The sequence below is a fragment of the Cibotium barometz genome, chromosome 27 (genome assembly GCF_041138505.1).
Source record: "Cibotium barometz isolate CiBa-2024 chromosome 27, ASM4113850v1, whole genome shotgun sequence".
Taxonomy (NCBI): Eukaryota; Viridiplantae; Streptophyta; class Polypodiopsida; order Cyatheales; family Cibotiaceae; genus Cibotium; species Cibotium barometz.
Genome location: NC_141072.1, coordinates 51,641,449 through 51,713,537, shown reverse-complemented (window position 1 = coordinate 51,713,537; position 72,089 = coordinate 51,641,449). Strand labels below are relative to the sequence as shown.

Genomic DNA, 72,089 nt, shown 5'->3' with positions numbered 1-72,089 from the left:
TGGGTTTGCCAAGCTCCACTTGTAGTCAATCTTCTGCAGTATCCTAACAAGCCAAGCTCTCCTTCACCAACAAATTGCATAAAAGATAATAAATTGCAGAAAGGAGGATTTGCTCTTAATGGAGGGTCAACTGGATAGAGATGCCCATCAACCCAAAGATCTACTCCTTAGCTATCCTATGAGCTTGGACAGATTGTGCATCAGTAGGATGGATTTTTTTAGAGCTGCCATACTTTTCAGGAATACGAATGTGTAAATCAACCTTCCGTTTTCTAGCTTCACAAGGGGCTATACACACAGCTTGCAAAGGCTCAATAGCTAAGCAGAGGAAGAAGCTAAAGTAGAGAGAGAGAGAGAGAGAGAGAGAGAGAGAGAGAAAATGATATTTTTGATATACAAATATACTAACATGGAGTTTTTCATCAATAAATTATATTTATGAGAAAAATTAAAAAATAATAATTTTTGGGGTTCCCACAATTTCGGGATCTGACAGTTAGTTATGTTTATGGTGTTATGGGGACCTGACATTTAGTTATGGATATACTGGCTCCTGACAGGCTTCTGACATGACCCTTAAATTACAAGCTTTTTGGAGGAAAAAAATTATTTTCATCATACATATTGGTTGGGTGGTGTTTTTTCCACCTCAAAATGTTTAAAAAAAACTAAAAAATAAAAAATTTTCACTTTTTGGAGCCCACCTAAATACGAGAATGTTTTGCTGATGTGTGGAAGGGAGATATGGTGGGAGTTAATGAGAAAGGAGATTTCAAACTGACAAGAAAGAAGGAGATTTCAAACTGACAAGAAAGATTCAATTTATAGAGAGTGAAGATAAAAAATTCAAAAAGTAAGAGAGAAAGTATGAGAAAAGTCAAAAAGTAAGAGAGAGTATGAGAATATTACCTTTAAAAAGTGAAACTAGGGGATAATGGCATTACCTTCTTGCTAATAAATTTTTTTTCTATGTTGATCGTCAAGCCTTATTGTATTTGGTAAACAAACCATGCTCCACAACAAGGATCACAAGGTGGTTGTTGGTTGATTCTTCTTGAGTTTGATTTTATAGTGGTTGTGAGGCCTATCAAGAAACATGTCATGGCGGATCATCTATCCCGCATATCTAATGGTGAAGCATCAATCAGATTTGATGGCGAGTTATTGGATGCTACACTATTCAAGGTTGAGGCTATTCCAGACTAGAGTAAGAAAATCGTTAACTTTTTAGCTAATGGTTTTCCAGAAGGAAAAGAACTAAGGAAATATTTAGTAAGGAAAGATTTAGCAAGAAAGTTGCTAAAAGAGAGTACGCCTTACCAACTATTTGCTGGAACTCTATAAAGACGTGGTGAGGATGAAATATTAAGGCATTGTCCTAGAGAGGATGAATACTTATACATCATCGAACAAGCACACCAAGGGTAGCTAATGGACACTTTGCAGGCGATGTTATGACAAGAAAAATACTCCAATCAAGCTATTGGTGGCCCACACTCTTCAAATATTGTGCACTATTCATCACAGAATGTGCCGAGTGCCAACAATGTACAAAGCCACATAAGGACATGATGTCACTACATCCTGTCAGAGTCAACCAACCTTTTGAAAAATAGAGCTTAGATTTCATTCGTCCTATTAGTCCTACTAGACGTGGCACACAAGAACGCTTCATCATTGTTGCCATAAATTATGTAACCAAATGAGCTGAAGCAAGGGCTTCATAAAAAGCGGATGCCATGGCGACTGCTAAGTTTATCTATGAGAACATCATTACCCACTTTGGATGTCCATTTGAGCCAGTGAGTGATCAAGGTAAGCATTTCATCATGATGTAACACATTCATGATCGCACACCATAAGTCAATGCCATATTATCCACAGGAAAAGGGCCAAGTAAAGAGAATCATCAAGGTTTTTATTTTTATATTGACAAAGACTGTTGAGGCTCGGCGCATTGACCGGGAGTCTAAGCTCACAGCAGCTTTATGGGCCTATTATACTTCATACAAAGTTACAATTAGTTACACACCATTTAAGATAGTGTATGGACTTAAGGCAATAATGCCTTGGGAGTTCATAATCCTTAGGTGAAAAGCTTGATGGTAATGAATTAGCTAACCGATTGTTTATTTTAGAACTTATGGAGGAAATACAAATTGTAGTGTAAAACAAGCTGACAGAAAAGGACAGAAGAAAGAAGTGGTTTGACCAAAATATGAGGAACAAGGAGAGCAAGGTAGGAAATCTTATACTCATGTATGGGATCTGTAGTGAAAATAAAAAAGCTCAAATATATTGGGAAAGAACCAAATAGGGTTTACAAAGTTACTCCACAATGTACTATACGTGTTGACTCTTGATGAGTTGAACCATGTTAACCCATTCCTAGGGTTAACAAGATCTAGCGCCATTATCTTACATTATGGAGTCACGATAGATACACCAAAGGGTCATACATTCAAGATATGCAGCAATAGTGTCCAAAGCTACAACATGGACGGGCGCCCGTAATGGTGTGGTGGAGTATTTATGGCGATTCCCACTTCAAGAGCGTGTGGTAGCAAGTTAGGATGAAGTCCAAAGGTGAAAAAAGTGGTTAAGGGTGACACAAGAGTCATAATCCAAGATGGATCCGAGGAAGATACAATCAACATAGGATTCACCCAATTGAGAGAAGAGGGAGATCAAAGGATCAATCACAAAGGGCCAGACATAGAAGTGCAAAGGGAGTAACCAACAACTCCTAAAGGAGTCCAAGAATACCCCAATGCTGATGATGAAATAAGAAAGCTCGAAGACGCTAGGGCCTTAGTTGAAGAGTGCCAACGGCTTCATGAAGCCAAGCTAAGGGCTAATCGGGTTAGGGATATAGTTTATCCACAAAACGAACCAACCAGGGAGAGGGAATTGGACGTGCCTATCCCAATTCCAGAAGAAACAAAAGAGGGGTCCCAAGCAAACACACTGTCCAGAATGTTTGAGGCAAATGTGTTGGGGGAGTCCATCCATTCCTTCCCTATGGAGGAATACGAGGCACATACATGGGGAGAACCCTCTTATCTCCAAAGAACCTAGAGACATAGGAAGTCTCGCGGCTGTGCTGTCCATGCATGTACAAATGCCATTAGGGCAACTGTTATGCAATTCACCAACCCTATGGAGAGACAAAAAAGAATGGGTAGAAGGCAGACTAAAGCTAGCCAATACTATGGATGAGGCTCTGCCACCTCTGGCAGAAATAACCTTGAGACACACAAGGAAAACTTGAGTCGTTAAGATACCAGTTTATCAACTGGGACGTTATTACGAAAGTGACGACACAAATGCTACAATCTCGATTCATCATAACGAGTACCATGCACTGGCTATCCTGGATTGTGGGACGGGAGTTAGCATCATTTCGAAAAGTTGCTGGGAAAATTGGGGGAAGCCTAATCTAAAAAAAGCAAATCTAATCGTTAAAATGGCTGATGGAACATCTTCAAGGCCCATTGGACTTTTGGAGAACTTTTGGAGAATGTGAAATTCAAACTCTTTTTGTTTCGCTACCATCACACATTTGTGGTCATGGACTTCCTACGCTAACCTGATTCATATGACATAATATTGGGGAGACCCTTCATGAGGGAATCCAAATTGGTGCATGATTTAGCCTGAGACCACGTGTATATACGTAGGGATTCACAAATCTTAAAGATTGATATGAGAACATGGAAAGAACACCCCATGGAAGGGAAAGTTTTTGGTAATGATTCGGTCATAACGAAACGGACCACCTTTGTACAAATATGCCAGCCCTCGGTGGGAGATTCCAAGGAAGAAGAGGAAACGGAAATGTATGCGTCACTTCCTCCTTTGGAATTTAGTGAAAATTGGATGTATGTGTTGGCCACTATAGATGTGATGCAACCCAGGGAGACCCAGTATGTGGAATCTGGAACCGTCCCCACGACCTCTATCTATATGGTTAATTGTTGGAAGACCATTGATGAAGCATCAGAAGAGGAGACATTGAGTACAGAAGGGACCATAGCACAAGGCCGTACCAATGCTCAACGTCTCAGAAGGTGGCGAAAACAGAAACGATATATAGCCCGACGAAATGCCTTGTAACGAAGAAAACCCACGGATGGCTGAGATACCTTGAGAGACCACTAAGGTACACGATGAGTTCTCCAAGAATTGGGGTGAGGAGTTGAGTAAGATACAACATTGTTCAGTTGGGTGGAAGGAACAATTAAAAACTTCCACATAGAGCTTAAACGACTCCATCAACAAATTCCCAAAAGTGCCCAGGTGACCTCTTGGTTCTCGTGACAGTAAAACAGAAGGGTGTCCAATGGTTGCACAATGGGTACGAGGTAAGCAAGGTATCATTCACTCATTATGCTTGAGCATGAAGGAAAAAATAAGAAAGTATCGATCTTATGTATTCACAAAGGTTCACGTCGTGAACAAACTTTGCTATAAACACCTTGCAGTTTCACGGAACCTGCAGTTTCACGAAAACTCACTTTTCGACAGAACCTTACTTTTTCACAGAACCTAAAAGGTTCACAGAACCTAAAAGGTTCATGGAACCTGCAATTTCACGAAAACTAACTTTTTCACGGAACCTGCAGTTTCACGAAAACTCACTTTTTCACGGAACCTCAACGGAACCTAACTTTTTCATGGAACCTCAATGGTTCACGCCTAACAGGTTCACGGAAACCTCTCTAACCCTACACCTTCACGCCACATCCTTCACCTGTCTGTTAACACACTCTATGATTATTTCTTCACTAACAAACTCCTCAATTCAACTAACCAATTTCCCATTAGAAAAAAGAAAAAGAAAAAGAAAAGATGGTATCAACCCCACCAGTCGGTAGACTGATGCGATATTCATGTACAGATGTCGGCCTCAGAGTCAGAAGCTCTCGAGACCCCAACTGCGACTCAAGCTAACACCACTGGATCCCCAACAAGTTAGAGAAAGAGGCCAGTGTGGGTCCCCAAGTTGAACTTTTTGGGCCCTTATGCCCAGGCCTTCCATGGGGCCATCATCAGCAAAGAAGCTCTCATGGCCCATCGAAAGATAAGCCCTACACAACCCAGTATCCCGTCTCGGTTTCATATTCCCATTTACTTTCATCCTCTTTTTGGCTCTCAGCTTTTTTAGGAGTACCCAATGTGTACATTGGCATAGTTGGTCCTTTGACAATTCTAAATGAGGTCTGTTTGGAACCTTGCGAATCCTCACAGTCTCGTTCTATGGAGTTATTTATGTCTCATATAACTCATGTTGAGCCCTTAAGGGTCCAAGTGCTAATGTTATGCTGGCTTCACCATGAGAGAAGAGCATTCCTTCAAATGAGGTTTTGAGAGACTGCTTTAATTTTGTAAGGGAATTATTGAATTCCTTATGTGCTTTCTCAATTGCATGATTTGTGCAATTTGTTTCGAATGACTTTTGTGTAGAGAGTATGTCTTCCTCTTGAAAGGGAAAGCAGTACTTCTCTGGGTTTTGTATTTTGGTTTCTTTTTTTTAGGTTTAGCATTATGAGACTCAATCACAACCGGTGATCATGTAGGACATTCGACCAAGCTAAGCATGCTCTCCTGAGCTCGCTTTTTTTGCGTTCCACATGTCATGTGATCATGATTTTTAATTTGGGGTGGTTGGGTGGGTTCTAGTTAAAATGTGACGAGATCAAATTTTATTTTGGGCTTTTGAATCTTGTGTCGCACATATGGGTTTTGTGGATTGTGTGGTGGATTTTGATGTGGATGCTTCAACATCCTGTGTATCTTATGGCTCTTGTGTTTATGTTTCCTTTTGGGTTTATGTCCTCCACATGTTCCTTTTCCGTGTCCTTTAATTCAGCCTTAGTTTCGATCGTTTGTTGTCCCTTGTTTTTCTTGGCTTTAGAAGGTTTTGTTTTCTATTTTGGGTTTCGCTTTAAAGCATATTTTTTACCATTTTTCTAAAAAGGTAAGTAAGAATAAAAAAATTCAACCTTTTTATGACGCCCCTTACACCCTTCATAAATGACCCCTAAAATGGATAATTTGACAACTCATGAGCATATACTCATTGAATGCTCATTAACCTTAATGAGTTATGTAAAAAAGTGATTAAAAATTAATTAAAGATTAATCTTTTCATTAATCTTTCTCTCTTTTACATTAATCAAAAACTCTAATTAACCACTAATCTTTAAATAATTCACACAATTGAGCAGTGGATAGAGCAAGGTAATGCTAATCTATGTGTATCAACATAAAATTAACGATTTTAGTTTTATGTTTAATACTAAAGAGAGCTAACATTCACTAAAACTTGCATTCTATTGCATTGTTTGATGCAATGGATGCAAACTAAGCCTAATACAAACTATATGAAAGTCCTAAGAACATGAAAAATCATAATAACAACAATAAAGTAACAAATTAAGCAAAAAACATTCTTTACAAAAATAAAAAAGAGAGCTATTCTACACCAAATCACACACAAATCACCATCAAATCCACATCTTTTTCATGAGAAACCATTAATCAAGATAATGGGCAATGGGTAATGTGTAGCTTAGAGGAAAAACAATGGAAAAAGCCAAGGGATGGCTCTCTGACAATGACGCAAAAAATGGGCAATGGGTAATGCGTACCTTAGAGGAAAAACGATGGAAAAAGCCAAGGGATGGCTTCTCAGCAGCGGCACCAAAAACGTTATGGCTCATTCTACCCCCCCTTGAAACACATCCAACAAGAGATTACCTGGTGAACCGTAACTGTCATGAGGATCTTTCCAATGATCGAGCTCGTAACTCTTGAGGTCTCCAAGCTCTACAACTCCTTGAGAAGCAATTCTACTACGTCTCTCGCGAGCGTTGTCACACCGTCGCGTTGCACTATGGGTACTCGTCTCTCCTCTTACCTCACTTCACTCACACACACTCACTAGCATGCATTGAGAGATTAGCAAGAGAAGACTCAATTGCACAATGGGAGAGTCTGTTGTATTATGAGAGATATTCACTTATTTACATGGCCATAAGTGTTCACACTCACTTAAACTGTGGCTAGCCGAGCACTTTAGGCTCATAAGAGGCCTAATGCTATTAAAATTACTACTGTCATAATATATCCATGAAGTACTCTTCTCCTGCTGCCAGCTCTGGAAACAATCACATCCGCTCGGTTCTTTCCCTTGTCTCCTAATTGAGCTTGAGCTCTTGTTAGGACGTTGAGTGGTGTGATATTTTCAGGTTGTACACTAATGGTTCGGATGGTGTCATGATTGGAAGTAGAAGTCGAACCACTTGCACCGTATGGACAATCCTTAATCAATGGCTCAATCCTACATTTAGTACACGTAAGTACTGGCATGTCATTGAGCGTAGTAGCCACTTATTGGGGTTGGTGCATATGAACCATATTCTTGTTTGGGCACTCGACGACTCAATGTGGCCCTCCGCAACCAAAACATTGTAGCGGTCCTCTTCTCAGGTTCGAGTCTTTCCCTTCCATTGTACCATAGTTTAAAACACAGGTACTCGCATGTTATTCTGTAGGATATAATATTCAGGCGTGACCTCCGTCGTTTCCTCATAGTACTCTACTAAGTTCTACTTCATGCATCATATCAACATCTTTTGATGGCTCTTCAATTAATAGTTGATTGATTTTAGCCTGCGGTGGTAGAACTGATGGTGGTAGCGGTGAAGCGTCTTATACCCAGAACATCCCCCTAGGTAAGTAGGAAGAGTTGGGTTGTCGAGCAGTAGTGATGATCTGCACATATGGTGCAGGTAAAGCCAATGGGACTCTAAGTACTGGTAGCTGTGCAACGTTTTGAAATCTATCTGCACATTGAAGTGTCATGATTTCCTAATTATACACAGTGGGCACAATAGAGTAATGGCCTTGCCCTTAATTGTGGACACTCGGTGGTAGTGTGATTCAATCTGCAATTTCTCTAATATGGCATTACTGGGCTCATCCACTGTCATGTTTCCGACTTGCTTGCTCCGAGTTCCAATTTCTTGGTGACTCGAGACACGCGAAGTCGTAGTTGCTGAAGATGTTTTGACATCTTTCGGTGTTGCAAAACTTCCAGCATATTATCTTCATATTCAATTGCCAGTTTGCAACATGCATCAAGAGTAGCGGGTCGCGGAAGCAAGGCAAAACTGATCATCAGTTAACCTATCCCGTAGTTTGCACCTTGAATGTAAGTGCTTAAGACGAGACACATAGTCTCTCATCGACTCAACTTCCATTTGTTTGATATTATGTAACTGTGCCACAGGGCTCCATCTGTCACCACTTCGGGCAAAAATAGGCACAAAAACGTTCTTAAGTCTTGTGAAGTTAACCTTATCCTCAGACTTGAGGGCTCGGAACCACTGATGAGCTTTTCCTTCCAAGGTCAGTGAGAAGGCATGAATCATTGTCACATCACTGACATGCCCATAGGTTTCACATGTGGATTCAAAAATCTCTACATGTTGGATAGGATCTCCGTCCCCATAGAATTTTTGGACGAGTTTGGAAATGAAATGTGGCTTCATCTGGGAGGGTCGAGATTCTAGAGTAGTGCCTAGTTCTCTAACCATTCCTCGGCCCATCTCTGCCGCCATATCTAGGAGGTCTGTCCTTGTGGCTACACTAAGGTCAACGGCTAGATCCATCCTTGGCCTTTGAGGAATTTCTCCCCCCCTTCCTAGACCTTGTCTTTATAAGCATGGGAAAGATAGAATTCTACAACTCTATGTTCGGGAAGATGACTATGTCATCCTCCTTGAACAAGATCACTCGTCTTATGTTGGGGGGCACTTTACAGTAGATATTACAGCTCATAAGGTCCTCATGGCTAGGTAATGGTGGCGAGGAGGTAAGCAACGAATGGAGGCAAGAGTGTTACCTTGCACTCACCCCACCACTTTATGCGATGTTATTACCCATAGCATGTCCATTCTGGGTAGCAATAGATGATTTTATCGATGATATTCAAGGAGGAATGAGATGTTTGACCAACTTATGTGTAGTACCTATTTCCTTGCATAGCCAAAATACACTCATACCATTGCCTACTCATCCTAGTAGAAGGCCAAGCAAGGGAGGAAATCAACCTCTAGTGATGTCCAATCAAAGCTTGCATATTATCTATGGTTATATCTAACAATAGGCTTGCTAAATAGGATTGTTTTATAGGTTAACTAGTTTTGAAATTCAAGAATTTCCATCATTGCACACCAAATCCAAATTTTATGACTTCAAGATTCCATGTAGCAGACACATAACCTCGATATGGAGCGAATTTTTCCACTTACTCAAGTATACCTTAACTTCAACTTCAATTTTTTTCTTTAGTTCACTTAATCTACATTCATGAAATTATGACTCGACTAAACTCCTTTCTAATTTTCATTTAGAGGAACTCAAATGTCATATTATTTCTTAGACTCAATAATGTCTCTATCTAACCATGACTGACCTTACAATATGCCAATGGAGTATGCCAAGTACTCCCACTTAGCCTTTAGTGAACTTTAGGTGAGTTATAGCTTTTTAAAAAAAATATTTAAAAAATAAAGTAACAAAAATGACCAAGAAGATAACTATCACCATGGTAGGACTCTTGGTTACTCGTGGTGGTACCTTAAGTCTGATGCCTTGGTTCTCATGGGATATGACCTTGTGTCGCCAATAAGCTAATAAAGGAAAGAGGATAAGCCATCGTCGTAATCCTGAGATTTCGAGTGGTCCTTAGATACTGTTGGGTGGAAGTCTCTAGACCATTGCCTTGGTCTCCGTTCCCTTACCTTTCCTCTTTGTAGCACAAGTTGGAGTTCACCCAATCATAACCAAAAAAACATACATGCATATTTGTTTTCTTTTATCCTGTTATTTTTTTTACAAGGAACAATTTATTTGTTGAATCGTTTTTCATGCAAGTATCACAAGACTTGGCCTTCAGCTAATCATCACGTTCCTATGTAGGCGGGATTGCCTCATCTTCATCGACATATTTTGTAAGCAAAATCTACATCAGGAAAGGGGACATGTTAACTCTCATCGGAGACCTCTATGACATCAATGCCACCGCCACCCCATCATTCTTCACCTTCTTTCGGCACAAGTGTGGGAATGGCCAAAATTTGCATTACTGGTTGTATTGTATATGTTGTGTATGTGATCACTAATTTTATATGAGTGGTGCACCACGAGGTTATAGATTAAGGTTACTACATTAGATTAGGTGTTTACATAAGCCTAGGTGGGCTAATAGGTCCAAGGATATATACTTTAGCTTTCTCCGCCCTAGCAGTGTGAAACCCAATGGCTAAGCAAGAGGTAACCTAAATCTGGTATTCTCTTATTCATAATCTAAGTGTGCTCTTACTCTCTACTCTCTCTCCCTCTTCCCCCTTGATTTTTTGTATGCATGATTTAAGCTCTCTAGCTTCTTGTCTATGCATGTGTGAGTGAGTGAGGCAAGAATCAAGCTGTGAGGCAGTTGAGCTAGGAGGACTATGCAACGGCGGTGACAAGAGCATGAGCTCTCACATGCTCCATCGACAACGCAACAATGGCATAAGCTCTCACATGCTCCATCGAAAGTGCTACCTCTATAAGAATCCTAATCTCAAGCTATCATACGGTAAGTGACATATCCCTCCTGTGCATTTGTGTGGTAGCTATGGTATATTAGTTTTCGAATTGAAAATTGTGCGCTCTCGAGTGCGATGTGGTGAACTCCCCATGACGAGTGACTCATATTCCTTTCCCATGGCATAAGCACTTACCAGAGCCAACTTGGTTGACCTTGGGTACTATATGTAGACTAGTTTGGCAACCAACATGGTTGACCCACTTCCACGTTGACCTTGGGTACTATATGTAGACTAGTGTGGCAACCTTAGTTCATCATTGAGATCATTATGGGTGGGTGGATGCTATCAGTTTGTAATCAAGTTTGCAAGCACTAATATTGTTCACTCTCCACTTATTTCTATAATTCAATAATATCATTTACGAGCTCCATTTCTTTCTTCAATTCAGTGCTTTGTGTTGTAATGATCTTACTTCCTCTATTGTGTATTCTTACAATTATATGATTGGTAAGCATGTGGGATATAAAGCTAGTTTAGAAGTCTTAATGAGTAGAGCAACAGTGCCAAGAGTACCCCCAACCCCACCACAAGTGACTTGTATTATTCAGAATGCAATTGCAATAACTTCCGTTTATGAAGGCACTTCACAGATTCATGGAAATAGGAATACAATTGAGAAAAGAGACATTCATCAAAAAATGTTGAGGTGAAAACAAATAGCTTACATCATCGGCCTAGTTAAGTAATGAAAAATAGGATTTAAAGCAAAGGGGGAAGCAAAGGGGATGCATGGCCAAAAAATATAAGAACTTAGTCCCACAAGAGTGAAAGAAAATCTAGAAGGAGCTCAAGACAAACAACCAAATACATAAGCCCATATATTTATATATGAACAACCTATTCACTAAAACATTTGGGCAATAAGTAGAACTCCAATCAACTCTAAAATCAAATGCCTTGGTTGGATAGACGGTAATTGTTACATTCCATACTTAATAAAAGGTGTAGAAGCTCTATATTTCTACTCTAAGAGGAGACATTTAGGTCCAAGAGGGTAGAAAATTCAAATGATGTGGTTTTGTAATGATGTGACACACTTCGCATCCCAAACACATCACATGTCCATGAGCTTCCAAGCATTCCGATTGTAGACAAGTGTATAAATATTACCAAAGAGGATGATGCAGTGTTTATGGGAGGAGGCAAATAATAAATCAACGGTAGGAGGATTTGGGTTGCAAATAATAAATCAAAACAATGAGGAGTTGTTAAGTTCAACACGGTTGAAAGGTTCAACTATGCAGGCAGATCTACTAGCCACATCCAGTGTGCAATGAGGAGTTCATAAGTTCAACACAGGACAAAGGTTCCACTATGCAGGCAGATCTACTAGCCACATCCAGTGTGCATGAGAAGGACGAGCCTTACTTCACATGCCCATATTTTCAAAAAAGAATTATTGTTTGTGTCAAGACCTTTCTTGCTCTCTAACAAGAAACCATAGTACTAGTGGTTAGAACACTTGTCTTGGATCATGGAAGTCAGAATGAGTACGCCAAGAGGTGTGTCAATCCCTCTTCCCTTCCTATACTCCCTAATCAAGTAAGTAATCCTTACAAAAGGTAACAGTTAAGCTGGAAAGTATGAACCACCTTCTTCTCCAACCATGCTCAATCACACTCTCATTCAACCAAGCAAGAATACACACTCAACACACCCTATCCACACATACAAGCATGCATCCATTAATGAAGAAAGCACAAGACAATAAGAGCTCGAGAGAAGAAGAAAGATTTGCAGTTGAGAAATGATTGAATTCCCCCATTCATATTATCAAAAGTTGTATATATACAATTGGGCTTTGCCTAGCCACCAATTTATGTGGGTGCCCATTACCTATCTCTACCCATATATAAAAGGCTCGTGGTTGTAGCTAGCTTTTGATACATCATTTGCCCACGGCCACACATAATGTGAATATGTCCTAGGCTAGAGTCGTGGATCTTGGATGTATAGAAAAGGGTTAAAAACCCATGCCTATATCTTCTTACGTAATTTATCTTTGCAAGGATCTCATCATGTGGAAGTGTTGTAGGTGAAGATAAAATTGTATAGCAAGAGAGGATGAACTCAGGTGAGATCATCTCCTTAAAGGCTTGCATCCTAAATGCTTCCAAAAATTGAATCCGTGCAAACTGACCATAGACCAAGCAAAGTGTGGGCTCAAGTTCAATGTCAAAGGTGAGGCCCTGCAGATGAGATTTATCATACTTGTGCCATTGCATGGGACCCTTCTCGTCTTTGAGATCTTGTAAATAGATATAGATTATGTCGAGAAACTTGATAGTAGCTTGGATAGAAACATCTGCAGCATCCTGATATGAGGTAATAAACTAGGCTAGTATCCCACACATCCACTCTTCTTTTGGGATCATGCCAGTTGGTGGAAGCTCAAATTCAAGGAAGTTGAGGAGAGGGTGGGTCTTCTTTTTGGATTCATATTCCTTCCACCTCTCATGCACTTGCACTCTGACATGTACATTGGGTTTACTCTTTGGTTAACTGGTGCAGCGCAGTATGTGACCCACATTGTGGAGGTAGCGGAGCCACCACGACTTGGGTTGATTATCTGTTGAATGGCCTATCATGTTGGATTTTTGTATTCTCTGCACTCTTCAATGGGCATGTTCTATAGCCACTATTTGAAGGGTTTCTCAAGCTACATGAGTGGGACCTCACCCATGTATACACCATGAATGGGCTCTTCGTGAGGAAGATTTTTGGTAAGCCTGTACATGGCTTCATTGTAATCATGGATCTAGGGAAGGTGGGAGAGATCCTTTGAAATCTCCTCTTGCACTCTTTCTTCAGCCTCAAAGAATAAAGTAGCAAGATTAAAATGATGAGGTAGGGGTTCGTGTGCCCACTTTGATGTGGTTATGTGATCAGTATCGGGCGAGACCTCACCTCCTTGTGGTTTATTGCCCTCTTGCGACCAAGGTGGTTCCTTAGAAGTAATTCCTACCACTAGGGCTGGTCTTCTCTCTCCATTGCCACTCCTTGGAAAGCCTTCGCATCCTCAGGTTGCTCATCAGTTGTTGTTCCCGAGGGTGGCTCTTTGTCTCCTTCTTCCAGACCCTTGTTGGCATCCTCTACCTCCTTGTTGGCTCCTTCACTATGTCCTAAAGGACCTGACCCTCCTAACCTCCTATGCTTATGAAGATAATCTTGTCGTTCCCATCTCATCGATAAAGTCAAGTGCCTCATCACCCTCCATTCTATCAAAGGTAGGGTAGGCCACTTGTAGTGTAGTGAAAAACATTGCATTTGCTCTACATCAGCCTCTGCATATGGATTGCTTAAGATTGTAGATAATTCGAGGCCATGGGGTTGTTGTAAATGTCTATTGGCAGCTGCTCTAAACAAATATCCCCTTGAAGCTCATCATATTGCATGCAATCAGTTGGCACCTTTCTACAAAGATCAATGAACATGAACAAGCTTAACGAGTGGTCTAAGGCATATCCCTGATATATAAACATAAGTGGCAATTCCTAGAGAGCCACGTGGAGGTATTGGATAGGGTTACGATGTTACAACTCCTTTCAAATTCCATACAGATCAATACTCTTAAATCGAATTCCATACAGATCAATACTCTTAAATCAAACACTACATGATCTATGCCCACTTCTGCCATCTAACGTGGTGGAAGAATGCAGCACAATAAAGTGTTACACCTCCACTATAGAGATCACATTGCACATTTCAAAATTATGAGAAGGAATTTTAATAAAACACTTGTTTTGGACATTTGTCATAGGTTCTCCATCCTAATGTACTTTGAGAGCAAGACTAACCTCTTATAAACAATATCTATTTTATTTGTAAAATTCAAAATCAGTGTCAGACTTCTTCACATTGGATCTGTAACCTTTCTCAAAGTCCTTGGGGAGAATGACATACCGATTCTTTCGAACAGCATGCAATCCAGCCTCTTGGCAGATGGCAGCTATCTGCAATGCATAACAAGTCAAAATTTTCATAAAGAGGCCTTAAGTAAGGTTAGAAAACATAAGCAAACAAACAAGAAGAGACCTCAAGTAAGGTTAGAAAACATAAGCAAACAAAAAACAAGACTAGATTCTATATACATGATATAACAAGCTGGGCTCAACCACAACAAATGCTGTAATGCCCAAAAAATTGGGCGAAATGCCCCAATGCCGAGTAAATGTGCCTGTAACACCCAAAATGCCTGCAAATCGTGCCAATTTCTGCAAAATCCCCAAATTTCTAGTGCTATTACGCACCAAATCTGCTGAAATCAATGCCAATGTTGCAATTGCAAGCTCAATGGTGAAAAGCCCCAAATTTCAACAGACAAAATGTGCAATTTCAGGTCAAAAACTGCTAAATCCCACAAACCTGTAAGGGATCTTGGAGTTGCAGTTAGGCAGATCTGAGATCTTGGAGTTGCAATCGGACAGATCTGAGATCTTGGAGTTGTAGTCGGGCAACAGTACAGGCAGCGCAAGGGCGGAGCAAGGCGGCGCAGATCTGAGGTGCAGGTATTATACAGGGCGGCGAAGTCCAAGCGGCGCAGGGGAAAGCGAACAGCACGTACAAACGAGCGGTGGCGCTTGTACAGGTACAGTTGGACGGCGGCGGCACGTACAGTCAATGCAGGGGCGGCGGCAGCTAGCAATACATAGCAGTGTACGGTCAGCGCTAGTACAATCAACGGGCAGTAGGTACAGTCGAGCTTCAAAGAGGGCCGTGCAGCACTGTAAGTACAGTGTTCAGTGCTCAGTGTGGTAAGCACCAAAACACTAACCCTAAACATGTGTCCAATCATAGGGAAAAAGTGCCCGTGAGTAAGCTGGGTTCACACCTGAACTAGTTGGGAGTGGACATGACCAACAGCGCCTGTGCTACTCCGGTAGAACCGCCGCCAACACAGCCCCGCTGGCTACTATAGCCCTTTGGAGAGCAACGCTTGGCGCCAAAAGCACTACTTTGGTCCGCCTGAATAAGACCTTGAAGCACAATTTTGTTCTCTATTGTGCTGCCATCTTTTATTCAGCCCTCAACAATAGTGAAACCAACCATTCGCTATCTTGTATAGTCCCTATTCAGCAGTTATCACTCTGGAGTTTGCCATCTTGGGATTCCTGTCCATATTACATGAAGAGTTCTTGTGGGTGTTTGAAAGCCTCACAATTTGATTCAAGTATTGTATACTGGTTCTAGCCCGGTGTAAGACTCTCGTGGGTCATCCTCATGGTGAGCTCGGCATCAGCTATCTTGTGCCTCGACATCAACCTCGGCCCGATCTCGGCATCGACACCTTTGTTTGATATTGTATTCATTTGTTGTATTGGTCCTGGCTTGTGCCCCCCTTCTCTTTCTGTGGCAACTATAGGTACTTTACTTTTGATACAGATAGTTATGATAGATGCTAGCTTGCGTCATAACCACGTCTGTTGGAACACCGGATGGAGACCCGATTTGAACTTCCGATTCTTCTCAGCTTCTCCAATATGCATGAATGGGGAAACTTCCAAAAGAACCTTCCAAGATTTGGCTACATAGGATTTACCGACTCATTGTCCTTTTGTTCAAGCTTGTTCCACTTCTTAGTGATTTGCCTTATTGCATTTGGAGGTCGGAATTGAGCATAAAATTTCTCCTTGAACTCCTCCCAAGTGGCAATAGCAGTTCCTAAGAGCTTTTCTGAGATCCACCAATGAGCGGCTGTCCCCTTAAGAAACATGCTTACATGTCTTATTTTTTACTTTTAGGAAAAAGCCTCATCACTATATGCAATATCAAACTGAGCAACAAAAGCGATCACCTTGGAAGCATCATAGTCCCCATGGTAAGCTTCAAACTTGACAGATTTGTCACCTACTTTAAAGACCTTGAGCCTACTTGAATTAGGCTCCTGCTCTTCCCTATTTCTCTTACCCCTATCCAATGGGGCAACCCTAGGTGCATGGGCATCCTGCACATTATGGTGAGATACATGAGGCATGGTGGCATGTGCCCTCTAAATTGGTGACCGTGGCAACGGTGGCCTACCTGCATGCCGAGATACATCTCTTCCTACATCACCATGCTCACGGGAATGCTCTTTGGCATGAGTACCATGAGCTGATTTTTCATCATATCCATCACCTATATATCGCGAAAATTTCAGCCCATGTGTGGTTTCTCCACTAGCCTATTCTATAGGCAAAGTACTATGTCATGCATGATGTTTATGCCCTGCATGTGCATAACCACCTAGCTGTCCACCCTCTTTGGCATAAGCGTGTCTTTCTCCCCTTGCATTAAGTGGTGAAGAAGCATGGTGAGGAATCACCAAGGGTTCTTCTCGTTGTACAAAAGATTTAATCCTACGAGAAATGGCACCACCTGGCTCTATGCGAGGAGGTTTTTTGAACTTAAGAACGCCCCCTTCACCTTCCATTACATCTCCATTGCATATAAGATAAGTAAGGGTCAACTCCCTTGGCTTCACACCCAACTCCCTGGCCATGGAGTCCCCCGTGGATTCAGCTTTAGTGTCTTCAATAAGTTTGTGAACCTGTGGCTTTTCATGAAGAAGCTTCAACTCCTCTTCTCTTGCCTGCTCTTTACATGATCCAATTCAGCCCTAAAAGCATTGGGCTCCTCTTCGTACAACTCCAAATCAATGAAAGAGAAACATGAAGCATTTAGTCTATGCATAACATGCAAGAGTTACATCTAATTTATGATGAGCATTCATTGTAATTACTCATTCATTTAGTAATATATAATAGGAATAGGTTAGGTAAAGAGTCTCTCTTCTCCTCCTCTCTACTTCTCAATAATCATTATTAGTGGTAATCTATGTTGCTTAGCATTAATCATCATTAAGCACGGTTCCACATACAGTCATGTTACACACCACCATTTCTAAGAGGGGTTTATTGATGCAAGACAACTATTTGCAAAGTAACTTTTCATGGAAGAAGGCTAGCATGCCACTTCTTCAGAGAGCATGCTAACCTTAACCCCCCCATGGTAGCAAGCCACACTCAAAACAAAATTTTGACCTCTTTAAAACACGTACCTCTGCAGCACTTATTTTGTCTGGCCGTGAAACATAGTCTTCAAGATCCACCTCATCACCAAGATTCATCTTTGCAGTACAAACCTGCACGCGCCGTTTGAAAGGAGAAGAGCAGTAGCTCAGCATGTTTGTGCAATCGAATGCTTCTCATGCTGATACCAAGTACACGCCAACAAATGCATACCTGAAAGACAAGTCGCTTCTGCCTTCGGTCTGGCAGCGGAAACTCTATTTTCCTATCGAGCCTACCAGGGCGAAGTAGAGCAGGATCCAAGGTATCAGCACGGTTTGTTGCCATAATCACTTTCACATTAACTGTCTGATCAAACCCATCCATCTGCACAACAGACGATTAAGCATAGGAACCCATTTACATTATTCTCTCCTTTTGCATCCTCTCTCTCTCTCTCTCTCTCTCTCTCTCTCTCTCTGTGCGGCAAATGTCGAAGATATCGTCCCTGCTTTTCCAAGCAGTGGAAGAAAGTAAAACTGCAAGTTACCACACCTGATTCAAAAGCTCCATCAAAATACGCTGAACTTCTCTGTCAGCACCAGTTTGGGCATCAAAACGTGCTGTGGCAATTGCGTCAATCTCATCAATAAATATAATGGCAGGAGCATTCTCTTTTGCAAGGCGAAAGACATCTCTGACCATCCGAGGGCCCTGAAAAGAAAAAAAAAAGCAAGTTATCAATTCTCAAATCAAAAGTCATTTTATGCATTGTCCAGGCAGCTAAGACAAGTCATTCATGCATGTCAAAACACAGACAAAAACTTTATGCACAATATTTTGGATTCCATCTCCCAACTCTGTAACTCAAAATGACTACGCTGATGAGAGATCTTGAGTCAACAAGCCGACTTAGCCGATCTCAACCGAAACTAACTGAGGACTTAGTACTTATTGCGGATTGATATCTTCCAAAAACAAGCCCTGCTTGAGGTGCAAAACTTGCTTTGACCTTGCTGAAATCTGACTATCAAAAGTGCTGCTAAGGGGGTCATGAATAACTCCTCAAAAAAATGTCTTCTACAGGACAGGCTGGAAAAGTCAACCAGCCATCCAGAATACTGGGTGCAGCCTGCAATCAGATGCGTTGAAACATGTCAGCTATGTCCCTTGCACCTAGAGCACCTTTGTATGTTGCACAGGCTGCTTCACTTCGACTGCTCCTTTAGTCCTCTTCTATAACTAGCCTCACAGATGGAGCCATGAGAAACCACTCTTACTCAATGTTCTACCAGCCATAAGATGCTCCCAAACCATGCACACCTCTACATACATAGTTTTTTCATGCATTTCCATACATCATATGTGTACCAAGTATAAAAGTATGATTGGAGTATGATTCAAATTCAAACCCCAGGGCTGAATCATATGTGGCCCTACTTTTTTTAAGTAAAAAAAGAGAGAACGTGTTAAATGCACAAGTGACAACTAACAAATTACAATAATACAACATTATGCATTCATTGAACATTCATCATTAATAAATATGTAATACGTATTACGAATCACGATTCATGAAAACAAGTTACAACCCTAAAGTTTAAAGTTTAAACCATACTCCTCATCACCATCATCCTCATCATTGTCATCATCCTCTCCATCATCAGAGGGCTCCATGACACCACAGCTACTAGAAGCTACAACACCACTCGTGGACATGTATATTCTCATAACCAAAATATATGGGCAGATTTAGAGGTAGATTTAGAGTGGATTTTGCAGCCCTACAAGCTCCCAGAAGTGCCCAAGACATAGCCCAATGGTTGGGACACCTTTTGGCCATAGTTTGGACACAAAATATGACTTTTTGGACGATGTTTTGTGAGAAAAATAGGCAAAACCGACTAGATTACGAATTCATATTTTTCCTATAAATAGCATCCTTAGGCATTCATTAGAATCATCATTCAAAGATCAAGAGGATCCGTTTGTCAGAGTCTGCAAGACAACAAGGACACAATGATGAATCAGCAAGAGCTTTTCTTGTCCGATTGCAAGTAGAGGGTTGCAGGGACCTTTGGTATGCATCATGAAGCTGTGAATCAGCAAGATCATTGTATATGATGAATCAGCAAGAGCTTTTCTTGTCCGATTGCAAGTAGAGGGCTGCAGGGATCTTTGGTATGCATCATGAAGCTGATGAATCAGCAAGAGCTTTTCTTGTCCGATTGCAAGTAGAGGGCTGCAGGGATCTTTGGTATGCATCATGAAGCTGTGAATCAACAAGACCATTTCCACAAAACTGTGAATCACCAAGATCATTGTATATATAACATGTTTTGGCAATATAGAGTAGATTAGGTCTATCTCTCCTTCTCTTCTATGTCTCCGCTAAGCATAGGATTAGCATTAATCTTCTTTGCTTAGAGGTAATTATGAACACGCTTCCGCAACACATGTTACATTGGTATTAGAGCTATATTTGCATGAGTTCAGTCCTAACAACAGTGTTTTCGGTCCTAGATTCAATGTGGAAAGTGGAATCAGGGTTTCTATTTTTAGGGTTTTCTTTTTTAGGGTTGCAACCCATTTTAGCATGTAGCATAAGTTGCATGTAGGGTAGAATATGCACATGACTTAGCCTAGGTCTAACCTAGGAAAGAAAAGACTTCTTTTTGCTATCGCCTCCACCAAAACCTCAACTCGATGGAGAGCAATGATGCTTGGAAAGAAGAGTTACGACATGAGTATGAGACTATGCAGAGTCGTTGGAGACGAGAAGATGAAGAACGATACAAAAGGGAACAAGAACGCCAAGCCCAATACAAACAAATCATGGCCGAGTATAGGCAACAACTCATAGAAGAGGACCGTAAGCAAAGCTAGAACCAAAAGCCAAACTAGAACCAAAACCACAGATCAAGCAAGTGGATCTTTTCAAATCCTATTTGGAGGAGGATGAGGTCAACCCGATAGTTCCCAAGCAAGTGGATCTTTCCAAATCCTATTTCGAGGAGGATGAGGTCAACCCGATAGTTCTCTCTCCAAATCCTATTTGGAGGAGGATGAGGTCGTCTCGATAATTTCAAAGGAGCTTCTAGAAAACGTCTTTAAATCCTGTGAGGAGGAGAAAGAGACTACCATGTAATTCAAAGGATCTAGAGACCGAGCCAGAGAACTTGAAGACCAAGTCAGATTGCTTGGAAATCGAGCCGGTGGATATGAAGTGGATTTTTCAATTGGACCGAAACGTAAAAGGAGCAAAGGTGTATGGATTACCCCAATGCTCCAAGTTTGGCAGAAGGGGATGTCACGTGCACACGATAATCTGGTGCCACATAGACATGTATATTCTCATTAGCAAATATATGGATAGATTTAGAGTGGATTTTGCAGCCCTACATGCTCTCGGAAGTAGATGTCATCTATGCATGGGATTGGGAACCTGTTCTTGATGGTGAGCTTGTTTAGAGCTCGATAATCCACACACATGTGGAAAGATCCATCCTTCTTTTGCACAAGGCCCAAGACATAGCCCAATGGTTGACAACACCTTTTGGACATTGTTTGGACACAAAATATGACTTTTTGGACAATGTTTTGTGGGAAAAATAGGTAAAATCGACTTAATTACGAATTCATACCTAGGATCCTTAGGCATTCATTAGAATCATCACTCAAAGATCAAGAGGTGTCACATGCACTCTGCACTGTAGTGCATGGTGACAAGATGGCTCATCATCATCAGTGCAACATTGTACATTATTCGCACCTTTTAGGATGATATTTGTCGTATGCCGTGACCCCATTGTAATCCTTAGTCCAGGATAAGTCAAGCACGAGCTACGTAGGTCATTCTCAACCTTAGACAGTCAGTCAGTCCAAGTCCCTTAACCCACTTGAAGAGATGTAGAGTCAGTAGAAGCCTTAGGTTTGCATTAGAAAGCACTCTGCATAATGTATAGCATTCATCCACTGCATTTAGACCATTGCAAAAGCCTTCAGATAACATCTAGCATTCATTAGAATTTATCCAGTATTATTCCCATAATTTATAGCATTTATTGGACATTTTTACATCATTTATCCATTTATCCACCAGGACAAGATGCAATCGGCCAGCTCTGTAAGCAATCAACCAGCATCAATTGTCCATATAAATAGCTGAGCATATCATTCATTCATTCAATCATAATTCAGCCATCAAGCCTTCAATGATTGGAGCCTTCAGTCCAAGGAGCATAAGCGATTGAAGCCCTTCAGCCCTCAGTGTTTCATCCATCAGCACCCAAGAGAGCATTAACGCATGAGCATTCTGCCTTCATCAACCTAAACGCATCAGCATACAGCATTCCGCCTTCAGATCACCTTGCGTTTTTTGCACAGGAGCAGTTTTCAGCATTCTTATCTTTATCGTTTTGCTACAGCACTTTGGTGAAGGTAAAATTCAGCATTCATACTGTCAAATCCCCACGGATCCCCTCGTGATCGATCTTGGTTCGAAACTTGAATCCTGCAAACAAACGAACAAACGAACAAACAAACAACAAGGGGGTGCAGGCCTGACTCACCTCCCAATCATGACAGCCGTGGGCAAGCCCACAGACTTGGCTATCCCCACCGAGCCACGAGCTGAGCTAACTAGGATGACGTACCGACCAATCTCCTCCTCGCGACGTCCCATACCGCCACGAAGCTGCCCTCGCGGGCCTCGAGACTGCTGCCGGCCTCGGCTGCATAAAGCAGGTGCACGTCTGCACTAGATCCAGGCTCCAAGACCATAGAGCTCTCACAAACTCGCGAGACTCTCTATAATACAATAACTAACCTTGGCCACCCTTTTATAGGCTCTTGGCCGGTCATCGGACGTCCACACTTGGCCGCCCGCCCGTCCATAATTGAGTTGCCGCCCGTTAGTATTTCCCTAACTCAGCTCGTCAATCTAGTTCCAAGCTTCCCCAAGCCTCGAAACTAGTCTTGCATGCGTATAGCACACGGTAGATACACACTGTGCACATGACATACTCCCCTTCCTCTAAGAGCTCACTCCTGAGCTCACTAAAAAGCCAGAGTAATCTCTCTGAAGAGTAGTCAATGTCTCCCATGTAGCGTCCTCATCAACACGATCCTTCCACTTGATCTTGTATTCCGTGATAAGCGTATTACGCAGTCTTCGTTCACGAAATCCAAGAATCTTTTCAGGTTCGTGCGGAACAAATGTCATGTCCTGGACATCTATGATTTCTTGAGGAGTAACTAACTGATCTCCTCCACCCAGTACTTCCTTAAGTCGTGTAACACGAAATGGTCCACAGTATCTAGGGGATAATTTCGGAGATCTACCTGTCCGTAAAGTCTCGGAATCTTTCAGAATTCGCAAATACACCATCGTTCCTTCAGAGAACTCTCTAGGTGAACGATGTCTATTAGAATAAAACCTATCTCGGTCTTGAGCACTTCGAATAGATTCCTTTGCAACTCGTAACATTTCCTGCATATCTTGCAAAAAATTACGTGCTGCATCATGCTGAAGTCCCGAGAATCCTACTGTAACAGGTGATCTAGGTTGAAAACCATACATAAGCATGAAAGGACTAAACCATGTGCTCGTATGCTTAGTACTGTTATATACAAATTCTAACATAGGAAGATAATCCTCCCATGAACTCTGTCTTTTGGATACATATGCTCAAAGCATATCCTCCAAAATCTGATTCACTCTTTCAGTCTGGCCATCAGATTGAGGATGATCAGAGGAACTCAAATTCAAAGTTATTTCCAACTTCTCAAAAACAAGTTTCCAAAAATCACTCGTAAACTTAGAGTCCCTATCACTGACTATGTCCTGCGGTAACCCGTACAGTCTAAACAATTGCTCGATAAACTGCCGAGCTAATTGCGTAGCTGTAATAGTCTTCCGGGTCGGTAAAAATCTAGCCATTTTTGTCAAGCGATCTACCACAACCCAAATAGAATCGTGGCTTTGATGTGTTCTTGGCAATCCGGTAATAAAATCCATGGAAATACTTTCCCATTTATTACCTGGGATTTGCAAAGGATGCAACAACCCAGCCTGTCTAAAGCGTTCAACTTTATTTGCCTGACAAATCTGACACTTGAGAACATAATCTTCTATATACCCTTTCATCTTCGGCCAATAAAAAGTGTGTTTCACTAAAGATAAATGTCCTGTGTACCCCAGGGTGTCCAACAGAAGGGGCGTCGTGACACTCCTTAAGAATCTTGGACCTAATGTCCGGGATCTGTGGTACACAAATTTTGTCATTACGGAATAGCAAACCATTCCGAATCATCCACTGACCTCATGCAGCCTGAATAGTAGACTGCTCAGTCATCGAGTCTTGGTCAATCAATGAGCTCCCGTCCTGGATCTTCTGCCAAAATGGACCAAAATAACTATCAGTCCTGCAAAGCCCTCTCAATGACTGAAATAAGTCAATAGAAATCTCAGTGAACGACAAAGTACTCACCTCTCTAATCCGACTAAGCGCATCTGCAATACTATTCATGGACCCTTTCCGATAACGGATCTCAAAATCAAAATCTTGCATTAACTCTGCCCAACGAGCTTTCCTTCCTCTCAAATCATCCGCATCACACACATGATTGACTGATGATCAGTCAATACCATAAACTTGGAGCCATATAAATAATGTCTCCAAACCTTGAGAGCATGAATCACAGCATAAAGCTCCTTCTTAAGGGTTGGCCAACGAGATTGAGTGTCGTCTAGCTTTTACTTTCAAAAGAAACCGGTCTACCATCTTGAAATAAAGCAGCCCCAATAGCATAGTCATTGGCATCAGTTTCAAGAACATAAGGCCGACTAGGATCAGGCCATGCTAAGATAGGTGCTTCCTTGACTTTATCTTTCAAAAGTCTGAAGGCCATATCCAAATCGTTATTCCAAGTGATAGGCTGATTGGACTTACGTCCACAATCTTTCAATAAGTCGGTCATCGGTAGTGTGAGCTGAGAGTCGAAGAAAAACAACAAAACCGAGAAAAGAACAAAGTTGTTTCACTGTTCGCGGTATAGGCCAATCCAAAACCTTCTGAACTCGGTCATAGTCAATGCTCAATCCATCTCTAGTGATCTCGTGTCCCAAGTAAATGATGTCGGTCATAAAGAACTCACATTTACTTAACTTAGCATATAGTCGATTCTGTCTTAAAATAGATAAGACAATCGTGAGGTGTCTGACATGATCCTCAAGAGTACGACTATATATCAAAATATCATCCAGGAACACCACCACAAATTTTCCTAAATGTTCACGAAAAAGATCGTTCATCATTTGTTGGAAAGTGGCTGGAGCATTGGTTAACCCAAAAGGTAATACGAGAAACTCGTAATGGCCATACCTAGTCCGAAAGGCGGTTCTTTCGACATGTCTTTCATGAATACGTATCTCGTGATAGCCAGTACGTAAATCTATCTTCGTGAAATATTTCGCTCCTGCTAACCGGTCAATCAGGTCATCTGATCTAGGGAGAGGATAACGGTTCTTAATGGTCAGCTTGTTCAATCTCTTGTAATCTATACACATTCTCCAAGTATTGTCCTTCTTTCTCCTAAGCAACACAGGTGCATCCCAAGGTGATTTACTTGGACAGATCTAGCCCATCCTCAAATAATCTGCGAGTTGTTTAGCCAACTCATCTTCCTCAGCTTGGCTCATCCTATAAGGTGGAATGCTGACAGGATGAGCACCAGGGATCAAGTCAATACGATGATCTACTGCCCGTTCAGGTGGTAAACCTGATGGTAGTTCCTTAGGAAATACATCTTGAAATGAATCAAGTATCTTCTGTAATTCTTTGCTTTCAAACACACTTAATTCATTCACATCCATGGAAGGGATGAGAAAAGAAGAAAGTGGAATCAATACACAATGGAAAGCGGTATACAAAGAAGAATCCATTATATTTCCAAAATCAATTGTATTTACAAGAGGTCCCTGAGAGGGATGAATACAATCACCTAAAATACTATACTTGGTGTCCCTATGCTGAAAAGAAAAAATATGACTAGACCAATCTATCTGGACGTCAAGAGTCTTAAACCACTCAATCCCTAATAACAAGTCTACATTTTCCAGATGCATAACATAGCATTCCAGAGTATCTTTGTAGTCCTGAATCTGGATTGGAAGCATCTCCATCTTGCGATCCCAAACTTATCTGCCCGCAGGTAGACGTACCTCATAGGTATGGTCGCTGAGTGTCGTATCAAGACTCAATTTCTGCACAAGTTTGTAGTTACCAAAGTTATGCGAACTGCCAGGGTCTAAAAGAATGTGAATTTTATGGCCATTCACTTCTCCATAAACTCGGAGAAGATCATGCATGCCAAATACTTTAGAATTGAACAGACAATCAGAACAAGTACTAGGGCGAGAATGTACAGTAATTGACGTACCTGTCAAAGACAACTGGTTAGCTGCCTTTGGCTTGGGTCCTGCGTTTGACTTGGTACCCTTTTGCTTTGGGCATTCGTTACGCATGTGTCCTTTTTCTTCGCAGATAAAACAACGTCCTTCCTTCTTGAGCTTCAAAGCCCTAAGGAGTCGTTTCTTCTTGGCTGGTGTCGAACTGGAATTCTTCGAAGGTTGGTCCGAAGACTTTCCCTCTGACGTGTTAGCCATAGGTGCGGAGAACTTTCTTTTATGCTTGTTCCCCTGCTCGGTAACGGGTTTCGACTTGGAAGAGACCATCGTATCATCATAGATACGAGCTGAATGAATGGCCTCGTCCAATGTTTTACATTTGTTATTTTTAACCTGTAATCGGTACGAGTCGGGTAAACCAGCTACGAAAAACCCCAAAAGAGTAGTGGGATCCATCTTTGTAGCTTTCATCTGCAAGTCACGAAACTTCTGGAGGTAGACCTCATAAGTGAGGTGCTGCGAGATCATGGTCAAAGCTGAAAACCGGGCAACAACATCGTAGTCATCCTCTTTCTTGAGGAATTCTTTCTTGAAGATATCTTCAAATTGTGCCCAAGTCGTTGGCTTAGGGTTGAGTTCCTTCCACCAAAGCAAAGCTTTGTCGGACAGGAAACCTGCTGCTAATTGGATCTTCTTTCCATCATCATATGGATGAAACTGAAAGTGAATTTGCCACTTGTGTAGCCACGTGTCCACGATCTCCTTGGTTCGCTGCTTTTGCTCGCCCCTGAACGGTTCCGGAGTAATGTTGGGACCTAAAGCTGAAGCCAAGGTATCCATACCTGAGAAAGTAGAGAGGGTCGTGGTCAATAGAGCGATGGAGTTCTGCAAAGCCTGCATCTGGGCTGCGATTTGTGCCTGACGTTCCGTCGAAGAAGCTTCGAGAGCTACTTTGAACTCTTGGAAATCTGATTTTGACACAAAATCGTCAAAAAGATCGGCATTGGTACCTTCCTCTCTCTCTCCTGTGCTTAGGGTTTAGCGCTGAACTGTGCTCCTACTCGCCGGTTTGTGTTGCAGTCAAGTGCCTCTGCCACGTGGCAGCGCCACGTCATCTAGACGGGCTGCCAGTGTTGCTGCGCTGGCTGCTACCCGGCTGCCCCCTTGGCCACCTCAACACTGCCAGTCTTGCTACGTTGGCTGCAACCCGGTTGTTCCCTTTGCTGCGCTGCAGGGCTGCTACCCGGCTGTTCCCTTGGCCACCCCAACACTGTCCCACAGGCTGTCCATTGGGCTACCTTTTGGGTGGCCCCTTGAGCTGCCCTTGAGTGCCCAACAAAAGGAGCTGTACCTGCAACACACTAAGAGAAATATACCTAAAAACACGTATGCACATGTACATACATATGAGCATGCACACACATGTACTCACACACACCAACAGATTTGCCTTTGCATCCCTAGTTCGAGGTGTCTCATCAGTCTGCATTTCGGCATTTCGTGTCTGTGATCTAGTCATGACTCTAAGTGGCACGACATCCTCATTCTCTGATGAAAGTGGCAATGAAACTGCCTCTACAAAGTTGAGTGAGACCTTTGGTTGAGAGGTGCCTTCCTCATGTGGTTTCAGCAAACAATCCTTTGGAAAGTGTTCTACACAACACCCTAGACAATATCTTTCAATTGGTGGAAACTGTGGTACTGTTGTATTGGATCGAGCTGCTTGCCTTTGGCGATGTGGACAATCCCGAGCCCAATGGGCTTCTCCGCACTCATAATAACAGGGGCCCATTAGTTTGGCTTCTACTTTCCTATGCTACCATTGACCTAAGGGGCCTGGAGTCCTAGGTTGGTAGCCGCCTAGCAACATCAAAGAATTTTGTTCCCCCGGTTGAGACTCCAGTGCTTGGCTTGGATATGCGGGACTTTCAAAGAGATTTTCCTTGGATGAATATGATGCATATTCCTCCTCCACATAGCTTGGGTTTACCAAGTCTCTACACATATTTGAATTGTCGTATAGTCAACAAACCTCACAGGAGCAGTCCCAGGAGCAGGAGGTTGAGCTCCAAGTATAGGTCGTCTGTACCCACACACGTGTACCAACTTACATATGCACATACAGAGTAAAACATGATTAGTGAATGCTAAACATGCTTAAAACATAATTACAATGCTTAAGAAAAGAGGTAAAATACTCAGTCCTGTAACAGTCGACATCGAGTGTCACACCATCCATCACACACTATGTTGCAACCATACCTTTTCCACTTCTCTCGAATCCCGAGCAAGTCTTTGTCTACACATTTCACTTCATCAGCCAACTGCTTTGTGCGCAAGTGATGGTAAGATGGGGGCTTGAAACTAGGGCCAGCTTTCTCAATTGCCCTCACCATCTCAATGAAATAAGGACTCCTCACCTTCCAATGAGGAATATCCTCGGCAAAGAAGAAGCGTCAAACAGCAATGTTTGCTTCGTTTCGTGCTTGCATCTCCCATGATCTAGCCAATGCTCCCTTTGACTTTGACAACTTTTTCCTTTTCTGCATAGGCTCATGAGACGATGCACTTACAATTGCAACACTTTGACTCGCTGATGTATCAGGAGCATGAGGGGCCTCTCCCAAATCAGCCACCTCCAAATCAACATGTGCCTTGGCTGAAGCTTTTCCATGCAACCTTCTGCATGTCCTTGGCAATTTGGGGTGCACTAGGACACTTGTCAACCCCAAATCCTTTCGGCCCCAAGACATGCACTCGAATGCGAACTGGACCCCCATCCCAAGTATGTGGGCAATATTTGCATTGACAAGTGTATTGCCCATCCTGCAAGGCTTCACGGTTGTAACATGTTCCCACTCCGCTCCTCGCTTGCGGCCCACCTTCAAACCTTGAAGAGTTCTGCGCATAGACATGTTCTTTACACACACAAACATAACTGCAGTCTTCATTGTTCAGCTTCAGCCTCCTGCCCACCATGTGCACTGCGGAATAGAACTTGGAAGGGGGAAACTTGAGAGAAAGAGAGAGAGAGAGAGAGATGTCAGAGGGCAGCGGAAAGATGCAGATGAATGAAAAAGCGCTGAAGATCCAAGGACCAAGAGAGAGAGGAGAGAGAACAGCAAAACGCTGATGCACTAATCCTCAAGAAAAGAGTGGATACAACCAGCCCTTAAGCGAGGAGTGGACTCCGTAGGCAGAGGGCTGAAGGTGCTCACCAAAGTGATCAAGAATGATAAGGAATGATGGAAAGTGACGAAGAGTGCAGCACATATATATACTCCTACATGAGCTGGCTGACTGCCCCCTAGTCTCCTACACAACTTGAAAATAGGTAAAAGCCCCATAAAAAGGGTGGACAACCCACATCAAAAGCCAATAACTAGAAAAGCACCAACAGGAGGTGATGTATGCTAACATCCCCTCTCAAGTCTGGGAGCCAAGACCCAAGAAGCTGCCATGAACGCCGATAGCTGCCTGAGATAATCCTTTGGTGAATAAGTTTGAAGCGTTGTCTTGGGTAGGATAATATCTCCCTCCAAGATCTACTCCCACACAAATTGGTATTGGATCTCTATATGCTTGGTCCGTGCATGAAGTACAGGATTCTTAGCAATAGCCAAGCAACTCTGGTTGTCGCATGAGATAAGGGTAGAGGCTACTGCTGTTGAAAACCGATCTCCTCAAGTAGCCGCCGCAACCAAATCACCTCACAAGCAGTCGAACAAGCCACTCGATACTCCGTCTCAGTCGATGAAAGCGCCACCATAGGCTACTTTTTATCATCCATGAAATTTCTCTAGATCCAAGAGTAAAGCAATACCCTGTAGTAGATCATCGAGAATCCGCATCTCCAGCCTAGTCGGAGTTGCTCCAGCCACCATATAAAGTGCCAAAATCCTTGGTACCTTTCAAGTACTGCAACACGCGAAGTGTTGCCTGCCAATGAGTGTCCAATGGTGCCTGCATGAAAGCACTAAGAGTTCCCACCACAAATGCACAATCAGGCCATGTGTTGAGCAACCAAATCAAGGAACCAACCAGTTTCTTGTACAGAAGTGTATCTGCCGCTGGATCAAATCCAGAAGAGGAAAGTTCGATGTCAAGATCCATGGGGGAAGTGATGGGCTTAAAATCTCTCATCATGAAAGCCTCTGGCAGCTCTGTAACATACCGCAACAGAGAAAGAATATGCCATCTGAGCCATGAAAAATATCCAATCCAAGAAAGAAGTGAAGCAACCCAAGATCTGTCATCTCAATTCCTAACTGAGGGAACCTTTGTCTAAGCAATGTGTACTGCATGGCTCCATGTGATGATCAAGTCGTCCACATAGAGAATGATAAGAGTATACAACCCTTTCTCGGGATAAATGTAGAGATTTGGATCAGCCGCCGATCACTTGAAACCCTTTTGTAGAAAGAAAGCATCAATCTTCTCATACGAAGCCGTGAGGGCTTGTTTCAAACCATATAAGGCATTTTTTAGCCTATAGACCGTACCTTTGGAGCCAGGAACCTGAAATCCCAATGTCATGTGCATCCATTAATCTCAATGCTCATAGACATGGATATTCTCATTAACAAATATATGGGCAGATTTAGAGTGGGAAGTGCCCAAGACAGCCCAATGGTTGGGACATCTTTTGGGCATAGTTTGGACACAAAATATGACTTTTTGGACAATGTTTTGCGGTTAAAATAGACAAAACCGACTTGATTACGAATTCATACCTTTTTCTTTCCTATAAATAGGTTAATTAGGCAATCATTAGAATCATCAATCAAAGATCAAGAGGATCCATTTGTCAGAGTTTGCAAGGTAGCAAGGACACAGTGGTGGATCAGCAGGAGCGTCTCTTGTCCGATTGCAAGTAGAGGACTGCAGGTGTCACCATTTGGTCCATCTCCATTTCTGGAGCCACTTCTATGAGATTGTCACTCCATAGAGTGGCCAGATTTGTACCGTGTTCACATGTGGCCAGGCCAGTGCCCCATGTAAAAGGGTCAGTTATCTTGTGTCACATGGACAGTTTTGTGTCATCCGCGTGTGACCAGTATTGTGCCATATGGACAGGAGCCTGTTTGCTACCACCCATGTATGACCAGGATTGCGTCTTACCCATGGGACTGTCATTCCATGATAGGACTGATATTTGTGCCGACCTTGTCTATGGGATTGTCACTCCATAGGAAGATCCATGCCAAGATGTGTGTTTTGCCTATGGGACTGTCACTCCATAGGAAAACCAGGACTTAACATTTATGTCGCGCCACTTTTGTGCCCGACAAGAAATCCTTGTACAAGTTTCATGAAAGGGAGATTTCGTCCATTACATGTGCACATGCATTTGTGTTTGTATGCATAAACTTGTTTTCGTATGTTTGCTTGCTATGACGTGCCAGTACACTCGACGGGGACGTCCCCAGTGTACCGTGGGTGTGATGTCTACTGACAAGTTGTTGTGGCGTGTGAACAGGTGGTAAGGATTACCCTTGTTGGCCTTTTCTAATGTAAAATTCATAAAGTCATGTAAACGTTAATGTTTATAAGGTTGAATGTTCACACACCTTTAAAATTTGCTCCGGACACTTTCTAGTGTGGGTGCCCATGAGCTAACCTTTGATTAAAAGTTTAATAATATTTAAAGCAACTATTGCATGGGCAACTTCTCTTTTCCCACACATGGAAGATATGGAGGGGGGGGGGTTGATGAAAGGTAGGCGACTACAGAAGTTACGGAGAGAGTTGATTTTTGGGGAGTTTTTTTTTTGTACCCGCCTCCTGTACTGCACCCGCCTGCAGACTGCACCCGCATGTTGTACCTGTGTTGTACTTGCTTGCAAACTGCACCCGACTGCTCGACCTGAACTGTACTTGCCCCCTGTGCTGTACACACCTATTGTACCTGAATTGTACCTACCTCCTGTGCTGTAAACGGCTGTTGTATCAGATCTATACCTACTGAACGGTACCGATAGAGTTGTACCTGTTGTACTTGCATCTGTACCAACAATACTAACCGTACCTGTTGTACTTGCATTTGTACCAACAGAACTGGCTCTACCTGTTGTACCGACTGTACCTGTTTATACCTGTTGCTTACACCAATTAGGAGTACACAAAAAGGGAATGATCTTCTCCGCTAAGATTTGAATTAAAACCTTTGCCAGGTATTTGTTTCTATATTTTATTTCAAATTCAGATAAAAAATTAAAGTTAAATGTTGTTATTACAAGCTTTGTGTAGGCAAGCTTCACCTCCAGCTGCCTACACCTTAGTAGGCCATCGGGATAATGATTTTTCCCACGATTGCCCTGACCGCACCGTCACCTCTAGAGGAGCTAGTGAAGGTCATGAGGGTATGAGGAAAAACAGGGAGCACAGCTGACTTGGGAGCACCTGGTATTTCTCTCACCGCGATGCTTCACCTTGCCAGGCGTTAGTGTGGGCGTGCCTGTTGGTGCAAGGTCCCGGAAGACCAGTGAGGGCAGGTGTTCACCCAGTAAAGGTGGAGAACTGCCTGTGATTTAGACTACTACGACAGTTGATTCTTCATCGATAAAAACTTGTTGTATTTCATTGTTCTCACTCCACGCCATGAGGCCACTTGTACATACAAATACTCCAAGAAATACAAACTGTATTGAGGGGGGAGGGGGGGGGCGGCCTTTTCCGGCCCCAATGTTGGTGTCAAGTGTTCTTGGTCATTTTCAGTTTTAGTGTTGTTAATAATGTCCATTGTTGGTATTTGTTAAGTGGTCTAAAAAAAATGTGCATTTTGTCTTCCGATTTGTAGGCCTCCTCTAGGGAGCGGTTACAACAGGGATCTTTCGTATGCATCATGAAGCTATGAATCAGCAAGATCATTGTTTATATAGTATACTTTGGCAATATATAGTAGATTAGGTCTATCTTTCCTTCTCTTCTGTGTCTTTGCTAAACATAGGATTAGCGTTAATCTTCTTTGCTTAGCGTTAAATCATGAACATGCTTCTGCAACACAAGTTACATTGGTATCAAAGCTTAGGTCATCCTACGACAGCCCTTAGCTTATGTTTGGTGTATGCTGAATTAGGGTTTCTAAAATTAGGATTTACAAAAAGAGGTGTTTCCAAGGAGGTGCCATTACCCGGGATGCACATGCTAGAACTAGAACCAGAGCCAAAGCCAAAGTTGGAGCCAGAAGCCAAACCAAAACCAGAACCAGAACCACAGATCGGGCAAGTCGATCTTTCCAAATCCTATTTGGAGGAGGATGAGGTCAACCCGATAGTTTCCAACCCGATAGTTTCCAAGGAAGTGGATCTCTCCAAATTCTATTTGGAGGAGGATGAGGTAGTCTCGACAATTTCAAAGGAGTTTTCAGAAGATCCAAAGACCGAGCCAGAGAACTTGAAGACCAAGTGAGAGAGCTTAGGGATTGAGCCGATGGATATGAAGTGTAATGTGCAATTGGACCAGAACGGAATCGGAGCAAAGGTGTATGGATTACCCCAGTGCTCCAAGCTTAGCAGGAGGGGATGTCATGTGCATCCGTTAATCCCGATGCTCATAAACATGGATTTTCTCATTAGCAGATAGTTTTCCTTCCGACCAGACGTTTGCAGGTTGTGCACAACTGCTGGTCGCTTTCTTCTGTGGCTACCGAGGGCTGGTCGACTTGCTTTATGAGCCAGACAGGAGGAAGATGATAATGTTGAGTTGTCCCGGGCTGATGTGGAAGTGCTATGGGCAGTCCATAGTTGTCCTGCATGTGCTTGATGCTGAGAATGCTCACTTGTGCTGACATTGTCAACAAATTCAGATATTGTGATGTTTTTCTTGTTTTCATATGGTATTGGAAGAAATAGGTGCAGCCAGTGGTGAACCCTGGGCACCCACAAAGTTGTATTGGAAGCAGACTCCTTTTTGGTAATCTAACCATAAAAGGAGGGGGGGGGGTCAGCCCATCATCTGGCCCCTTGTGTGGTGTATTGTGCAACTTTGTCATCTTCTTTTATCTGGTATGCATATGTGTATTTTCAGATTTCATGATTGATTAGATTTTCCATGTTCAGTTGCCCCTTCCGTTTACATTGGTATCAGAGCCTGGCTTTCTACACAGTTGTGCATAATATGATGATGGATATGGCTGTAAGGAGTCATTATCCGTGAGAGAAGGTTGGGATTCTGAGGTAGCCCTCGTCTTATTGTCGCGCCTCAAAAGAGGTTACCTTTGGTTTAAGCGACAGTGAGCGTGCGGAAAGACTTCGTGGCCCTCCTGTCTATGTAGGGGCACTGTTGCACCCTTGCAGTCTATTTGGTATCATACTTGGGAAACTGGTAGAGAGCAATTCCGGGGCACAAAAAATATGCGGGAAGAAGATAGAAACAGGGTTCATGTGTCATGTGCATGATAAATGCCATGGACAATCTCAGGTGCTGATCCAGAAGAGGCAGCCAGATAAAGAGTATGAACCAGGTAGAACCAGGATGACAGAGCACAAAGCACTTTTTGCAATGTAGACTAGAGAAAGACGTGGAGAGCAAGCTGAAGATCCGATGGCTGTCGGCTGCAAGACAGGTGGCTGTCGGCTGCTCACAGAAGTGGTCGGCTGAACCAAAAAACAGGGGCACCAAGGCGCATCATGCTCAAGGAGAAGATCCAATTGGGGCTGCGTTAAAGCATTTAATGCACTTATGATGAGACTGGCCGACTAGCAGTCGGCCAGCATAAAGGGTGTCCAAGACCCATATAAAAAGGCAAGGGTGCTCATAGATTGAGTCATTCATTCCTTTATGGAGTGGATCTTTAGGGTCCTAGTTTAGGACAGAATTTTGGGTGTTCACCACCTTTTGTACAAGGCAGCCTATGGCTGTAGTAGGGGTACCTTTTTGTACCATATGAATATACTGAATTCTCCAGCACATCTCTCTCTCTTTACTCTCTCTCTATATCTGCGTTTTGCATCAGATGGTTTCCAAGAGTGTTTAGGACTGAAAGAAGACTCCCAGAGCTTCCGCGTGTTACATTGGTATCAGAGCATCAAGTTCAGCAAAGCTAAACACTGATTCAGTCCCAGATGATGGTGTACAGGTCCAAGGTACAGGAAAGTACACGGATACGAAGCCCAAGGCAAGGAACACAGAATCGGGAAGAACTCCCAGGAGGTTGGTTGGTGGTGTTCCACAGTGCCAAAGGGGATGGCAGTCCTGTGAGCCAGATAGGTTCCCGGGCAACGGTCCCAAGGGAGGTTTATCCTCCAAGGGTGATGTGAGAGTGCCAGACTCATTTCTCAGGAATGAAGACAAGACGGTGTTCAAAGTCAGGGCAGGAATGGATTGTGGACTAGAGGAAAACAGATGCATAGATCTTCATCAGAGACAGAGTGGTTTGGAGAACAGGCCGGGTTTTCAGAGAAAAAGGGTTGCCAGGGATGGATAATGACACATGGACTTCGGGAAAAGATTGGGATGATGACAGTCATCCAAGAGCAGGTTGGAATCCCGTCATCAAGTTTAGCAAAGGGGGATGTCATGTGCATGATAAATGCCATGCACAATCTCAGGTGCTGATCCAGAAGAGGCAACCAGATAAAGAGTATGAACCATGTAGAACAAGGATGATAGAGCACAGAGCACTTTTTGCAGCGTAGACTAGAGAAAGACGTGGAGAGCAAGCTGAAGATCCGATCGCTGTCGGCTGCAAGACAGGTGTTGCTGACTGCACACAAGGTTGTCAGCTGCTCACAGAAGTGGTCGGCTGAACCAAAAAACAGGGGCACCAAGGCGCATCATGCTCAAGGAGGAGATCCAGTCGGGGCTGCGTTAAAGCATTTAATGCACTTATGACTGGCCGACTGCTGGTCGGCCAGCATAAAGGGTGTCCAAGACCCATATAAAAAGGCAAGGGTGCTCATAGATTGAATCATTCATGACTTCAACATGCTTGAGGACCCGGCAGATAGGGTGGGAGGCAGCCATGTTACAGTGCACGGCACGGAGCTTGCAGCTTGGGACCGGTTTTGTATGTCACTGAGGATCACTGATGCATGGCAGCATGGGGCTTTCTCCCGGTCTCAGGACAATCTTAGTTTCTCTCGGTCGGATCGCCGGCAGGGAGGGACTAATCTATCACAGATTGATCGCTTTTATGTGGGCGACTGGTTAGGGGAGCGAGGGGGCTCCGTCGGCATTCTCGCTGGCACCTCATTTTCAGATCATGCGCCAGTTATCTTGACATTGGAGGAGAGGACACGGGAGCCCAGCTTGCAGTTGAGGATCCCAGAGAGGGTACTTACAGATCCCAGTCTCGCTGAGGACATTGAGAGGATCTGGCATGATAGTCGGTGCTCTGACCAGGATGCAACGGGCCAGTGTGCCCAGGGACTCATCGATCTTAGCTCTTTTCTGCACGCTGCAGCTTTGACACGGCTGGGAGAGATTCGCGAGCGGGAGCATCGGCTGAGACGCAGCCTTGCTTCGCTACAGCGCCTTCAGGAGCAGCAGCCTGCATGTGAGTGGGTGGCGCCCCAGCTGAGCCAGGCACGCCAGGAGGTTCGAGAGGTAGAGGAGCAGAGACATGAGTTTTACTATCGTCGTCAGGCCTCTCAGTGGACGCAACTTGGTGATAGAGTGACTGGAGAGTTTTTTGAGATCACTGGGCCCCGTCATGCGCGAGCAGGAGTCCGCCAGCTTGGTAGACCGGATGGATCGGTAGCTACTGAGCTCGGGGAGATCAGGGCCATTGCCACTACATTCTATAGAGACCTGCTTTCAGCGGAGCCAGCCACCCCACTGAGGATCGAGATGTTTGCAGACAGACTGTGTGGGCCCATGTGCAGAGGAGGGTCACAGACCGTATGCGTACAGTTCTAGGTGCGCCTCTGTCAGAGATTGAGCTTGCCGAAGCCTTGAGGGTCCTGCCGCGACATAGTTGCCCAGGGGAGGACGGACTGACGCCGGCCTTTTTTATGCGCTATTGGGACCTTTTGGGGCCAGGCCTCCGCAGGGGCTTTCAACATGTTTTGGACACTGGGGTGATGTCGCAGAGCTTTTCAGAGGGCATTATCTATCTTATCCCCAAGGGGGAGGGAGTATCAGATGATATTCGGCATTGGAGGCCTATTACAATCCTCAATACTGTCTACAAGGTCTTGGCAAAGGCCTTGAGTTTGAGGATCCAACCGTTCCTGGGGGAGTTGATTCATGCTACTCAGACAGGATTTGTCAAGGAGCGCAGTATCCTTGACAACATCTTTACTTTCTGGGAGGTGACGGCCCGAGCTAGATTTCTTGGCGAGGACTTGGTCGTGATGCTTCTCGATTTTGAGAAGGCATACGATAGAGTTGATTGGGGTTTCTTAGAGGGCACTATGCTTCGCCTGGGCTTTGAGCCAGGATGGATCAGAGGGGTGGCGGCTCTGTATTCCACAGCTCGCAGCCAGGTGTTGATTGCAGGAGGACGGGGGCCGAGTTTTGAGCTGACCAGATCAGTCCGTCGGGGGTGTCCCCCCGCCCCTTTTCTCTTCTTTGCGGAGGCTATGAGCATGTATTTGACGGCAGAGGAGGTCGGTTTGAGAGGACTTCAGCTCCCAGTCCGGGGGGAGGACCTGCTTGATGCTGAGTTTGCAGACGACACAGGCTTATTTTTGCATGGCCAAGAGGCCAATCTTCTTCGAGCAGAGCAGTCGCTCCAGGTTTTTAGTGCAGCTTCGGGAGCATTGATCAATTGGCGCAAGACAGTGGCCTTTTGGATCAGTAGTGCTCCCACTCCGGCATGGAGCCCGGACCCCGGTTTTAGATGGATTCCTCCAAGCACAGCAGTGCGGTATTTGGGATGCCAGATTGGCCTAGATTTGTCACCTGAGCAGCAGATTGCCCCGCTTCTTTTGAGCATTCGGAAGAAGCTTTTGTATTGGAGTACAGCTCGACTATCCTTGGCTGGGAGGGTGGTGGTGGCAAATCAGGTGCTGTTAGCGACCATGTGGTACATTACGTCTTGCTGGATCTTCTCGAGCTCTTGCATCAGCCAGGTACAGAGGCTGATCAGGAACTTTCTGTGGTCTGGGCGGGACGGTAAGCCAGCTCGGGCAAAGGTTGCATGGGCAGTTATTACACTTCCGCTGGCTCAGGGAGGTTTGGGCATTATAGATCCAGTCGATCAGAGTAGAGCTTTATTGGGGAAGCTTATCGTTCGGGGGTTGCTTCCAGGCGCTGAGCCTTGGAAAGAGCTCTTGCAGCGGCTGCAGGCTCGGGCGCCCCCAGCAGGGGGCACTTGGGCACCAGAGATTCGCTGGATCTTTATAGAGATGAGGAGGACAGGCCTCAGTAGAGGATGGGAGGACAGATTTGCTTTGAGTATCCTGAGAGCTTGGGAGCTGCTGAGACCGGGGCTCTCTCAGCGACCTCCTTCTTGTGTCAAGGAGCGGGCCAGACAGCCGCTCATCTGGAGCCCAGCGGTTCGCACAGAGCAGGGTCATATGCTAGGTTCTCGGCCTCGGCTAGCCTGGGACCTTTAGCGGCAGGCCCAGCTCGTAGTTTTGGAGACTGGCAGGCCTTCTGCAGTCTACCAGAGGAGATCCAGGTGGAGAGGCTGAGTCACTTCAGAGGGGGGTTGATTATGAGGGATGGTATTCAGGAGGCACTCACAGAGGAGTGGTTCACGCCTCTCGAGCCAGTGGCCCCACGGTGGATGGGAGCCTTTACACAGCTGGAGATCCTGATTGATGTTAGAGCTTGCACTGAGGATGGCAGTTGCCTCTACTATGAGATTCAGGATGAGGGCAGACTCCAGAGAGTGGAGGTGGAGTCGCCTTTGGTTGCAGAGTGCACCTTTCAGAGGATTCAGGTAGTGGCCGCCGCTTCTCGGAAGTGGCATATTGACCCCGACCCTGCTGATGTGCTCCCGGATTGGCGCATATGGGCATATGCAGCGCGCCCCTTGGCCCGGCTACAGTGGGACCCCGGGGAGTACGAGTGGCATGATCCTTATGCATCCCTTGAGGCCACAGAGATCACCTTTTTCCAGTATACTGTTCGGCTGGGGCGGCATATTTTGACGGCGAGGAGGACGGTCTCTCCAGCGGCAGCGGGGCATTGGCGACTACAGGGACTCTCACAGGAGTTCCTGGAGGATTTTTGGGCTCGGCTCTGGGCTAGTCGACAGGCCCGCAGGATCTCGACTTTTCAGTGACTGGTCGCCCACAGGGGCTCAGCAGTTGGCACTTGGCTTGTTTACAGCGGTCTTCCGGCGGCCTACGTCCGATGCAGCCACCCTATGGAGACACAGAGACATTGCCTTTGGGATTGCCCTCAAGCGCAGCAGATTTGGCTGCGGATGCTGCGTATTCTGGCCCCCCTCTCTCCAGAGGGTATGTTTACGTGGGGTGCCGCTGCTTGGTCGACTTCGTCAGGGCCTGCTATGGGCTATGAGATGGAGCAGGGCAGTCAGGCCATCAGATTTATTAGGGGCCAGCCTCGCCTGGTTCCGGCACCGGATTTCTCGTCCGCCAGCTGGACACAAGAGAGGGATTTACAATGGAAGCTCCTCAGCAGCCTCTGAGACACAGCTTGTGTCCACCATCTTGCACTCTTTGCCAAGATCTTACTTGGCTTTCCATACCTCTTTGAACCTCAGCATGAGGAATGCTGTTGAACCCCTCAAGTATCAGGAACTTGTTGCTCTCTTACTACCAGAGGAGCAAATGAGGAAGAATATGAATATGAACACAAATGCTGAACAAGCATTTACTACAGGTCAAAAGGGGAAAGGGAAATCTCAGCCAAAGAGTGCAAATCAAAATTCAGGTGATGGTGGTTCTTCACAGGATACCAAGAAAAGTGATGGACAGCCCAAGAAGAAGGGCAAATGTCATTACTGTAAGAAGCCAGGTCACTACATCACGGAATGTAGGAAGAGGATTGCCAAAGAGAAGGCAAAGGAAGCTGGGATGTCTGTTAATGATGCTCCTAAAGCTCCTCCAGAGACTGCTTCTTTTGTTGAGGACAGGGATTACTGTTTTTTTACATGCAGCTATGATGCCTCTTGGTCTTCACAGGCACTCAGTTTGACAGAGCATGCATGTACTTGGTATTTTGATAGTGGTGCCTCAAAGCATATCACATCTCGCAGGGATTTGTTTAGTCATGTTGGCCCTGCCCCTGTTGGCAAAACTGTTCAGTGTGCCAACAATGCTTCATATCCAGTGTGTGGCATTGGGGAGATTCAGATTACAGCCATTGATGGCTCCATTCTCCGCCTTACAGATGCCTTATATGTACCAGGAATAAAGAAGAATTTGTTGTCCATTTCTTCTTTAGCACATTGTGGAATGCAAGTCCACTTTGATGATGATAAATGCATGGTCAGAGACAAAGCAAATGCCTTGACCTTGATGCTTACTGGTACATTATGTCATGGACTTTATGAGTTGGATGCATTTCAGCCAGTGGATCAGTCTGCTTATCATGCATTCACTCTTACTCCAGCTATGGTTGATGCGGAGTTATGGCATGCTCGCATGGGGCATGTAAATTTTGGTAGTCTTATGCTTATGCAGCGACATAATATGTTTACAGATCTTCCTCTCATGGAGAAGCCTCCAGATCACATTTGTGAAGGATGTATTTTGGGAAAAATGCACAGGTTTTCCTTCCCACGTGATCAGGCTCTAAGAGCAACTGCAAAGTTGCAACTTATACACAGTGATCTTTGTGGTCCCATGCAGACGAAGTCATTAGGTGGTTGCTTTTATTTTGCAACATTTATTGATGACTTCTCTCGTATATGCTGGGTCTATCCTTTGACACAGAAATCACAGGTATATGATGCATTTTTGGCCTTTGTAGCACTTGCTGAGACAGAGTCAGGATGCAAGGTGAAGACTCTCCGTTCTGACCGAGGGGGGGAATATATGTCACATGTGCTGAATTCCTTTCTTGGGAGTAGAGGTATAAAACATCAGTATACTACTCCTTACACTCCACAGCAGAATGGGGTTGCAGAAAGGAAAAATCGGTCACTCATGGAGATGGCCAGATGTATGCTAAAGGCAAAAAGACTACCACATATCTTTTGGGTGGAAGCAGTAATGTGTGCTTGTCATATTTTAAATCAATGTCCCACAAAGGCATTGGTTTCTATCACTCCTTTTGAGGCTTGGCATGGCCGCAAGCCTTCTGTATCGCATTTTCGTATCTTTGGGTGTCTTGCTTATGCACACATACCCAAAGAGTTGAGGAGGAAGCTTGATGATAAAGCCACAAAATGCATTTTTGTTGGGTATAGCCGTGAGAGCAAGGGCTACAGGTTATATGACCCACTATCCAGGAAGATATTCACTAGTCGGGATGTGATTTTTGATGAAAAATCAGAAATATCCATGGCTGGTTATGATGCAAATCAGGCTGAAAATGATGTGTTTGAAGGTCTACTACCTATGGAGTTTCATTCCACAGTTGGTGATCCAACTCATGAGGGTACATGACAGCCAGCAAATGATGAAGGGTGCAGAAATTCAGCAGCAAATTGAGCCAGAAGCTGAACCAAATATGGGGCAGCAGGCACCACAGGTCAGACACATACCTAGATGGTATTTGAGGACATTACAGGACAGCCATTTAGAGGGTCCTCTTGCTGGTCGTACTCGTAGGGAGACACGGACCAATGAGCATGCACACATCATGGATTTGAATCTGGTTATGGCAGCCAGTTTACAGGATGATGATGAGCCTGATTCATTTGTGGATGCACGAGATAATGTGCATTGGAACAAAGCCATGCAAGATGAGATTGATTCTATTAAAAAGAATCAAACATGGGATTTGGTTGATCTGCCCAAAGGCAAGAAAGCAATTGGTACTAAGTGGATCTATAAGTTGAAAAGACATGCAGATGGATCCATTGACAGGTACAAAGCCCGTCTAGTTGCAAAGGGCTATGCACAGAAGAAGGGCATTGATTATGAGGAGACATTTGCTCCTACATCCCGTATGTCGACACTTAGGTGTGTCATTGCATTGGCTGCACATCGTGGTTGGGTTGTTCACCAGTTGGACATAAAGACTGCATTCCTACATGGGGACCTGGAGGAGGAAGTTTATGTATATCAGCCCATGGGTTTTGCAGAACATGGTCATGAGGGGAAAGTATGCAGGCTGAAAAAGGCCTTGTATGGTTTGAAACAAGCTCCACGAGCTTGGTATGCAAAAATAGATGCTTTCCTACTCACTCAGGGATTTGTGAACAGTCCATCAGAGACCACTTTGTATGTGAAGAAAGAAGAGACAGATCTGCTGGTCATCAGTCTTTATGTGGATGATCTCTTGCTCATGGGATCAAATGATGACAAAATTGCAGCATTTAAAGAGATACTGCAACAGACATTTGACATGTCTGACTTGGGCCTTGTACATTACTATTTGGGCATACAGTTTGTGCAGGATAACAGAGGTATTGGGTTGTTGCAATCACGTTATGTTGCTAAACTTCTGGAGAAGTTTAAATTTCAGGATTGCAAGCCTATTAGTACTCCTCAGAGGAGTGCTAGTGATCATCAGTAGGTTACTGGGGCACTTTTTACTTCAGTTAGTGGAGGTTTTTTCCCCCCAGTTTAGTTCATTTTCACGTATATGCAGTTTATAAGTGTTTTGGTCCACCCGGCACATTTATGGCCGGTCATGTGAACACTTATCCTTTAGGGGTCACTATCATGTGGCTTGTACTTCACTTTTTTCTATCATTGAATAGTACAGCAGTCGTGTTCACTCCTTTTGCTTGGTTTTCCACGCCTATTTGCTTTCTGTAAACCCTAACCCTAACCCTGTCCTGTCTTCAGTACAGAGGGTCATAGAATCAAAGTCTCATGTCAAGGCTGATGTGGTCACTTTTGATGCAATTGCCCAACAGATGGGAATCGACAAACCTCGAGAGTTAGTTGTTGCTTATCTAAAAAGCCGTGGCGAAGTTGTTTCCAATAATGAGGGCAAGTGGGTCTTCACACGGCAGCCTCACAGGCTATCCCGTCGTGAAGGGAATTCCGTGTGAGAGGGCATGTCATGTGCATGATCAATGCCATGGACAATCTTCAGACGCTGATCCAGAAGAGGCAGCCAGATAAAGACTTTGAAGAACCAGAAGTGGAGCAAGGAGTGCTGTTTGGTGGTATTGGATTTGGAGCATGGCATGGAAGAGGTAGTCGGCTGCAAGTGTTTGTCAGCTGAACCTGATCAAGAGGCGGCGGCTGTACTTCAGGAGACTAGGCGCATGAAGAGACCCCGTCGGCAAAATATTGGGATTTATCTCCAGTCGGCTGGCCGACTGCTGGTCGGCCAGATCTCCTTTGGTCCAAGAGGCCTATAAAAGGCACATGAGCTCATTGAGTAGATCATTCTCTCCCTTATGGAGTGGATCAAGTACTAGGACAGTTTTTGGTGTCTATCACCTTTTGTATGAAGGCAGCCTAGGGCTGCAGATTAAGGTACCTTTTTGTATGAAGGCAGCCTAGGGCTGCAGATTTAGGTACCTTTTTGTACCATTAGAATATACTGAATTTCCAGCATATCTCTCTCTCTACTCTCCCTTCTGTCTGCGTTTTTTGCATCAGCATGTTCTAGATGGTGTTTAGGGCTGAAAGAAGACCCCCAGAGTTTCCGCGCGTTACATTGGTATCAGAGCATCAGGCTCATCAAAGCTAAACACTGATTCAGTCCCATATGATGGTGTACAGGTCCAAGGTACAGGAAAGTACACGGATTCAAAGCCCAAGGCAAGGAGCACAGAAGCGGGAAGAACTCCCAGGAGGTTTGTTGGTGGTGTTCCACAGTGTCGAAGGGGATGGGCAATCCTGTGAGCCAGATAGGTTCTCAGGCAACGGTCCCAAGGGAGGTTTATCCTCCAAGGGTGATGTGAGGGTGCCAAACTCATTTCTCAGGAATGAAGACCAAGACAGTGTTCAGGGTCAGGGCAGTAATGGATTGTGGACTAGACGGAACAGATGCATAGATCTTCGTTTGAGACGGAGTGGTTTGGAGAATAGGCCGGGTTTTCAGAGAAAAGGGTTGCCAGGGATGGATGGATGACAGAGGGACTTCGGGAAAAGATTGGGATGATGACAGTCATCCAGGAGCAGGTTGGATTCCCGTCATCAAGTTTGGCAGAGGGGGATGTCATGTGCATGATCAATGCCATGGACAATCTTCGAATGCTGATCCAGAAGAGGCAGCCAGATAAAGACTTTGAAGAACCAGAAGTGGAGCAAGGAGTGCTGTTTGGTGGTATTGGATTTGGAGCATGGCATGGAAGAGGCAGTCGGCTGCAAGTGTCTGTCAGCTGAACCTGATCAGGAGGCGGCGGCTGTACTTCAGGAGACTAGGCGCATGAAGAGGCCCAGTTGGCAGAATATTGGGATTTATCTCCAGTCGGCCGGCCTGCTGGTCGGCCAGATCTCCTTTGGTCCAAGAGGCCTATAAAAGGCACATGAGTTCATTGAGTAGATCATTCTCTCCCTTATGGAGTGGATCAAGTACTAGGACAGTTTTTGGTGTCTATCACCTTTTGTATGAAGGCAGCCTAGGGCTGCAGATTTAGGTACCTTTTTGTACCATTAGAATATACTGAATTTCCAGCATATCTCTCTCTCTCTACTCTCCCTTTTGTCTGCGTTTTTGCATCAGCATGTTCTCGATGTTGTTTAGGGCTGAGAAAAGACCCCCAGAGCTTCCGCGCATTACAAGGCATGCAGCCCAAGCAAGTGATGTAAGTGGGCATGCAGCCCGAGCAAGTGTTTTGAGGGGGCTTGCAGCCCATGCAACAGATTTGAGGGGGAATGCAGCCCAAGGAGATGATGTACATCGACATGCAGCTCGGGGGAATGATGAGGGGTTTTCAGCCCATTTGAGAGATGCAGAAGATCTTCATGCATTGTCGGTGGTATCTCCACCTTCTAGGTATGCTCCTTCTCCTAAAGTTCCATCCAGAGTGGAGGGTGTTATGCGGGAAATCAGCCCTTGATCTGGGCATCGTCGCCAACGTAGGCATGACGAGGAGGATGATGTATTAGAGCGTCGGGATGCCCGTCATGGCAAGAAGGCCAAAGAGTTCAAATCAAGGGACAAGGACATTAAATTCGAGAGCTATAATGGAAAGTTGGATACTACCAAGACAATTGCTTTTACAAGGCAATTTGAAATAGCCTTTTGCACTGAGGAATTTACCGAGAAATCTATGCTCATGCATGTGGGTATGCATCTTAAAGAGACTGCAAGTGATTGGTGGATGGCAAAGCTTTTGGATAGGACAGCTGCCCGTACATGGAGTGCTTTCAAAGAGCAATTTTATGATCAGTTCCTTCCTCCTCACTTTGAGAAGGATGTACGAAAGGAATGGGATTGGCTAACACAGGATGAAGACGAATCCGTTTCTTCTTATGTTTCAAAGTCTTGGCGGATTCTTCTCAAGGTCACACCTTTCATGACGATCAGGAGCTCATATACTCAGCAACTATTTCTGAGGAGTTGCATGGCAAGGGAGCATCAAAAAGACAAGAATTCAGCTCATACAAGGGAAAATTCAGAGCTGGAAATGAGCAGAAAAAGGGTGGACAGCCACCTAAGTTTATGTCTCATGAGTCCAAGGATGCAAAAGGGGGCTCAGAAAAGAAGCCGAGGGGTAAAAAGGAAGTGTTTCTCATGTGGGAGCAAAGATCACACGAAAGCTAGATGCCCCCATAATCTCAAAAAGAATAATGTGCAGGATGCCAAACCAAGTGTGAATGTTATACCCGATGTTCAGGGTAACACTGCACATGAACCAAAGAGCAAGATTTTATGCAAAGCTTGGGGCAAGTTAAAGGACCAAACAGCTTTATTCCTTTTTGATAATGCCTCAACAAATAACTTCATATCCATACAAATGGCTGTTGCTCTTAGGTTAAAGCCTGAGAAATTGGGCATGGACTTTCATGCAGATGCTGCCTTTGAGGACAAGGAAGTTAAGGTCACTCCCATCATTGGAAAGCTTCGCATACAGATTCAAGGATATTTGGATCATGAAGACTTCCTCGTGGCACCACTTACAGAATGTGATGTGTTACTTGGGATGCCTTGGCATTACTGTTTGGATCCCAAGATTTTGCACAAAGAAAAGAAAGTTATGTTTACTCATAGGGGCAGGGAAGTTTGTATTGATGCGAGTACTACAGGGAGTACCATACCCGTTGCAAGCCATATATCTATTTCAAAGGCAATAAAGAAATCAGCTTGTTCTTACTTGGTCTTTGTACGCGATAATGTTGAGCATGATGCTGTAGCTCCCGTGGATCAAGATAAGATTGATTTCTTAAGTGAGTATGCTGATTGTTTTGCCGATTCACTTCCAGGACAGTTACCTCCAGAGAGACCAGAGGATCATTGTATTGACATAATCCCTGGGAGCTCTCCTCCTAACCGACCTCCTTATAGGGTGAGTGCTACCCAACAGGAGAAAATCATGACTCAAGTAAATGATTTACTTGAGAAGGGGTTGATAAGGCCAAGTTCTTCACCTTATTGTTCTCCTGTTTTACTTGTGCCAAAGAAGGATGGGACATGCAGGATGTGTGTTGATTATAGGACCCTTAACAAGATTACTATCAAGAACAAGTTTCTGATTCCCCGAATCGATGATATTCTTGATAAACTTAAGGGAGCTGCTTGTTTCAATCGCATTGATCTTAAGAGTGGTTACCATCAAAATCGAGTGGTACCTCAAGATGTCCGATAAAATGCCCAAGGCTCATGATCCTTCCGGAACCTTCCCAGAACATAAATACACAAGATCTCCAAGATAGCAAGTCCCAGAGACTTTCATCATGTTAGGCTCCATGGCCATACATTTATAGGCTCTCAACTGGTAGGAGATGATGCACAACTGCCTCCAAACACTCTGTCTTCTTTAAGGCTTGCTAAACTGACCTAGTTGATGTAGATACTCTCTCCTCTAGGTCAGATTGACACCTCTAAACCCACTAGACATTCAAACAAAGCTGACAGCCAACTGATGCACAACTACCTACAAAAAGTCTATCTTCTTTAAGGCTTGCTAAATTCACCTAGCTGATGTAGATACTCTCTCCTATGGGTCAACTGAAACCTCTAAACCCACTAAACATTCAAACCAAGATAAACTTTGGCCTTATAACCACTCTACTGAAATTAGTTACACATTAGTTCTAGCACTTGTTCAGCTTGCCATGTTGTCCCTACCACCTAAGATGCACCATGTCAAGCTCCACAAGCCACACATGTACTATCATGTCAGGCTACACCAGCCATACATGTACTGTCATGTCAGGCTCCATATGCCACACAAACACACCATGTCAGGCTACAGCCATACATGTATGTCATGTTAGGCTCCACATGCCACACATGAACAGTAGAAAAATAGAAGCTGTAAGGAATTTTGTGATATTCCCCCCCGGCTTCTAAGCAGTTGACCGCAACTGAAAAGCTTCCAAGTAGGCCTTTAGAAGTTCCGGATAATCCGCAAAATAATCCTCGTCCATCCATTTTGCATTCATAGCCAAATAGTTTTTAAACTTCATAAGATACCTACGTACTAGCTTGCTACCTGCATGCTTGCACTCTTTATGAAAAACTATCTGCTCAGGTTGCAATACCTCCTCAAGTTCATCCACTTCAGGTGGATCTTCCAAAACTGGTTCCGTAGGAGGTGGTCCCACATAAGTGTCATGTGCACAGTGGGTATCTACCGTGTGCTATACGCATGCAAGACTAGTTTCGAGGCTTGGGGAAGCTTGGAACTAGGCAGGCTGATTGACGAGCTGAGTTAGGGATATACTAACGGGCGGGCACCCAAGTATGGACGGGCGGGCGGCCAAGTGTGGACGCCCGATGACCGGCCAAGAGCCTATAAAAGGGTGGCCAAGGTTAGTTATTGAAACATAGAGAGTCTCGCGAGTTTGTGAGAGCTCTATGGTCTTGGAGCCTGGATCTAGTGCAGACGTGCACCTGCTTTATGCAGCCGAGGCCGGCAGCGATCTCGAGGCCCGCGAGGGCAGCTTCGTGGCGGTATGGGACGTCGCGAGGAGGAGATTGGTCGGTACGTCAACCTAGTTAGCTCAGCTCGTGGCTCGGTGGGGACAGCCAAGATTGTGGGCTTGCCCACGGCTGTCATGGTTGGGAGGTGAGTCAGGCCTGCACCTCCTTGCTTGTTTGTTGTTCGTTTGTTTGCAGGATTCGAGTTTCGAACCAAGATCGATCACGAGGGGATCCGTGGGGATTTGACAGTGGTATCAGAGCATACCTCGTGAACGAGCAAGTCGGTAGGTAGAGAAGAAGAGGTCGAAGAACGGTATGTGTTAAAAAAGCTTGCTGTTTTTTCTGTGCATACTGCAGATTTCAGTTTTGTATGTGTTTTTTCTTCATCAAAGAACCCCATGTTGATGGGAGATGGTAGCTTTGGTAGGGTTGAATGCTTTTGCAAAGAAGAGGCCTTGTGTGCAGTCGCATGTACAGTCGTGAGAGAAAACAGAAAAAAAAAACGCATGATAATTTTCGTTGCTTTTTTTGAGCACGTGAGCGAAGGAGAGCAGCGTTTGAGAAGCTGGCATGTTAGCGGATTTGCACGCTGGCAGGCTGGACAGGTGTCTCTGGCGTTGGCTATAGGCGGCTGCAGGCACCTTAGGCCTGCGCAGCCAGGCGGCCAAGGCAGCTCTGCGCAGCCAGCCCAGGCCTACGCTAGGCATATGGCCAGGCTAAGGCAGCCAGCCCAGGCGGCGCCTAGGCCAAGCGGGCAGCGCCCAGGCCTACGCAGGCGCCCCAGCCAGGCAGCGCCCAGGCCTACGTGGCCATATAGCCCTTGCATAGGCTGTTGCAGGTGCCGATTTCAGCATCCGACGGCAGTCGTGCAGGTGACGGCAAGAAAACAGGCGACGGGCAGGCGGGCAGGCGACGTCAGCAGTCTGCAAGCGCCGGCTAATCCAGGAGGTTGAAAAAAAAAAACACAAGGAAAGCTCGTTTTTTTTTAGCTTTCGTTTTTTTAAGTTTAAAATTTCAAAGTTTTAAAAAGACCTCCATGGTTCAAAAGGTTTCCAAGGTTTTATTTTTTTTAAGACTTTAGAATATATATATCCATATATATATATATATTAAAATATATATATATATATATATATATATTTATTCAAGAGGAAAAAAAAAACACAAAAGCTAAAGCAAAAGCTAAGCCTAGCTTTTCGAGTTTTTTTTGGCTTTTGGGAAACCTTTATAAACCCCCTCACGTGGGCTTCTTGCCACACATCTCTCGAGTTCTCAAGTTTCAAGCTCTCAAGCTCTCGAGTTCGTTCGCACTTTTGTTGTGCAAAGACCAAATTTTCTCTCCACGTACCCTCTTCACGATGTCGACCCAAGAATCAGAGTTGGAGCCCCTCACCAATCTCCTCCTCGCGACGTCCCATACCGCCACGAAGCTGCCCTCGCGGGCCTCGAGATCGCTGCCGGCCTCGGCTGCATAAAGCAGGTGCACGTCTGCACTAGATCCAGGCTCCAAGACCATAGAGCTCTCACAAACTCGCGAGACTCTCTATGCACAATAACTAACCTTGGCCACCCTTTTATAGGCTCTTGGCCGGTCATCGGGCGTCCACACTTGGCCACCCGCCCGTCCATACTTGAGTGCCCGCCTGTTAGTATATCCCTAACTCAGCTCGTCAATCAGCCTGCCTAGTTCCAAGCTTCCCCAAGCCTCGAAACTAGTCTTGCATGCGTATAGCACACGGTAGATACCAACTGTGCACATGACATACTCCCCTTCCTCTAAGAGCTCACTCCTGAGCTCACTAAAAAGCCAGGGTAATCTCTCTGAAGAGAAGTCAATGTCTCCCATGTAGCGTCCTCCTCAACACGATCCTTCCACTTGATCTTGTATTCCGTGATAAGCGTATGACGCAATCTTCGTTCACGAAAGCCAAGAATCTTTTCAGGTTCGTGAGGAACAAATGTCATGTCCTGGACATCTATAATTTCTTGAGGAGTAACTAACTGATCTGCTCCACCCAGTACTTCCTTAAGTCTACTGACATGAAATACAGGATGAACTTTCACATGAGAAGGCAAATCCAATTCATATGCAACTGAACCAATCCGTCGTGTAACACGAAATGGTCCACAGTATCTAGGGGATAATTTCGGAGATCTACCTGTCCGTAAAGTCTCGGAATCTTTCGCAACTCGCAAATACACCATCGTTCCTTCAGAGAACTCTCTAGGTGAACGATGTCTATTAGAATAAAACCTGTCTCGGTCTTGAGCACTTCTAATAGATTCCTTTGCAACTTGTAACATTTCCTGCATATCTTGCAAAAAATTACGTACTGCATCATGCTGAAGTCCTGAGAATCCTACTGTAACAGGTGATCTTGGTTGAAAACCGTACATAAGCATGAAAGGACTAAACCCTGTACTCGTATGCTTAGTACTGTTGTATGCAAATTCTAACATAGGAAGATAATCCTCCCATGAACTTTGTCTTTTGGATACATATGCTCGAAGCATATCCTCCAAAATCTGATTCACTCTTTCAGTCTGGCCATCGGATTGAGGATGATCAGAGGAACTCAAATTCAAAGTTGTTTCCAACTTCTCGAAAACAAGTTTCCAAAAGTCACTCGTAAACTTAGAGTCCCTATCACTGACTATGTCCTGCGGTAACCCGTACAGTCTAAACAATTGCTCGATAAACTGCCGAGCTAATTGCGTAGCTGTAATAGTCTTCCGGGTCGGTAAAAATCTAGCCATATTTGTCAAGCGATCTACCACAACTGTCAAATCCCCACAGATCTTCCCTCGTGATCGATCTTGGTTCGACCTCGAATCCTGCAAACAAACGAACAACAAACAAGCAAGGGGGTGCAGGCCTGACTCACCTCCCAACCATGACAGCCGTGGGCAAGCCCACAATCTTGGCTGTCCCCACCGAGCCACGAGCTGAGCTAACTAGGTTGACGTACCGACCAATCTCCTCCTCGCGACGTCCCATACCGCCACGAAGCTGCCCTCGCGGGCCTCGAGACTGCTGCCGGCCTTGGCTGCATAAAGCAGGTGCACGTCTGCACTAGATCCAGGCTCCAAGACCATAGAGCTCTCACAAACTCGCGAGACTCTCTATGTTTCAATAACTAACCTTAGCCACCCTTTTATAGGCTCTTGGCCGGTCATCGGGCGTCCACACTTGGCCGCCCGCCCGTCCATACTTGGGTGCCCGCCCGTTAGTATATCCCTAACTCAGCTCGTCAATCAGCCTGCCTAGTTCCAAGCTTCCCCAAGCCTCGAAACTAGTCTTGCATGCGTATAGCACACGGTAGATACCCACTGTGCACATGACATACTCCCCTTCCTCTAAGAGCTCACGCCTGAGCTCACTAAAAAGCCAGGGTAATCTCTCTGAAGAGAAGTCAGTGTCTCCCATGTAGCGTCCTCCTCAACACGATCCTTCCACTTGATCTTGTATTCCGTGATAAGCGTATGACGCAATCTTCGCATCCCTACTGGCGCGTGGATTAGCCCGCCGCTTGCTGACGGCTGACGTGGAGAGCTGGCCGTTAGAGGAAGCTTGGAACTAGGCAGGCTGATTGACGAGCTGAGTTAGGGATATACTAACGGGCGGGCACCCAAGTATGGACGGGCGGGCGACCAAGTGTGGACGCCCGATGATCGGCCAAGAGCCTATAAAAGGGTGGCCAAGGTTAGTTATTGAAACATAGAGAGTCTCGCGAGTTTGTGAGAGCTCTATGGTCTTGGAGCCTGGATCTAGTGCAGACGTGCACCTGCTTTATGCAGCCGAGGCCGGCAGCGATCTCGAGGCCCGCGAGGGCAGCTTCGTGGCGGTATGGGACGTCGCGAGGAGGAGATTGGTCGGTACGTCAACCTAGTTAGCTCAGCTCGTGGCTCGGTGGGGACAGCCAAGATTGTGGGCTTGCCCACGGCTGTCATGGTTGGGAGGTGAGTCAGGCCTGCACCCCCTTGCTTGTTTGTTGTTCGTTTGTTTGCGGGATTCGAGTTTCGAACCAAGATCGATCACGAGGGGATCCGTGGGGATTTGACAATAAGGCCTTAACAAATTGACATGAAAGGCATTGTGGATTTTCCAGTGATCGGGCAATACCAATCTATATGCCACTTCATTTATTTTTTGCAAAATTTGGAATGGCCCGTAATACCTGTTTGAAAGCTTAGGAAACCAACTTTCCTTACTCGGCCACTTCCGAAGACGTGCTCTCTCAAACTTTAGTAATACCCAATCACCTTCCTTGAAAACCACCTCTCGCCTGTGTTTGTAAGCTGCCTTTTTCTGCTCAGCTTGAGATCTTTCGCTGTTCGAACCTGTGCAAACGCAGTATCCAAATCACAGACATACTCATCTGCTGCAAAGATTTCATCTTTTTTTCGTACGATAGGTGGAAGCACCACCTTGCCATAGACTATCTCAAATGGAGCCTTATTACTTGAAGTATGCACCGTGTTATTGTATGCAAATTCTGTTAGAAGTCATCTCTTGTCTAGATTTATACACCAGGGCCTTTGTTGTGGGTGTGCCCGCCCTTATCAGGTGTTTTATCATTTTTTCCTCACTCCCCGCATTTTTCCCCTATTTTTTCCCATTTTTCTGTGGCTTGGGAGGCAGCCCATGTGCTGGCCGACTGCTGAACTGGTCCACGACTGCATCTGGGAGGTGGCCGACTGCTGATGATATGGCCGACTGGAGATGTGTGCTGGTCGTGGAGTTCTCAGGGCCAGTCGGCTGCCTACAGCAGGCCGACTGCTGATGTGGGGGCATATAAATAGGCCCCCAACCCCCATACCACACTTGTATCATATTCGGGATCTTCTAGTGTATATCAGAGCAGAGTTACACGCCTACATCTATCTCTCTCTTGTGCTGTTTTTCTGCATGCGTTTTTTGCTCTTGTGTTCCCAGATCTGGTCATCATCTCCGCTGCGTATTCTGACATGGTATTAGAGCTTAGGCTCTAGATAGGTCTTGGGATTTGTGTGAGCACGAGGGGGGACTGCTGTGTTGCTGATTGGTGGACAGTTTTGGGCTCATTGGGAAGAGAAGGTGCAAGAGGAAGGCGGGCTGATTTGCTGGACAGCCACTTGCAGGTTTTAGTTTTTCTTTGTTCCCACCCACCCACCCTTTTCAGAGTACATCCCCGCAATGGTAGATCTGTATATCAGATGGCCGAGAGACATGTGAAGATCCTGACACTCCCCACGTTCCCGGTGGACCGTCAGTTGGACAGGAGTAACTACGGCATATGGAAGGTTATGATGGAATCTGTTTTGGAGTCTTACGACCTCGCTGATTTCGTCGTTGTTGGTGTTCCACGGCTGGAAGTAGAGGAAGGGGAGTTACCGTCAACCCGAAAGGACCGGCAGGCCCAGACACAGATGTGGGATCGTGTCAACGCCAGGGTCCGTTCGTTTATTTTCCTCAACTGCACACTACAGGTAATCAATCATGTAAAGCATATGACGCTAGCCAGAGGTATATGGCAGCATTTGGCCTCACTTTACAACAGGGTATCGCCCATGAAGAGGATTTCCTTGGAAGTACAGATGCGGGTTATGAACCCTGCAAAGTCGTCGACGATGCGGGAGCATATTAACAAGCTGCAGGCTCTTCAGCAGGAAGAGCTTCAGGCTGGGAAGGAGATATCGTCAGAGGACATGGCCATAACGTTGCTGTCGCACTTGCCCTCTTCGTACTCAGCATTTTACTCGTCTTTGATTACCAGTGGCAGGCTCAGCACCATCACATGGGAGGAGCTTGTGCCCATGGTCTTGGACCAGGAGGAACGATTCACGAACCCTCCTCAGGGTGGAGGTTCGGAGGCCTTAACTGGCCAACGGTCGAAAGGCCGTAACTTGGGCAAAGGGAAGGCTTCATCGGATAAGTCTTCTGAGAAGAAGTCCGACGCTGACCGCGAGAAACTGAAGGCAGAGGACCTGTAATGATTGTGGCGAGAAAGGCCACTACTGGAGACAGTGTCCCAAGCGGAAGACCGAGAAGGGTGAAGATTCCTCAGCAGCAATCATGAAAAACTCCGGCTTTTGTGCACCTGGAGATGATGGACACCGATGCTTCATTTTCTTCAGGTAGGGAGGAGATTGGAGGACTCTCCGCAACGGATACTCGGGAGTGGAATCTCGATAGTGGTGCTTCCAGGCACATGACTCCTTCCCGTTCCGATTTACAGGATCTCTGCAGGCTTTCTGGTCATATTCTTACTGGAGATACATCCACTATCCCAGTTCACAGTGAGGGCAGGATGGAGATAGTTCCCGATGGCAGAGGGGGGAAGCATTCCTCCCAGGTGTTGTATGTTCCGGCACTTGGTTTTCATCTGTTGTCAGTGCATCAGGTTTGCAAGACTGGCGTACGGGTGGAGTTTGATGAGCATTTTGTTGCTCTCCAGGACAAAGCAACAGGCCAAGTGGTTTGGGAAGGCGGAGTGGAGAATGGAGTTTACAGGCTTTCATCACTCTCTCTCCCAGGTCCTCAGGTTTGTGATGAGTGGCAGTCTGGTAATGGCCACTTACGTGTGGATACGCTACAGGTGCGGGCTTTCCGGGACCAGATGGTGGATAGCTTGCCAGTAGATGGCAGCAGTTGGCAAGAACTTTCCAAAACTAATGTTGGTAGTTCTTGTGTTCATCAGTCAGAGGAAGCTGAACAGGTCACTTATGCTCTGATGTCTCGTAGTGTTCGGGACATAGAACTTCCAGTTGTTGAGGATGTTCTTTCCATGGGGACCTTTCGGAAAGCCAGGCAGGTGGCAGGTGCTTACTTGCAGAAGGAGGTGGTTTCTCCAAGCTTTGTGGTTCCGGATTCAGAGGGGGTGGTTGACAGGTTTCATCAGGTTTCCAGGACTTGTTTGTGCACCGTAACAGGTGTTGATCCTTGTGAGCAGTGTGATGCCTTTTTGACTCAGAAGCTGTATGGTTCATTGATCTGGCTGATGGACACTAGATTGGACGGGAGCTTCCTGATGAGGCGGTTGAGCTCATGGTTGCGGATGACTCTTTGGGAGGCAGGATTGCGTTTCTTGTGGTTTTTGCGGCATGCGAAGAATCATGGACTCTTTTACACAGGAGGGGGATTGTTGGATGGAGTCCAACTCCACGGTTGGAGTGACTCAGTTTGGGGAGGAGATCCGGACACAAGAGGATCTACTTCAGGCCCAGGAGCAAGTTTTTGGGGCAGTTGGAGACAATCATCTTTTGCCTTGTCGAGAACAGAGGCAGAGTACCGGGTTGTTTGTGATGCTGTTTGTGAGGTGGTGCGGATGCAGAGGTTGCACGGCAGGTTTGGGCTTCCACTGGAGGAACCCATGGTCATCCAGAGGCACTTTGTTCGTGAACAGATCGTTGCTGATGACATCTTGCTAGAGTTCTGTTCGACGAAGGACAGTACGGTGGACCTCTTCACGAAGTCGCTCTCTCAGGATTTGCTCAGGCGGCACCCCAGCTCCCAGTGGTTGGTTTCACAGCCAGGAGCTGAGAGGGGGTGTTAGAAGTCATCTCCTGTCTAGATTTATACACCAGGGCCTTTGTTGTGGGTGTGCCCGCCCTTATCAGGTGTTTTATCATTTTTTCCTCACTCCCCGCATTTTTCCCCTATTTTTTCCCATTTTTCTGTGGCTTGGGAGGCAGCCCATGTGCTGGCCGACTGCTGAACTGGTCCACGACTGCATCTGGGAGGTGGCCGACTGCTGATGATCTGGCCGACTGGAGATGTGTGCTGGTCGTGGAGTTCTCAGGGCCAATCGGCTGCCTACAACAGGCCGACTGCTGATGTGGGGGCATATAAATAGGCCCCCAGCCCCCATACCACACTTGTATCATATTCGGGATCTTCTAGTGTATATCAAAGCAGAGTTACACGCCTACATCTATCTCTCTCGTGCTGTTTTTCTGCATGCGTTTTTTGCTCGTGTTCCCAGATCTGGTCATCATCTCCGCTGCGTATTCTGACAAATTCAACCAATGGCAAATACTTTTCCCAATCTGACTTCTGCTCAAATACATAACATTTGAGCAATTCAAGCATAGCTGAATTTGCTATCACTCTGACCATCCGTCTAAGAATGATAGGCTGATGAAAAACTCAACTTTGTGCCCATATTAATAAACAATGCCCGCCAAAATAAACTGGTAGTCCGAGGATCTCTATCCCCCACAATAGACTTGGGCATGCCATGATGTTTGAAAATCTGAGCTAAGAACAACTTTGCCATGTGCTCTGGCTTGATTGTTTTCCTCACAAAAATAAAGTGTGCTTGTTTGCTAAAATGATCTATAATAGTCCATATAGCATCATTTTCATGTGCCGATTTCGGAAGATCCATAATAAAATCCATAGCAATGCTTTCCCATGTTGCTTGTGGAATGGGTAAGGGCTGAAGCAAACCACGTGTCTTGTGTTTGTCAAACTTGACTTTCTGACACACTATGCACTCTCGCACATAAGCTTCAATATCCCTACGTAGAGCTGGCCAAAAGAAATATCTTTCCAAAGCCTGTGTAGTAGCCAGAATACCACGATGACCAGCATATGGCGGAGCATCACACTCTTCCATAACCTTTTGGCGTAATTCACATACTACACAAATACGATTCTGCATCATCAAAAACCCATCTCTAATTGAATAAGATGGGACAGCAGTACCATGATTCAAATCAGCCCAAATAAGCTGAAAATCTGTGTCCAAAGCATACATATATGGCATCCCTGATAAGTTCTTGTGGTAGGCGGTAGTTACGGCATGCACTTGTGGCCTGCGTGACAAAGCATCCGACACCAAATTCTTCTTGCCCGGGGTATGCAAAATCTGAAAATGAAACATGGACAAGAAGTTTGCCCACCTTAGATGCTTTTCCGAGAGTTTAGGCTGTGTAAGAAAGTGCCGTAAACTCTGGTGGTCTGAAATTCAGCCCCCAAAAGATAATGCTTCCATGTTTGAAGAGCATGAATAACGGCTAACAACTCTTTCTCATAAACCTGCAAATACAATTCCGCATGTTGCAGGCAGCGGCTTTCAAAAGCCACTGCATGTCCCTCTTGGTTCAAAACAGCCCCCAAGCAATCTCCACATGCATCACACTCGACCACAAAAGGCCTATGCAAATCTGGAATAATAAGAACTTGCCCTGATATGATGGCATCCTTTAACTTTTGAAAAGCTATCTTTTCGAGTTCCACTTTCTTCTTCGTTAGATCATGTAACGGTGAAGCTAAGAAAGCAAAGTGTCGAATGAATCGACGATAGTACGAGCATAAACCAATAAAGATCCTAACTTGATGCACATTCTGCAATTCTGGCCAATCCTTGATTGCTTGAATCTTTGCAGGATCCATGCGTACTTCATCCTTGGAAACAATATGCCCTAAATAGTGAATTTCTGACAAGAAGAATTCACTCTTCTTCCCATTGATGAAAAGCTTATGTTTCCTTAGCTCTTCAAAAACAATGGCAAGATGCTCTTTATGTTCAGCCTCACTCTTTGAGAAAATGATAATATCATCAAAGAAAGTTCTTGTGAACTTGCGGTGAGGTCTAAAAATTTTGTCCATCATTCTATTGAAAGTGGCAGGAGCATTCGTAAGTCCAAATGGCACAACCAAATACTCATATAATCCAAATGATGTTCAAAAAGCCGTTTTGCGGAGCACATGGGTGTTTCTTCCAATATAATTGCACTCATGTGGTGCATGACTTTGATTTTATCTTTGGATGACTTGTCTTGTTTGCCTGGACAATGCCTGAGATGTCTGCCTGTGTTGTCCATGGGACCGGGGACGCCTGGCCACCCTGTGGACGTGTATGTGCACACCTGTTTGGAACTGACAAGTGGTCTACATGTGTTTTGCAGGTGGTACGTATTCCCAAAAACTCAATTTACAGCTTTATGAGTTGCAAAGAGGAAGAATAGCCCCATCATGGAGATGGCCCGTGCTATGCTTGAGCATTCTTCATTACCTCGACGTTTCTAGGCCGAGGCGGCTTCCACTACTGTCTACATTGAGAACAGGTCTCCTACTGTTGCTCTTCCAGATAAAACTCCATATGAGGCTTTCCATGGTGAGAAGCCCTCCATTGTTCATTTTCGGATATTTGGTTGTTCAGCGTATGTTCATGTGCCCAAGGAGCATCGCTCCAAGTTGGACTCGAAGTCTCAGCGCATGACTTTTCTCAAATACAGCACTGTGTCCAAGGCATATCGTCTTTATTATCCTCAGGCCAGCAAAGTTGTTGTGAGCCGTGATGTGGTGTTCGACGAGACTCCTACATCTTCAGAGGGGGGTGGTGAGAATCTTCTTCCTCCACCTCTGTCTCCGCCGCCTCCTCCTCCCTCTTCTTCTGTTACACCTCCAGCTGTGGATTCTCAGTCAGATGATGATGACTCTGCTCCTCCTCTAGCGAGTTCGAGCAGATCTGTGCCTGGATGGTACTATCAGACAGTTCGTGATTCTCGGTTACGTGAGCTTCCTTCTCTCCGGCGATCTTCCAGAGTTACAGGGAAACAAATTCATGAGGACAACATGTTTAATAACTATGCTCTTATGTCCTCTATCATTCATGGTCCTGATCCCACTTCTGTGGACGAGGCTCTTTCACATGAGCCTTGGCGTCGTGCTATGCAGGCAGAGCTTGATGCTATCGAACGGAATGGCACTTGGATTTTGGTGCCTAGGCCACTGCAGAGCGTAAGGTGATTGGTGTGTGCTGGATCTTCAAATCGAAGTTCCGACCGGATGGCAGCTTGGACAAGCACAAGGCGAGGTTGGTTGCCAAGGGTTATGCTCAACGCCCTGGAGTCGACTTCGATGAGACCTTTGCTCCGACGGCCCGGATGACTACCATTCGCACCGTTCTTGCTCTTGCTGGTCATCATAGATGGCCCGTTTTCCAGATGGACGTCAAGTCGGCTTTCTTTAATGGAGAGCTTACATAGGAGGTTTATGTTGATCAGCCGCCGGGATTTGTTGTTCCAGGCAAACAAGATCAGTTGTGCCGGCTAAAGAAGACTTTATATGGTCTGAAGCAGGCTCCGCGGGCTTGGTACCAGCGAATTGATGAGTTCTTTCAAAAGCTCGGCCTACACCATTCTCATGCAGATTCGAACCTATATATCCTCCTTGACAAGGGGTTGATTGTTATCATTGTGGTCTATGTTGATGACCTCATCTTTACAGGTTCTTATTCTGTGAGGATTCGTTCAATCGTGGATGCTTCGGAGACAGAGTTTGAGATGACGGATCTTGGCCTTTATGCTCAGGTCTGGAGTCATTTCATGGTAAAAAGCAACCTACCGTAGCGCTTTCCTCTACAGAGGCGGAGTATCGTGCGGTTTGTTATACTGCATGTGAGGCGATTTGGTTGCGGAGATTATTGGAGGAGCTTGGCTGTCCTCTTTCCGGATCTACTCTTCTTTGGGTGACAATCAGAGTTGCACCGCCATCGCCAAGAACCCTGTGTTTCATGCTCGTACGAAACACATTGAGATATAGTATCACTATGTTCGTGAACGAGTTCTTGCTGGAGATTTGCGTTTGGAGTATTGTCCTTCAGCGGAGAATGCTGCAGATTTGTTCACCAAGCCGGTTTCTCAGGCTTCCTTGGCTCCTCATCTTCGGCTTCTCGGAGTTTGTTCAGCATCTGGTGCTGAGAGAGAGTGTTTGCACATTCATCCCCAGTTTCTGCCCATTTCTGGTGTCCTTTTGGTCCCTTTTGCATGGCCCTTGATTGTGGGCTAGCCACCCCTATTTTACATATTTTTCTGAGATTTTTCCCAGTCTCTATAGTTTTTTCCGAATCGGCCAACTGACTGCTGATGTTCAGTTGGCCAACATATGTAGCTCCAGTCGGCCAGCTCTCCCCACCTATAAATAGGTGGACTGGCCTCTCACTTTTTCATCTTGCCTTGTATATCTTTTGCTCCCTCACTTATGAAACTGCTTGTGTCTCTTGCTTGGGACTGTATTGCTTCAGTATATTCAACATAGTTGCTCCATATCTCTCTCTCTCTTGCACTCTCTATTCAGCACACTCTAGTGCTCTATTGCTTCCGCTCTGTGCACTCTTTCACGGTTTGGCATCCAATGTCATACCAGACACACAGAACAACTGTCATCATTCTAGAGGGAGACTCACAGCGCGGACTGGCACTGTTTCATGTGCAGGACAATGCACACCTGACCTTGGACGCATGTGCAAGACAATGCACACCTGACCTCGGACGACTACAGTGGAACCCTGATGATATTTGGTTCCGCTTCGTCTTTTACTTCTAAAGGGATCGGACCTGCATATAGTTTTAACCAACTGACATGGAATACATCGTGCATAGTCCAACTCGGAGGTAGCTTCAACTTCATTGAAACATCGTTAATCTTTCTCTGGATGGGAAAAGGTCCGAAGCTCCTGAATGACAACTTTGGGCATCGCTTGCCCACCTCTTTCAACCTTTGCTTCATAATCCAAAGATACACCCAATCACCTTCCGAAAACTTCATATCCCTTCGATCTTTGTTGGCCTGTCAAGTGTAGGCCTCCTGCGCTTTAGCCAACCTATCTTTTACTGACTCCAAATCTCCTGGTAAGACTTCATCAATCTGTTCGCTTCAGGTACTGAAGACGAGGTTCTAGTCAATAACGACTGGAATGGTCTTCCAAACGCTGCCTCATATGGAGTCCTGCCAATAGCTGAAGAAAAAGAATCATTCAAAACAGCTTGAACTAAAGGCAAATATGATTCCCACTTACCTTGCTGATCGTGGACATAAGGAGAGGGCCCATGGACACTCAAGTTGCTACTACAAAAGGATCTACTCAAAAAACCCCAAAAAATGTTCAAAGAATGTGAATTCTATTTTCCCTGAAACTTTCCTAACCAAGAGATTTCAAGGTTTTTAGAAACGGGTTTTTTCGTGAATATGGTTTGGTGGGGCAAGGAAGCATGATATACCCCAAATAATCCAGGTGCAATGAAGAGAACCCGAATAAACCTAAACGCACATTGGTGCCAGAAAAGAAAAGACATTTGCAAGTTTCCTAGGCCCTGATACCAATTGTACAACACTTGCGCCTATGTGCTGAGGTTTTCCAGAGATAGAAAGAAGAGTGTAGTGGAATCACACATGCAGCACACACGAGTCCTAAATTGCTGCTTTGTATCATGTGAAAGAGCGAAGTAATACGACTGAAATTCAAGTACAAGATGTGGTTGAGAATGAGGACATCAAACCACAGCCCTGTAACCTACTATTCACTCCTGGTTAGCACTTCGCCTATAGAGAAACGCTCTGTGAAGTACAATGCTAAGGCAACCAAATGAATATGACAATTTGACTACCTTTGTATATATATGCACCAATGCTCCTAGTCGGCCAACAGTACTGCCGTCGGCCACCTGTCAGTATATTATTCAGAACAGGTTGTTGTTCGGAAATGAGTTTGCATGCCGGATAGTGCTGAGATTAGGAAGAGGATCCTTTATGATTGTCACGATGCTCCTACATTAGGTCATCTAGGGTTACAACGAACCTACTACTTGGTAAAACGTTTGTTTTAATCACCCAAAATGAGGGCAGAAGTCCAAGACTATGTGGTAAAGTGTCGTTAGCATCAGGTAAACAAGACTAAGTGCCTTAGGCTAGAGGATTGTTACATCCTTTGGAGATCCCTTATAATAAATATTTCCATGGATTTTATCACCATAGCATAACCTGTTTAGGTTCATCTAGCATCTGCTCATGACTAGTTTTCAATGATTGAGACTGCTTTCAAGACAGACTGAGGCTGAAACCAAGGTTGTAGCGCTGGTTCTTGGTGCATGCATGCGAATTAATCAACGTTTAACACAAGATTTTAACACAATCCCACTTTTACAAAATATGCATTGCCCATGCTTTTCAACTTCATCAAAGAAGAGGAAAAATGTGTATGACAACAAAGAAGGGTGAATAACTTCTTACTTCTCCAAGATACTTCTGCACGAATTCAGAGCCAACAACACGGATAAAAGCAGCAGTTGTATGATGGGCCACAGCCTTGGCCAGCATGGTTTTCCCCGTCCCTGGTGGGCCATAAAGAAGAACTCCACGTGGGGGGTCTATGCCAATCTGCTTATACAACTCGTGATGGGTCAAAGGAAGTTCAACTGCTTCTCGTATTTCCTGCTTTTGAATATCGCATCCTCCAATGTCCTGATGGCCATTAAAACAAAAAGAGAGTCAGTTTGAGCATGCACATTTGCAATAATTAAACAAAACCGCACGACTTTCCTAGAATGTTGGCTCAAAAAGTCCAAAGTTTGCATTAAAACAAAGTTATCAACAGCCTCCTATATGGAGCTCTCACAGGCCACTCAAGAGATGCCAATTGTTCTTGTTTCCCTACTCTTTGTAGGCAAGTCAGGAATTTTCATTGCCCTAGAGATGTTCATAACAAGCACTTGGGAAACCTCCAATGTGTTCTCTTGGATAGAGCCATTGAGCATAGCATGAAAGCAAGTGTTAGAAGTGGTCTGGCACAGTTCTGAAATACGAAAAAACCACCAACTTGGGCTTCTAAGTGTTGATCTTTTGTAACTTCCAGGCAGCCATCTGTACTTCTAACTGTTATAAATTAGGGCTTGGGCTCTTGGAGTGAATACAAGTTAAGAGTAAATTACCTTCATATGATTGTGCTTCTGAAATCTTCCTTTCTTCATTAGCACTTTACACTATGCATGCATGTGTTGACATGTATCTATTGTACATGTAATACATTATACATACCATGTAAATGAACATATCTATGCTTGTGTATGCATAGGTGGTGTAAGGTAGGTGGGTGGGTGGGTGTGCGTGCGTGCGTGCACGCACACTGAACATAGTTACATATGTATGCATGTGTATGCATAGGTGTAGGCATAGGTGTAGGTGTAAGGTGGGTAGGGTGTGTGTGTGTGTGTGTGTGTGTGTGTGTGTGTGTGTGTGTGTGTGTGTGTGTGTGCGCGCGCGCGTGCGTGCACGTGCACACTCCAAGTGTAGCTCCACATGTTATACCAGATCCAGCCCCACACCTGCCTGCAACCTGGACACCTCCTCTGGCATTCACAACTAGCCCGCATTTGGCCTTCTCTGAGATTGTCGCCACCCTCAGGCATATGTCATTTTCAGGGTTCTTACCTAGCCAGGCCTTCAACTCCTGACAGGCCAATCCTGGTATTGCCTGGCAGCTCACTTCAAGATGTGGCCCTTGGACACGCTCTAGTCGTTATCTTAAAGCACTTGATAGGTCATGCATTAGCAAAGTGCCCTGCCCAAAAACCCACTCACAACTCTTGGCCCAGCTCCCCTGGCAACCTACCAAACGACCCAATTCAGAAGGTCAAAGCTGGACCCAATCCCCAACCTAGCCAATGTCTAATGGTAACTTAACAATCCCCACCCGGACAGGTATGTGTATTGCGTACCTATCTGTGCACGTAATGACTACATGTATGTGTATGATGGGCATAAACCAGTACATCTTCACCGAGCAGAAAAATACGATTTAGATAACTTACATTGTAGGCAACATCGGGTTTCTCTGATTGGGTCAGGAGAGAGATGCTGGAATCTGCCTCAGGGGGCAGGACGTCGACAAGGGCGTTGGAGTGGCGGTGCAGCGCGACCGATGCTGAGGGTTTCAGCATCTCGCGATCGATGGTGCTGAGGATTCTGACATAGTAGTTGGAGCCCGTGGTGGAACCCACGATGCCATTATTCTGGTCCACCATCTCCATGAACTGACCGATGACCAGGGGCACGGACTGGATGCGCTTCACTTCCTCCTGCGCCCGCAGGAGCTCACGCTTCAGGTTCTTCTGTTCATCTTTTACATACTCTTCTTGTATATCCAGAAACTCCAGCTGACGCTCTAGGGTTTTCATGCGAGTGTAGAACTCCTCTTCTTCCAGCTCCGATACACCTGTTGCATCGGGCTTTGCAAACGGTGGTGAATCGATCGCCATCGCCATGGTGCTCTCTCTCCGCGCGCGAGAGAGGCTTTCGTAAAGAGCAGACTACTTGCGGGCGTCGGGCTGACGGTGGGGGGTGATAGTATGAAACACCATTGTTTGAAAAAAAAAAAACTTGATGTCACATTGTGCTTTGTTTGCAAATGATGGCTTGAGCTAGGTGTCACCATAGTTCCACACCCGGCAGATTAAAATCTATTTCGAAGCCTTTGATACAAATCCTTTCTTGTCAGTGTTGGTGGAAGGATGCCTAACATAGATTTTGGAAAGCAAGAAAGTATATTCTTCCATGTGGCATCAATTTTCCCATTTTTATATACTTGTGGAGGCTGGGTTTAATCTTCTTCTTCAAAGAAGACATAGGTGGGTTCCTCTCTTACTAGAAAAGCTTGTGGCCTTCTCAGCCTGCTCCATGATAGGGTTTAGGTTTACCTAGGAGGACTCGAGATAATCTATTATAAGGGTTGTTGGGGTCAGCCTAAGATATGTATGGGTCAATCTATGAACCATGTACTTGGTTACTTTTCATCTGTGTGTGTGTGAGAGAGAGAGAGAGAGAGACTCCAAAAAGAAGCGTTTAGTTTTTACTCCTTGGTGCATAGCTGGAGTGGAGAAAGAAAGTATTCAACGCCACCCGTCAAATTGTGTAAGTAAGCTCTTTGTAGCTATTAACTCGTTGGACATTGTTTGCACATTCTACATGAAAGCTCTTTGTAGCAACTAACTCAATGGACGTTATTTGCATATTTTGCATGAAAAGTGAAGCAAGAGATCTTTGGCGAGCCTTTGGAAACTCTATTTTGCAGCATGGCTTCACCAAGAAGTGGGGCTACATTATGTTCAAAGGACCCAATAGATGTTGATGCTACTATGTGTCCCGAAGTGCCAACATGACAACTAGAGTTCCTACACTATGGAGAAGATGCCATGGGGGGAAGATAAGACCACGAATGGGTAAGGTGATGATGACGATGAGAATGAACAGAAAGTGAAACAATCAAGCTTCCCTACCGCCACACAACCATATTACTTTTAGTGCCCAAACATACCTTGATGTTGGCAAAAGTGAAGGCCACTAGAAAGCCCAAAGATGTTTCTGCATTCTATCACTTCCTCGTCTCTTCATCATATAAACAAATTTTGCATCTCTTCATTCATGCAAATTGTGGTGTTTGCACTTTGCTTGCTAGGATTGGTGGGGAAAGAAGGGCATGAAGGAGGGTAATCGAATAGTGTTGTGCACAAATTGACAACATGACATGCTAGTCACATACACAGTGGGTTTTGGAAGGAGACAAGATTTCTACAAATCTCTGTCAAGTTGAAGTACTTCATTAGGCCTACTAGACTTTACCCTTCCTCATACCTATAAGGGTGGTCATGGAGGAGGGTCCTGCTTCATTAGGCCATAAACCCACCCAATACGGTATGAACATTTAGCTTCCATAGGAATGAAGTTGAGAAAATGCATGATTTGAGATGGCTATGGAGTGTGTGAGAGTTGCAAGAGAAATCAGAGGTGATTAAGGTATGAGACAAGACTAATCAAAGCATCACATTTTTTGCATTATAAGAATGAACTTGTTACATCCATTTGTAGCTCTTATTCACATGTTCTTACATCCATTTGTAGCTCTTATTCACATGTTCTACGCCCACTTGTGCCATCCATGTGTTCATAAATGCTCACATGCCTTGTGCACCCTTGCACCTTCCATGTACCTACTTTTTGACCATTAACTACCTTTTACAGTCGTCTATTCGCATCCTCTAATAACCTTAGCTTGCATCCCTGCTAATTTCATAGCATTCTAATCTTCTTCTACCTTACTCCCACATACATGTGCCCCATATATGACATGATAGGCACCATATTTCAACACCCCCCCTTGGTGCCCAAATGGATCTCATCCCAAGAAGGTAATGTGACATACATAGACATGACATTTGCCCTCCTTAATGGAGACACACACATACATCACTTAGCCTACATGATCGGTTGGTTGTAGTAGGTGATTACATCAAGATGACATGATATCATGGACATGAACATAGATAGCATCACATCCACTTACATATGGACAAATCTTAACCAAGGGTTGTCCAATCCCAAGGTATAAGACATGACGTAAAACATCATCACACTTAGAAAAGGTGTTCTTGTGGAGCATCCTCATGAGTTTCTTCCACCATCAAGTTGCTTTGTTGCTTCTCCTTTGACCAGCAATTCTTCTCAAGGTGGCCTACCTTGCCACGTGCATCACATACAAGCTTGGGCTTGTTTTGATATGATGACATTGGGCCATTACATGCCCCATCCTTCCACAATGATTACATTTGATATTGTATTTGTTAAAGAATGTAGTCTCCCTGTTGAGCTTTTTTGTGTACCTTTTAGTTTCTTATCTTCTTCAAACAAAAAAGATTCAACACCTTCAAGATGAAGATTTGTAATATTAGTAAGAGTCGTTACCACTGAAGAAAACTTTTGAGGCATGCTTTTGATTAAGATCACAATTGCATCTTTCTCATCGACGGGTGCCTTGATACCTGCAAGTTGCATCATAATGCTCTTCATCTTACCTACATGCTCCACAAATCAGTCTTTGAACTCCATATCGAACCTGTAGAACTGCATTTTTAGATTTATTTCTAAATTTTTTACCCTAGCTCCAAATACTTTCTCTCGCTCATCTGAGGCTTCTTTAGCATACTCTTTGCTGATGTGATGAATGATATTATCCCCAAGACTTAACCCAATGATGGCCATGGCTTTTCTATCTTTATTTATCCATGCTTTGACCTTAGCCTCTCTCCATTTACTAGCCCTCAAAGCTCATCTCCATTTACTAGCCCTCAAAGCTCCTTTTGCATGAGTAGATATATAACTTTTGTTTGCCATGTATGGAATCCTTCACCACTAAATTTATCCACTAGGATTTGGGTAGCCATGGCTCAATGAGGAAGGTCTTACTAAGATTTCAACTGTATCTCGGTAGTGTCTAATCCTCTTATAATGATTTGAACAAATTTAGCTTAGATTTGAGTTCTAATCAAGATTGAGATCACTAATCACTCACTAATCTCAAGAAAAACATATAGGTAACTTTGAGTGATCAATTGAGATAGTTGTACTCACATTTGAGCTAAGTGCTTTGAGAGAGTGGATAAGCAATGAATGAAGAGGAAGTTAAGCTACTGATAGTTGAGATTAACAACCTTTTAAACAAGGATTATCGAGCTTAACAAAACCTTAATGAAAAGAGAGATGCATGCCTGGATTTCCATTCTCACTACACCATTGCGAATCCAACACCACAGGCGTATTCAAGACCTTTGAAAACCCCTCGAGGCTCAATGGATTCTATCTAATTTTGTGCGAGCTCACCATTTTTGGGTTTTTCCCAAATTTTGTAGCGTCGGTTGGCAGAGCTCTTGTGAACAACACCAATTTGAGCTAATTCCTTTGAGTTGTGTGTGGTTGCCCATAGCTGCTCTCACATCCCCCTAGAAGAACTTGACCAATTCTTTAGAGAATTGGGAGATCCATGCACTCCAATGGCAACCACTTATTTTATGCACTGGCTAAAAAATAGTGATAAGCCTAATTATAGTTAATGTAGCTCCTGAGATTAGTGCTAATGTTAGATTCTAAGGATGGAATGGTGACCAAGCTCTGATACCAAGTTGAGAAAATGCATGATTTTAGATGGCTATGGAGTGTGTGAGAGTTGCAAGAGAAAGCTGTGATGGATAAAAGATGAAAGAAGACATCATTAGAGCATGATATAAACACTAATAAAGGTGATTAAGGTATGAGACAAGACTAATCAAAGCATCAAAATTTTTGCATTATGAGAATGAGCTTGTTACATCCATTTGTGGCTCTTATTAACATGTTATATGCACACTTGTGCCATCCATTTGTGGCTCTTATTAACATGTTATATGCACACTTGTGCCATCCATTTGTGGCTCTTATTAACATGTTATATGCACACTTGTGCCATCCATGTGTTATAAATGCTCACATGCCTTGTGCACCCTTGCACCTTCCATATGCCTACTTTTTGACCATTGACTTTCTTTTACATTCATCCATTCACATCCTCTAATAACCTTAGCTTGCATCCCTTCCAATTTCATAGCATTCTAATCTTCTTCTACCTTACTCCCACATGCATGTGCCTCATACATGACATGATGGGCACCATATTTCAACAATAAGAAAAATTAGATGACAAGAGCCTTTGAAAAGAACCAGACCAGTAACCCCAGTTGAACTAGTAGTTCCAATTCAATTAGGATAGGGGACTGCAAGAGTTGAGAACCATGAATAAGGACCTCAAGCATACCAATAGCTCTCCCAAGGCACTAGTATATGGATACCCAATGACATATTCGAGTTTTTTAACCCTTGAAAAACTAAGAGAAACATCTTTGTGCCAACTTATGGATATGTGGGACCATCCTATACTCAGATACCTCTTGGAGTGGAACCTAGGCACATGACCATTAGCTCTCTCGGGCCAATTGCAAAACCATGAAACAAGAAGAAATATAGATGTCATTCTAGCACTAATCGTACCTACCAGGGGATTGAGGGAGGAAATGAATTATGTGTATCCTAGGAGAAGACCATCTCTCATAACCAAGTTGATTTCAAATTTGATGGAATGGGATACCTTTACATCCATCAAGTTGCTTTATTGCAAGTTTGTGATGCTAGAATAGAGATAGATGCTTTCATTTTAACCTTAGAGAATAACGCTTTGCTTTGGTTTCAATTGTTAGAAGATTCCCAAGAGAAACCAAGGATAGCTTGGAGCTAGCATTTAGTACAAGTTTCTCTAAGACTGGTGTCAAGCATAGCTCAGTAAATCAACTCTATTAATTCAAGGAGCTTGAACACAAAATAGCCTGACAGTCGAGACTATGTTAAATTGCCGCAAGAACTTGAATAGTAGGTGCCCTATTCAGAAAAAATCGAGCTAAACCAAGTTGATTTCATTGTTCTTGGAAGGTTTAAGGAGCAATTAATTGCACGATGAGGCCAAAAAGGCATCAAAAGCAAGTGGAATGTTACTTTGATGAGAACTTTATTGGCATCCCATCCACCACAGACAATCTAAGGTCAAATCATTGACCAGAACATAGCCTAGCATGAAGAGGCATGCTTCAAAGAAGATTGAAGCACACAAGAGTGCTGATGTGATCAAAGGACTCATGTAGAAGAAACCACACAGCTCACGACGAATGCCTAGCCCTAAGAGCTAGAGTGAATCAATGGTATGGGTATTGCAAGAGATATGGAAATCATGAATCAACCAATTGCTACCATGTCCAACGAACGATGAGAATAATTAGTGTGCCACCATTGTTGGCACCCCCACAACTATTAGCTTTGCTAGCACCACCTCAAAGTGGTACAGAAGTAGCTTACTTAAGTAGGAACCCAACTATTAGTAGGAATCCTTATACAAACATGGAGATAACACCTCCAGTGTTACCTCCATAACAAGCCCCACCAAGAACCACTCCTAGGAGGCTAGTCAAGACTCAGCCAATTATTTCTTAATGCACATGAATTCTATTCTATGTTAAATATCTAGCCTCAACAGTTGGAAGTTCACCAAGGGGTGAATACCACATGACCTGATAGGACATTTGATACTAGACACACACCAGTAGCTACACTAATGAAAATAGCATTAGGAGCTTACCATGACCAAGAGAAATCAACGCACCAAGGCCAGCTCACTTAGCCTGCTTTAGATGCCAAGGCCGTCTCACAGAGTGGCAGATTGCACAATGAGAGCTAACCCAGAAGCAGTAATAATTGCTAACCCACCATCGTTGGATAGATGGTGTATGAAGTGTGGCATTAATCTTTTGCTTAGTGTGATGACTTCCCTCTTAAGCCAACAAATCTAAGTCCCCCCCCTAATGAATACATCATCACCCTACCACACCACCAGGTTGGGGGATAATGAGTGTGTCATGTCCGATTTCTTCAAAAATGACAAAAAAGAAGTTCCATTGAAGATCGTGACAAGGGCCCAAGCTAGATCATGTAGCCTTGTCCATGACATCTTCTATATCAAAAACCACTAAATGCAAAAAAGGGGGGAAAAGAAAATGCAGGGACTATAACAAGGGGAAGGAATTGACATTGCCAAATGATCCCACAACAAAAAAACATAACCACTCAAAACTCCTCTTATAAATCTTAAGGCTTTGGCATAATGCAAATAGTGCTTTTCATCCTTGAGACTAAGTGGGTCTCTTGTTTTGACATACATTGGCTTTTTTTGTTTTTTCAAAGAAGATTTTATACCTTCAAGGAATTCTCTTAGGAGTGCCTGGTGTTCTTTTGACACCTTTTCATCCCCTTCATCCTCGTCTATCGACCCCGAGGCACAACTTAGCTCAAAGCTTGCATTGAAGCCTATAAGTGGTATGACTTTGCATTTCTTAATAGTTATTTTTTTGTGATTTTCAATTGGCTCAACCCCTTTGTGGTTTAGAGAGTATGAAAGTTATAGTCATGAGATAGGAACAATGTTATTTATGTCTTTGTGTCATAAAATTAAGTTCCAATGGTTCTAGGACATGTGTCCATTGTAGCCAATAGACACATCTAGTCTTCCTCCTCACATCAAGGCCTAGAAGTGAAGAAATAGAAGTTGCCTCATCGTGCTCACACCTTTTACAACCATGCTCATTTACATGAATTAAGTTTAGGCTCTCCAAATGTACTATCATATATCCGACCCTAACTCATTGATAGGTGTCCTAGTCACATCCTTGTAAGAATGGTTCTTTAGGTTTACCTTGATAGTACTATCCTCTTGTTGGAGGCAGATCGCATAAAAGGGAATCCAAGAATCACATTGTAATTGGTGGGCCTTTCAAAGTCAATAATAAAAAATGTTTGCTTATAAGCTAGGCCACACGACATTACTTCCACGTCTTCCTTTAGGATTCCTATAGATGTTCCTAAATTACCATCGGGATTTGAGGATAATTTTTTAAGTTTTTAGGGGCTTGCTCCCCCATCTTCATCATATGTCTTTGGTGGCTATGCTCACTCTTACTCCTCCATCTAGGATTGCAATTATGGTCATGCCCTCCAATTTGATTGGAATGGTGGCATTCATATCATCACCTCCGAAGTATTTACACACTCCAATTTGATTGGAGTGGTGATCATGCCCTCCAATTTGATTGGAGGGCATGACCACCAATTTGATTGGAATGATGGCATTTATATCATCACCTGCAAAGTATTTACCCACTACACTGACATGCACTTCTTTGTATACCTTCAGTGGGTTTTCCTCAGTTTCTCAGTCAGTCTCACTCACGTCTCCTAAAGGCTTAAGTTGATTTTCCATCCCCATTAATGGGACTTCATTCCAAGAGTACTTAGCCATAAACATAGTCATAGGGGCAGAGAGGATTGCTCTCAACAAGGCTCGCATTTCTTTTTTAAGTTCTAACCTAAGGCTATGGTCATTGACACCCACACCCGTTCCAATCCATTTCCCTTCATGTCTTCTCCTAGCATTGATTCTTCAAGCGCAAGCTACCTCTCATGAATGTCTCGTTCCCGTAAGATATGGTCACGTAGCACTCTTAAGTTGCCTACATATTCAAGCTCTAAGTCTTGTTATAGGTTTCCTCTTTCGTTCTTTTAATGCTTCCCTAATTTCTCATTGTTGTCCTAAGTGGTCATTCATCAATTGTCAATCTTTTCGTGATTCTTGGCTTAAGACGCTATCTTTATGAGATACTTTTAGGATTAGCTCTAGAGGTCTCATTGTAGGAATCTTTTGTGGAAACAACATGATTGGTCCCACGAAACGCTTTATTTTTAGTTGGCTTCGCTGTACAGAGTCCAATACTTCACTTGTTTGTATCATCCTTCCATAGCTTTTTTGGCCATTTCTAGGAGTTCATATGTTCTAT

General features: G+C 44.4%; 1 protein-coding gene across 1 annotated transcript; it reads right to left on the bottom strand.

The window, feature by feature from the left end:
• Positions 1-14,229: 14,229 nt before the first annotated feature.
• Positions 14,230-64,232, bottom strand: RPT3 (regulatory particle triple-A ATPase 3). Its single transcript, XM_086821672.1, has 6 exons — positions 63,666-64,232; positions 62,089-62,319; positions 18,212-18,370; positions 17,891-18,043; positions 17,707-17,790; positions 14,230-14,620 (listed from the first exon to the last, which is right to left on the bottom strand). Exons 1-6 carry the CDS (start codon positions 64,116-64,118, stop codon positions 14,486-14,488), a joined length of 1,215 nt encoding a protein of 404 aa, XP_086677798.1. The 5' UTR covers positions 64,119-64,232; the 3' UTR covers positions 14,230-14,485.
• Positions 64,233-72,089: the final 7,857 nt, after the last annotated feature.

Coding starts and splice junctions, on each gene's coding strand:
- RPT3 (XM_086821672.1), bottom strand. CDS start 64,118: ATGGCGATGGCGATCGATTCACCACCGTTTGCAAAGCCCGATGCAACA. Junction 18,371..62,088: donor TGCAGAAGTATCTTGGAGAA/GTAAGAAGTTAT, acceptor TTTTCTTTTCAG/GGCCCTCGGATGGTCAGAGA. Junction 14,621..17,706: donor ACAAAATAAGTGCTGCAGAG/GTACGTGTTTTA, acceptor TATGCATTGCAG/ATAGCTGCCATCTGCCAAGA.